General features: G+C 41.0%; 2 protein-coding genes and 2 pseudogenes across 2 annotated transcripts; 1 reads left to right on the forward strand and 3 right to left on the reverse strand.

Annotated features, from left to right (window-relative positions):
- Or1f24-ps1 (olfactory receptor family 1 subfamily F member 24, pseudogene 1) lies at window positions 25611-26753 on the reverse strand (annotated as a pseudogene).
- LOC134480653 (olfactory receptor 1361-like) lies at window positions 37852-40251 on the reverse strand (annotated as a pseudogene).
- A 906-nt stretch (window positions 40252-41157) lies between these two features.
- Or1f21b (olfactory receptor family 1 subfamily F member 21B) lies at window positions 41158-42120 on the reverse strand. Its single transcript, NM_214823.1, is given in 1 exon segment — window positions 41158-42120. A coding segment is annotated over 1 exon segment (963 nt).
- Window positions 42121-61570: 19450 nt separating this feature from the next.
- On the forward strand, window positions 61571-62512 carry Or1f45 (olfactory receptor family 1 subfamily F member 45). The gene has a single exon (NM_173333.2). The coding sequence runs from the start codon at window positions 61571-61573 to the stop codon at window positions 62510-62512; it is 942 nt and encodes a 313-aa protein (NP_775455.1).
- Window positions 62513-72089: the final 9577 nt, after the last annotated feature.

Here is a 72089-nt window from a genome sequence, read left to right on the forward strand (position 1 = left end):
ATATTCATAGGTCATTTTGTAAAATGACTTTTCAGTCAGTATTTCCTTTCTGTTCCCTAAAAATCCTTACTTTATATATTTGTGATTATACCATTGTCTACACATGACCTATCCTGATTCTATTTACTTTTTTTCAACTTCCAAAATCTCTATATGACTATTTGAAAATTTTCCCATTATTTATTGATCTGTTCATATTTGTAGAGCCCATTTAGTGAACACTTTATATCCATTGTTTACTTTCCAATTCAGAATTTCCATTTACCATTTACCTGTAATTTTTTGGCTATTTATTCCATATTTGATTTGACATTGTTTTCATATTTTTGTTTACTTCTTCAATATTGTTCGTCTTTCCATCTGCTAACATGTATACAATGGCTTCTTGGAGATATTTTTGTTAAAGATAGATTCTGCTCTTTCTTTCCTGTCCTTCTGCTATAAAGGTCATACATATATATGCATGTAAAGTCTGTTTCTTGCAACCTTTCATTTGTTGAAAACTGGATATTTTGGAAATATATCATTGCATATCAAGGTTCTGGTTCCTCCTGCTGTGTTTGTTCTTGCTTATCATTTTTTGGGTTACTTTATGCAGTCTATTTCTCTGACACTGTGAATTCTCTGAATGAGGATCCTCACATAAAAGAACTTTCAGTCACCCTGTCATCAGCCTGGCATGGCTCAAAAATTAGTAAAACTCTCTTCCACTTTGTTGAGCACAGGAGCTGATAAACTCTAGTAGTTTACACTGCAATAACTTACTATATTGATAGAAATAAAGTGCACTTAAGCATCTGATCTAGAGGAGTGGACCAGAGGTAAGAGCAGTGATTGTCTTTTCAAACGACCATGTATTTATTCCCAGTACCTACATAGTACCTGACAACCATCCGTAACACCATATCCAAGAGATCTGACATCCTCTTCTGATCTCCATGGGCAAGAGGCATGCATGTGATGCACATACATGCATGCAAGCCAAACACCCACAAAAGGGTCTGTGTTACCTCTTCTTGACCCCAAGGCCAGCAAAGCAATCCAAGGAAGATGTTTTTCTTTTTGTTTTATTGGATATTTTATATATTTCCATTTCAAATGTTATCCCCCTTTTCCCTTCTCCCACCCTTCTTTCCCCTTTCTCCCTTCTTCCATGAATATGATCCTATTTTCATCCACTTCCTCCGACCCACCGACTCCTATCTTGACACCCAGGTATTCCCCTACACTGGGGAAATGAGCCTTCCCAGGACCAGGAACTTCTCTTCCTATTTTTTTAAAAAAATTATTAGATATATTTCTTTACTTATATTTCAAACGTTATTCCCCTTCCTGGTTTCCTGTCCATAAGCCCTCATTCCCTCCCCTCATCCTCCTCCATGTAGGTATTCCTCCTATTCATCCCCCATATTCCCCTGCACTGGGGGTCCAACCTTGGCAGGACCAAGTGCTTCCCCTTCCCCTGGTGCCCCAATAAGGTTATTCTCTGCAGTTGGAGCCCTGGGTCAGTCCAAGTCACCAGTATTTTGGTGGTGGTTTAGTCCCTGGAAGCTCTGGTTGGTTGGTGTTGTTGTTTTTATGGGGTTGCAAGCCCCTTCAGCTCTTTCAATGCTTCCTCTAATTCCCCCCAAGGGGTCCTATTCTCAGTTTGGTGGTTTGCTGCTAGCATTGACCTCTGTATTGGACATGCTCTGGATGTGTCTCTCAGGAGAGATCTATATCCCATTCCTTTCAGTATGCATTTTCTAGCTTCATTAATCTTTTCTAGTTTTGGTGGAGATATATATGGGTCACATGTCTGTCAGGCTCTGAATGGCCATTCCTTGAGTCACTGCTCTAAACTTTGCTTCCACATCCCCTCCTATGGATGTTTTTTCCTCCTTTGAAGAAGGAGTTGGAGCATCTGCATTTTGGTCATCCTTCTTCTTGAGCTTCCTGTGATCTATAGATTGCATCTTGGGTAATTTGAGCTTTTTGGCTAACATCCACTTATCGATGAGTGCATACCAAGTGTGCCTTTCTGTGATTGAGTAACCTCACTCAGGATAATATTTTTTAGTTCATTCCATTTGCCTATGAATTTCATGAAGTCATTGTTTTTGATAGCTGAGTAGTACTCCATTGTGTAGATGTACCACATTTTTTGAATTCATTCTTCTGTTGAAGGGCATCTTGGTTCTTTCCAGCTTCTGGCTATTATAAATAAGGCTGCTATGAACATAGTGTAGCATGTGTCTTTGTTGTATGTTGGAACATCTTTTGGGAAAAGGCCCAAGAGAGGTATAGCTGGATCCTCAGTTAGTGTAATGTCCAATATTCTGAGGAACCTCCAGACTGATTTCCAGAGTGGTTGTACCAGTTTGCAATGCCACCAACAATGGAGGAGTGTTACTCTTTCTCCACATCCTCGCCAGCATCTGCTGTCACCTGAGTTTTTTATCTTAGCCATTCTGACTGGTGTGAGGTGGAATCTCAGGGTTGTTTTGATTTGCAATTCCCTGATTACTAAGGATGTTGAACATTTCTTTAGGTGCTTTTTGGCCATTAGATAATTCTCAGCTGTGAATTCTTTGTTTACCTCTGTACCCCATTTTAATAGGGTTATTTGGATCTCTGGAGTCTAACTTCTTGAGTTCTTTGTATATTTTGGATATTAGCCCTCTATCAGATGTAGGATTGGTAAAGATCTTTTCCCAATATGTTGGTTGCTGTTTTGTCCTAATGACAGTGTCTTTTGCCTTACAGAAGTTTTACAGTTTTATGAGCTCCTATTTGTCAATTCTTGATCTTACAGCATGAGCCATGGGTGTTTTGTTCAGGAAAAATTTCCCAGTGTCCACGTGTTCGAAATTCTTCCCCACTCTTTCTTCTATTAGTTTGAGTGTATCTGGTTTGATGTGGAGTTCCTTGATCCATTTGGACTTAAGTTTTGTACATGGTGATAAGAATGAATCAATTTGCATTTTTCTACATGCTGACCTCCAGTCTAATGAGCACCATTTGTTGAAAATGCTATCTTTGAATCATTGGGTGATTTTAGCTCCTTTGTCAAAAATCAAGTGATCATAGGTGTGTGGGTTCATTTCTGGGTCTTCAATTCTATTCCACTGGTCTATCTGCCTGTCTTTGTACCAATATCATACAGTTTTTATGACTATAGCTCGAGGTCACGGATAGTGATTTCCCCCAGAAGTTCTTTTATTGTTTAGTATAGTTTTTGCTATCCTGGGTTTTTTGTTATTCCAGATGAATTTGCAAATTGCTCTTTCTATCTTTATAAAGAATTGAGTAGGAATTTTGATAGGGATTGCATTGAAACTGTAGATTGCTCTTCGCTAAATGGCCATCTTTACTATATTAATCCTGCCAATCCGTGAGCATGGAACATCTTTCCATCTTCTGAGATCTTCCTCAATTTCTTTCTTCAGACACTTGAAGTTCTTGACATACAGATCTTTCACTTGCTTGGTTAAAGTCATACCAAGGTATTTTATATTATTTGGGACTATTGTGAAGGGTGTCATTTCCTTAATTTCTTTCTCAGCTGCCTGTTTATCCTTTGAGTAGAGGAAGGCTATTGATTTGTTTGAGTTAATTTTATACCCAGACACTTTGCTGAAGTTGTTTATCAGGTTAAGTAGTTCTCTGGTGGAACTTTTGGGGTCACTTAAGCATGCTATCGTATCACCTGCAAGTAGTGATATTTTGATTTCTTCCCTTCCCTTTGACCTCCTTTCTCTGTCTGATTGCTCTGGCTAGGACTTTGAGTACTATATTGAATAAGGAGGGAGAGAGTGGGAAACCTTGTCTAGTCCCTGATTTTAGTGGGATTGCTTCAAGTTTCTCTCCATTTAGTTTAATGTTAGCTACTGGTTTGCTGTATATTGTTTTTACTATGTTTAGATATGGGTCTTGAATTCCTCTTCTTTCCACAACTTTTATCATGAAGGGGTATTAAATTTTGTCAAATGCCTTCTCAGCATCTAATGATATGATCATGTGGTTTTCATCTTTGAGTTTGTTTATGTAGTGGATTACACTGATGGATTTTCATATATTAAACCATCCCTGCATCCCTGGGATGAAGCTTACTTGATCATGATGGATGATCCTTTTGATGTGTTCTTTGATTCAGTTTGCAAGAATTTTATTGAGTATTTTTGTGTCAATATTCATAAGGGAAATTGGTCTGAAGTTCTCTTTCTTCGTTGGGTCTTTGTGTGGTTTAGATATAAGAGTAATTGTGGCTTCACAGAAGGAATTTGGAAGTGCTCTGACCATTTCAATTTTGTGGAATAGTTTGCACAGTATTGGTATGAGGTCATCCATGACCGTCTGATAGAATTCTGCACTGAACCCATCTGGACCTGGGCTCTTTTTGGTTGGGAGACTTTTAACAACTGCTTCTATTTCTTTAGGCATTATAGGGTTGTTTAGATTGTTTATTCGTTCCTGATTTAAGTTTTGTACCTGGTATCTGTGTACAAAATTGTCCATTTCCTCCAGATTTCCAGTTTTGCTAAATATAGGATCTGATGATTTTTAAAAATTTCTTCATATTCTGTTGATATGTCTCCCTTTTCATTTCTAATTTTGTTAATTTGGATATACTCTCTGTGACCTCTGCTTAGTCTGGCTAAGGGTTTATCTATCTTGTTGATTTTCCCAAAGAACCAGCTCTTGGTTTTGTTGATTCTTTGTATAGTCCTTTTTGTTTCTACTTGGATGATGTCAGCTCTGAGTTTGATTATTTCTTGCCTTCTACTCCTCCTGGGTGTATTTGCTTCTTTTTGTTCTATAGCTTTTAGCTGTGCTGTTAAGCTGCTGACATATGCTATCTCCTGTTTCTTTTTGTAGGCACTCAGAGTTATGAGTTTTCCTTTTAGTACTGCTTTCATTGTGTCCCATAAGTTTGGGAATGTTGTATCTTCATTTTTATTAAATTCTAAGAAATCTTCAATTCTTTCTTTATTTCTTTCTTGACCAAGTTGTCATTGACTAGAGCATTGTTCAACTTCCATGTATACGTGGGCTTTCTTTCATTATTGTTGTTATTGAAGACCAGTCTTAATGCGTGGTGATCTGATAGGATGCATGTGGTTATTTCTATCTTCCTGTATCTGTTGAGGCCTGTTCTGTGACCAATTATATGGGCAATCTTGGAGAAGGTTCCATGATGTGCTGAGAAGGTATATCCCTTTGTTTTAGGATAGAATGTTCTATAAATATCTGTTAAGTCCATTTGGTTCATGACTTCTGTTAGTCTGTCTATTTCTCTGCTTAATTTCTGTTTCCATGATCTGTCTATTGATGAGAGTGGGGTGTTGAAATCCCCTACTATTATTGTGTGAGGTATAATGTGTGCTTTGAGCTTTAGTAAGGTTTCTTTTATGTATGTAGGTGCCCTTGTATTTGGAGCATAGATATTTAGGATTGAGAGTTCATCTTGGTGGATTTTTTCCTTTGATGAATACTAAGTGTCCTTACTTATCTTTTTTGATGACTTTTGGTTGAAAATCGATCGATTTTATTTGATATTAGAATGGCTACTCCAGCTTGTTTCTTCAGACCATTTGCTTGGAAAGTTGTTTTCCAGCCTTCTACTCTGAGGTAGTGTCTGTCTTTGTCTCTGAGGTGTGTTTCCTATAGGCAGCAAAATGCTGGGTACTCATTTCGTAAACAGTTTGTTAATCTGTGTCTTTTTATTGGGGAATTGAGTCCATTGATGTTGAGAGATATTAAGGAATAGTGATAGTTGCTTCCTATTATGTTCATATTTGGATGTGACATTATGTTTGTGTGCTTGTCTTCTCTTCATTTTGTTCCAAAGTGATTAGTTTCTTTTTTTTTTTTTTTGGGTGTAACTTGCCTACTTGGGCTTTACCATTTATTATCCTTTGTAAGTCTGGAGTTGGAGAAAGATATTGTGTACATTTGGTTTTGTCATGGAATTTCTTGGTTTTTCCATCTATGTTAATTGAGAGTTTTGCAGGATACAGTAACCTGGGCTGGCATTTGTGTTCTCTTAGGGTCTGTATGACATCTGTCCAGGATCTTCTGGCTTTCATAGTTTCTGGTGAGAAGTCTGGTGTAATTCTTATAGGTCTGCCTTTTTATGTTACTTGATCTTTTTCCCTTACTACTTTTAATATTCTTTCTTTGTTTTGTGCATTTGGTGTTTTGACTATTATGTGACAGGAGGAGTTTCCTTTCTGGTCCAATCTATTTGGAGTTCTGTAGGCTTCTTGTATGTTTATGGGCATCTCTTTCTTTAGGGTAGGGAAGTTTTCTTCTACAATTTTGTTGAAGATATTTTCTGGTCCTTTGAGCTGGGAGTCTTCACTCTCTTCTATACCAGTTATCCTTAGGTTTGACCCCCTCATTGTGTCCTGGATTTTCTGTATGTTTTGGGCCAGTACCTTTTTCTGTTTTACATTATCTTCATCAGTTGTGTCGATGATTTCTATGCAATCTTCGGCTCCTGAGATTCTCTCTTCTATCTCTTGTATTCTGTTGGTGATGCTTGTATCTGCGGCTCCTTGTCTCTTCCTTTGGTTTTCTATATCCAGGGTTGTTTCCCTTTGTGCTTTCTTTATTACTTCTATTTCCATTTTCAATTCCTTCACCTGTTTGATTGTGTTTTCCTGGAATTCTTTCAGTGATTTTTGTGATTCCTCTCTATAGGCTTCTACTTGTTTATTTATGTTTTCCTGCATTTCTCTAAGGGAGTTCTTTATGTCTTTCTTCAAGTCCTCCAGCATCATGATCAAATGTGATTTTAAATCTAGATCTTGCTTTTCTGGTGTGTTTGAATATTCAGTGTTTGGTTGGGTGGGAGAATTGGGCTCCGATGATGCCATGTAGTCTTGGTTTCTGTTGCTTGGGTTCCTGCGCTTGCCTCTCTCTATCAGGTTGTCTCTGGTGTTACCTTGTTCTGCTATTTCTGACAGAGGCTAGACCATCCTATAGGCCTGTGTGTCAGGAGTGCTATAGACCTGTTTTCCTGTTTTTTTTCAGCCAGTTATGGGAACAGAGTGTTCTGCTGTAGTCTTTCCTGTCTAATGGTCATCAGCTGTTCCTGTGGGCATGTGTCCTGAGTACACCAGGCAGGTCACTTAAACCAGAAAAGTTGGTCTTACCTCTGGTCTAGGGCCTGAAGTCGCTCCTCGGGGGCTGCATTTCAGCTCTCCATGAAGACAGCAACCAGAAGGGCCTGCCCCACCTTTTCTTAGGTCCCTGTGCACAGGGACCCAGATGGCACTAGGCATTTTCCTCTATAGTCAGAAATGTGGGCAGAGAGTAGTCTCCTCTGGCCTCACAGGCGTGTCTGCCCCTCTGAAAGTCTAGCTCTCCCTCTCACGGGATTTGGGTGCAGGGACCTGTTTGAGCAGATCCCTTCAGATCTCGGCAAGGTCTGGACCACAGGGGACCTGCAGCTTGAGTTCCCCTATCTTCCTATTACCAGAGGCCCTATACAATTTCCTCTTGGGCCAGGGATGTGGGCAAGGGTGGGCAGTACTGGTGGTCTCTCCTGCCCTGCAGTCTCAGGAGTGCCCACCTGTCTGGGCGATGAGCTCTCTTTCTCACGGGGTTTGGGAGCGGGGAGCTGTGGGCCGGGATCAGTGAGGTTCAGGCTCCAGCTAGAAACCAGAAGTGTCCAGTCCCAGAGGAATTTTGCCTTTGTGTGTCCTGAGTCCAACAGGCAGGTCACTTGAAGGAGAAAAGTTGGTCTTACCTCTGGTCTCAGGCCTGCAGTCACTCTTCGGGGTTCGGTTTCAGCTCTCCGTGAGGGCAGCAACCAGAAGTATATACTTTTATTTTAGGATGGAATGTTCTATAAATGTCTGTTCAATTCATTTGTTTCATAACTTCTCTTAGTTTCTCTATGTCTTTGTTTAATTTTTGTTTCCATGATCTGTCCATTGTTGAGAGTTGTGTGTTGAAAACTCCTACTATTATCGTGTGAATTGCAATGTGTGCTTTGAGCTTTAGTAAGGTTTCTTTTATGAATGTAGGTGCCCTTGCATTTGGAGCATAGATATTTAGGATTGATAGTTCATCCATTTTGATTTTTCCTTTGATGAATATGAAGTGTCCTTCCTTATGTTTTTTAATGACTTTTGGTTGAAAGTCAATTTTATTTGATATTAGAATGGCAACTCCAGCCTGTTTCTTCTGGTCATTTCCTTGGAAAATTGTTTTCCCGCCATTTATTCTGAGGTAGTGTCTGTCTTTGTGCCTGAGGTGTGTTTCCTGCATGCAGCAACATGCTGGCTCCTCTTTACGTATCCAGTCTGCTAGTCTATGTCTTTTTATTGGGTAATTGAATCCATTTTTTGTTGAGAGATATTAAGGAATAGTGATTGTCGCTTCCTGTTATTTTCACTGTTATAGGTGGAATTATGTTTGTTTGTCTCTCTGTTTTTCATTGGAAGAAAATTATATTCTTGCTTTCTGTACGGTGTAGTTTCTTTCCTTGTGTTGAAGTTTCCCATCAATTTTCCTTTGTAAGGATGGATTTGTAGAAAGATACTGTGTAAATTTGGTTTTGTCATGGAATATCTTGATTTTTCCATCTATGTTAATTAAAAGTTTTGCTGGATATAGTAACTTGGGCTGGCATTTGTGTTCTCTTTTTTTTTTCTTTTTTCTTTTTTTTTCTTTTTTTTCAGAGCTGGGGACCGAACCCAGGGCCTTGTGCTTGCTAGGCAAGTGTTCTACCACTGAGCTAAATCCCCAACCCGGCATTTGTGTTCTCTTAGGGTCTGCATGATATCTGTCCAGGATCTTCTGGCTTTCATAGTCTCTGGTGAGAAGTCTGGTGTAATTCTTATAGGTCTGCCTTTATATGTTACTGCTTTTAATATTTTTCTTTGTTTTGTGCATTCGGTGTTTTAACTATTATGTGACCAGAGGAATTTCTCTTCTGGTCCAGTCTATTTGGAGTTCTGTAGGCCTCTTGTATATTTATGGGCATCTCTTTCTTTAGGTTAGGGAAGTTTTCTTCTATAATTTTGTTGAATATATTTACTGGCCCTTTAAGTTGGGAGTCTTCACTTTCTTTTATACCTATTATCGTTAGATTTGATCTTCTTATTGTGCCCTGGATTTCCTGTATGTTTTGGGCTAGGAGCTTTTTGCATTTTACATTATGTTTACATTATTGACAGTTTTGTCAATGTTTTCTATGGAATCTTCTGCTCCTGAGATTCCCTCGCCTATCTCTTGTATTCTGTTGGTGATGCTTGTATCTACAGCTCCTTGTCTCTTCCTTTGGTTTTCTATATCCAGGGTTGTCTCCCTTTGTTCTTTCTTTATTGTTTTTATTTCCATTTTCAATTCCCGTACCTGTTTGGTTTTGTTTTCCTATAATTCTTCAGGGATTTTTGTGTTTCCTTTCTAAGGGCTTCTACTTGTTTATTTGTGTTTTCCTGCATTTGTCTAGGGGAATTCTTTATGTCTTTCTTAAAGTCCTCCATTATTACCAACCAACGTGACTTTATATCTAAATCTTGCTTTTCTGGTGTGTTTGGATATCCAGTATTTTCTTTGGTTGGAGAACTGGGCTCTGATGGTGCCAAGTAGTCTTGGTTCCTGTGCTTGCTTCTAACCATTGGGTTGTCTCTGGTGTTTGCTTGTCTTGCTGTTTCTGAGAGTGACTTGACCCTGCTGTAGCCCTCTGCATCAGCACTCCTGTAGAGTTTTCCTGTTCTCTTTCAGCCTTTCCTGAGAAAACATGCTCTGATTTCAGTTGTGTCAGCGCTCCTGGAGACTGTCTTCAAGTTCTAGGTACAGGCAGGAATCAAAGGGTCCTGCCCCTGATTGCTCATGTAGGTCCTTGCACCCTGTGGGCACAGTTGGCAGTATGCGATCCCCTCTAGGGTCTGGACTGTTGGCAGAGTGCATTCTCCCCTGACTTCTCAGGAGTAACCACACTTCTGAAGGTCCAGTTTTCTCTGAGAGACCCATGGGATTTGGGTGCAGGGAGCTGTTTCGCCAGTTCAGTTCAGTCCTGGGCATAGACCAGAACTTAGGTACCAGCGGCTGTCTGTTCCTCTATCCCTGTGTCCAAAGGCACTGTACAGTTTCCCCTTGGGCCAGGTATGTGGCCCGAGGTGTGCAGAGGTGGCAGTCTGTCCTGCATTCCTGGATGGTCCACTCTCTTCCCACTTCTCTTCCTGCTGATGCCAGAAAAAGCTATCATCTGTTACATATGCTGCTGGAGCCATGGTTCATGTTTCCCTCCACATGTACTGATTGGTTGGTGGTTTAGTCCCTGGGAGATCTGGTGGTTCTTGTTGGTTGGTATTTTTGTTCTTCCCATGTTCAAACCCCTTCAGCTCCTTCAGTCTTTTCTCTAACTCCTCCATTGGGGTCCTTGTGCTCAGTCTGATGGTAAGCTGCAAGCATCCTCATCTGTATCAGTAAGTCTCTGGCAGAGCCTCTCAGAAGACAGCTATATCAGGTTCCTGTTATTATGCACTTCTTGACATGCACAACAGTGTCTGGGTTTGGTGGCTGCATATGAGATAGATCCCCAGGTGGGGCAGTCTCTGGATGATCTTTCCTTCAGACCCTTTGTCTGCTCCACCATTTGTCTCTGTATTTTCTCATGAGTCTTTTGTTTCCCCTTTTAAGAAGGACTGAAGCATCTACATTTTGGTCTTCCTTATACTGAAACTTCATATGGTCTTTAAATTGCTACTTGAATATTCCCAGCTTTTGGGCTAAAATCCACTTATCAGTGGGTGCATATCATGTGTGTTCTTTATGACTGGGTCACCTAACTCAGAATGATATTTTCTAGTTTGATCTATGTACCTAAGAATTTCATAAAGTCATTATTTTTAATGGCTTCATTGTGTAAATGTACCACCCTTTTTGAGTCCATTCTCAGTTGAAGGACAACAGGGTTAATTCCACTTTCAAGCTATTATAAATAACGCTGCTATGAACATAGTGGAGCATGTGCCCTTGTTATATGTTGGAGCATCCTTTGGGTATATGGCCAGGAGTGGTATAGCTGGGTCCAATTTAATGAGGAACCACAAGAGTGATTTCCAGAGTGGTTGTCCCAGGTTGAAACCCCACCAGCAATGAAAGAGTGTTCTTCACATCCTTAACAGCATGTGCTGTCACCTGAGATTTAATCTTAGTCAATCTGACTAGTGTGAGGTGGAATCTCAGGGTTGTTTTGATTTGCATTTCCCTGATGACCAAGGATGTTGAAAGTTTCTTTAGATGCTTCTCAGCCATTTGATATTCCTCAGCAGGGAATTCTTTGTTATTCTCTGTACCCCATTTTTACTTTTAATATTTTTATTGAATTTTTAAATTTACATTTCTTTTTTTTTTATTAACTTGAGTATTTCTCATATACATTTCGAGTGTTATTCCCTTTCCCGGTTTCCAGGCAAACATCCCCCTAATCCCTCACCCTCCCCTTCTTTATGGGTGTTCTCCTCCCTATCCTCCCCCTATTGCCGCCCTCCCCCCAACAAACTAGTTCACTGGGGGTTCAGTCTTAGCAGGACCCAGGGCTTCCCCTTCCACTGGTGCTCTTACTAGGAAATTCATTGCTACCTATGAGGTCAGAGTCCAGGGTCAGTCCGTGTATAGTCTTTAGGTAGTGGCTTAGTCCCTGGAAGCTCTGGTTGCTTGGCATTGTTGTACATATGGGGTCTCTAGCCCCTTCAAGCTCTTCCAGTTCTTTCTCTGATTCCTTCAACGGGGGTCCTATTCTCAGTTCAGTGGTTTGCTGCTGGCATTCGCCTCTGTATTTGCTGTATTCTGGCTGTGTCTCTCAGGAGCGATCTACATCCGGATCCTGTCGGCCTGCACTTCTTTGCTTCATCCATCTTTTCTAATTGGGTGGCTGTATATGTATGGGCCACATGTGGGGCAGGCTCTGAATGGGTGTTCCTTCTGTGTCTGTTTTAATCTTTGCCTCTCTATTCCCTGCCAAGGGTATTCTTATTCCCCTTTTAAAGAAGGAGTGAAACATTCACATTTTGATCATCCGTCTTGAGTTTCATTTGTTCTAGGCATCTAGGGTAATTCAAGCATTTGGGCTAATAGCCACTTATCAATGAGTGCATACCATGTGTGTTTTTCTGTGATTGGGTTACCTCACTAAGGATGATATTTTCCAGTTCCAACCATTTGCCTACGAATTTCATAAAGTCATTCTTTTGGATAGCTGAGTAATATTCCATTGTGTAGATGTACCACATTTTCTGTATCCATTCCTCTGTTGAAGGGCATCTGGGTTCTTTCCAGCTTCTGGCTATTATAAATAAGGCTGTGATGAACATAGTGGAGCACGTGACTTTTTTATATGTTGGGGCATCTTTTGGGTATATGCCCAAGAGAGATATAGCTGGATCCTCAGGCAGTTCAATGTCCAATTTTCTGAGGAACCTCCAGACTGATTTCCAGAATGGTTGTACCAGTCTGCAATCCCACCAACAATGGAGGACTGTTCCTCTTTCTCCGCATCCTCGCCAGCATCTGCTGTCACCTGAGTTTTTGATCTTAGCCATTCTCACTGGTGTGAGGTGAAATCTCAGGGTTGTTTTGATTTGCATTTCCCTTATGACTAAAGATGTTGAACATTTCTTTAGGTGTTTCTCAGCCATTTGGCATTCCTCAGCTGTGAATTCTTTGATTAGCTCTGAACCCCAATTTTTAATAGGGTTATTTGTCTCCCTACGGTCTAACTTCTTGAGTTCTTTGTATATTTTGGAGATAAGGCCTCTATCTCTTGTAGGATTGGTAAAGATCTTTTCCCAATCTGTTGGTTGCCGTTTTGTCCTAACCACAGTGTCCTTTGCCTTACAGAAGCTATGCAGTTTTATGAGATCCCATTTGTTGATTCTTGATCTTAGAGCATAAGCCATTGGTGTTTTGTTCAGGAAATTTTTTCCAGTGCCCATGTGTTCCAGATGCTCCCCTAGTTTTTCTTCTATTAGTTTGAGTGTATCTGGTTTGATGTGGAGGTCCTTGATCCACTTGGACTTAAGCTTTGTACAGGGTGATAAGCATGGATCAATCTGCATTCTTCTACATGTTGACCTCCAGTTGAACCAGCACCATTTGCTGAAAATGCTATCTTTTTTCCATTGGATGGTTTTGGCTCCTTTGTCAAAAATCAAGTGACCATAGGTGTGTGGTTTCATTTCTCGGTCTTCAATTCTGTTCCCTTGGTCTATCTGTCTGTCTCTGTACCAATACCATGCAGTTTTTTATCACTATTGCTCTGTAATACTGCTTGACTTAATTTCTTTTCTTTTTCTTTTTCTTTTTTCAGAGCTGGGGACCGAACCCAGGGCCGTATTAATATTGTAAAAATTGCCAGCATACTGAAAACAATCTACAGATTCAATGCAATGCCCATCAAACTTCCAATTCAATTCTTCTTAGACTTACTAAGAACAATTCTCAAATTTATTTGGAATAACAAGGAACCCAGGATAGTGAAAACTATTCTCAACAACACAAGAATTTCTGGGGGATTCACTATCTCTGAACACAAAGTATACTACAGAGAAATACTGCATGGTATTGGTACAGAGTTAGGCAGATAGATCAATGGTATAGAATTGAAGACCCAAAACTGAACCCACACATCTATGGTCACTTGATCTTTGACAAAGAAGCTAAAATCATTCAGTGAGAAAAAGACAGCATTTTGAACAAATGGTGCCGGTTCAGCTGGTGGTCTGCATGTAGAAGAATGCAAATTGATCCATTATTATTTTCTTGTACAAAGCTCAAGTCCAAGAGTTTCAAGGATCTCCACATAAAATCAGATACACTGAATCTAATAAAAGAAAAATTTGGGAAGAGCTGTGTATTCTTGTGTACATGGGAAAACTTCCGGAATAGAATACGAAATGTCTTATGCTTTAAGATCAACAATCGACAAATGGGACATCATAAAATTGAAAAGCTTCTGTAAGGCAAAGGGCACTCTCAATAGAACAAAAAGGCAACCCGCATATTGGCAAAAGCTTTTTTTTTTTCTTTTATATTAACTTGAGTATTTCTTATATACATTTCGAGTGTTATTCCCTTTCCCAGTTTCCGGGCAAACATCCCCCTCCCCCCTCCCCTTCCTTATGGGTGTTCCCCTCCCAACCCTCCCCCCATTGCCACCCTCCCCCCATAGACTAGTTCACTGGGGGTTCAGTCTTAGCAGGACCCAGGGCTTCCCCTTCCACTGGTGCTCTTACTAGGATATTCATTGCTACCTATGGGGTCAGAGTCCAGGGTCAGTCCATGTATAGTCTTTAGGTAGTGGCTTAGTCCCTGGAAGCTCTGGTTGCTTGGCATTGTTGTACTTTTGGGGTCTCGAGCCCCTTCAAGCTCTTCCAGTTCTTTCTCTGATTCCTTCAACAGGGGACCTATTCTCAGTTCAGTGGTTTGCTGCTGGCATTCGCCTCTGTATTTGCTGTATTCTGGCTGTGTCTCTCAGGAGCGATCTACATCCGGCTCCTGTCTGTCTGCACTTCTTTGCTTCATCCATCTTTTCTAATTGGGTGGCTGTATATGTATGGGCCACATGTGGGGCAGGCTCTGAATGGGTGTTCCTTCAGTCTCTGTTTTAATCTTTGCCTCTCCCTTCCCTGCCAAGGGTATTCTTTTTCCTCATTTAAAGAAGGAGTGAAGCATTCACATTTTGATCATCCGTCTTGAGTTTCGTTTGTTCTAGGGATCTAGGGTAATTCAAGCATTTGGGCTAATAGCCACTTATCAATGAGTGCATACCATGTATGTCTTTCTGTGATTGGGTTAGCTCACTCAGGATGATATTTTCCAGTTCCAACCATTTGCCTACGAATTTCATAAACTCGTTGTTTTTGATAGCTGAGTAATATTCCATTGTGTAGATGTACCACATTTTCTGTATCCATTCCTCTGTTGAAGGGCATCTGGGTTCTTTCCAGCTTCTGGCTATTATAAATAAGGCTGCGATGAACATAGTGGAGCACGTGTCTCTTTTATATGTTGAGGCATCTTTTGGGTATATGCCCAAGAGAGGTATAGCTGGATCCTCAGGCAGTTCAATGTCCAATTTTCTGAGGAACCTCCAGACTGATTTCCAGAATGGTTTTACCAGTCTGCAATCCCACCAACAATGGAGGAGTGTTCCTCTTTCTCCACATCCTCGCCAGCATCTGCTGTCACCTGAGTTTTTGATCTTAGCCATTCTCACTGGTGTGAGGTGAAATCTCAGGGTTGTTTTGATTTGCATTTCCCTTATGACTAAAGATGTTGAACATTTCTTTAGGTGTTTCTCAGCCATTTGGCATTCCTCAGCTGTGAATTCTTTGATTAGCTCTGAACCCCATTTTTTAATAGGGTTATTTGTTTCCCTGCGGTCTAACTTCTTGAGTTCTTTGTATATTTTGGATATAAGGCCTCTATCTGTTGTAGGATTGGTAAAGATCTTTTCCCAATCTGTTGGTTGCCGTTTTGTCCTAACCACAGTGTCCTTTGCCTTACAGAAGCTTTGCAGTTTTATGAGATCCCATTTGTCGATTCTTGATCTTAGAGCATAAGCCATTGGTGTTTTGTTCAGGAAATTTTTTCCAGTGCCTATGTGTTCCAGATGCTTCCCTAGTTTTTCTTCTATTAGTTTGAGTGTGTCTGGTTTGATGTGGAGTTCCTTGATCCACTTGGACTTAAGCTTTGTACAGGGTGATAAGCATGGATCGATCTGCATTCTTCTACATGTTGACCTCCAGTTGAACCAGCACCATTTGCTGAAAATGCTATCTTTTTTCCATTGGATGGTTTTGGCTCCTTTGTCAAAAATCAAGTGACCATAGGTGTGTGGGTTCATTTCTGGGTCTTCAATTATATTCCATTGGTCTATCTGTCTGTCTCTGTACCAATACCATGCAGTTTTTATCACTATTGCTCTGTAATACTGCTTGAGTTCAGGGATAGTGATTCCCCCTGAAGTCCTTTTATTGTTGAGGATAGCTTTAGCTATCCTGGGTTTTTGTTATTCCAGATGAATTTGCAAATTGTTCTGTCTAACTCTTTGAAGAATTGGATTGGTATTTTGATGGGGATTGCATTGAATCTGTAGATTGCTTTTGGTAAAATGGCCATTTTTACTATATTAATCCTGCCAATCCATGAGCATGGGAGATCTTTCCATCTTCTGAGGTCTTCTTCAATTTCTTTTCTCAGTGTCTTGAAGTTCTTATTGTACAGATCTTTTACTTGCTTGGTTAAAGTCACACCGAGGTACTTTATATTATTTGGGTCTATTATGAAGGGTGTCGTTTCCCTAATTTCTTTCTCGGCTTGTTTCTCTTTTGTATAGAGGAAGGCAACTGATATATATGAGTCAATTTTATACCCAGCCACTTTGCTGAAGTTGTTTATCAGCTTTAGTAGTTCTCTGGTGGAACTTTTGGGATCACTTAAATATACTATCATGTCATCTGCAAATAGTGATATTTTGACCTCTTCTTTTCCGATCTGTATCCCTTTGATCTCCTTTTGTTGTCTGATTGCTCTGGCTAGAACTTCAAGAACTATATTGAATAAGTAGGGAGAGAGTGGGCAGCCTTGTGTAGTCCCTGATTTTAGTGGGATTGCTTCAAGTTTCTCTCCATTTAGTTTAATGTTAGCAACTGGTTTGCTGTATATGGCTTTTACTATGTTTAGGTATGGGCCTTGAATTCCTATTCTTTCCAGGACTTTTATCATGAAGGGGTGTTGAATTTTGTCAAATGCTTTCTCAGCATCTAATGAAATGATCATGTGGTTTTGTTCTTTCAGTTTGTTTATATAATGGATCACGTTGATGGTTTTCCGTATATTAAACCATCCCTGCATGCCTGGGATGAAGCCTACTTGATCATGGTGGATGATTGTTTTGATGTGCTCTTGAATTCGGTTTGCCAGAATTTTATTGAGTATTTTTGCGTCAATATTCATAAGGGAAATTGGTCTGAAGTTCTCTTTCTTTGTTGTGTCTTTGTGTGGTTTAGGTATAAGAGTAATTGTGGCTTCGTAAGAAGGAATTCGGTAGTGCTCCATCTGTTTCAATTTTGTGGAATAGTTTGGATAATATTGGTATGAGGTCTCCTATGAAGGTTTGATAGAATTCTGCACTAAACCCGTCTGGACCTGGGCTCTTTTTGGCTGGGAGACCTTTAATGACTGCTTCTATTTCCTTAGGAGTTATGGGGTTGTTTAACTGGTTTATCTGTTCCTGATTTAACTTCGATACCTGGTATCTGTCTAGGAACTTGTCCATTTCCTGAAGATTTTCAAATTTTGTTGAATATAGGTTTTTATAGTAAGATCTGATGATTTTTTGAATTTCCTCTGAATCTGTAGTTATGTCTCCCTTTTCATTTCTGATTTTGTTAATTTGGACGCACTCTCTGTGTCCTCTCATTAGTCTGGCTAAGGGTTTATCTATCTTGTTGATTTTCTCAAAGAACCAACATTTGGTTCTGTTGATTCTTTCTATGGTCTTTTTTGTTTCTACTTGGTTGATTTCAGCTCTGAGTTTGATTATTTCCTGCCTTCTACTCCTCCTGGGTGTATTTGCTTCTTTTTGTTCTAGAGCTTTTAGGTGTGCTGTCAAGCTGCTGACATATGCTCTTTCCTGTTTCTTTCTGCAGGCACTCAGCGCTGTGAGTTTTCCTCTTAGCACAGCTTTCATTGTGTCCCATAAGTTTGGGTATGTTGTATCTTCATTTTCATTAAATTCTAAAAAGTTTTTAATTTCTTTCTTTATTTCTTCCTTGACCAGGTTATCATTGAGTAGAGCATTGTTCAATTTCCACGTATATGTGGGCATTCTTCCCTTATTGTAATTGAAGACCAGTTTTAGGCCGTGGTGGTCCGATAGCACGCATGGGATTATTTCTATCTTTCTGTACCTGTTGAGGCCCGTTTTTTGACCAATTATATGGTCAATTTTGGAGAAAGTACCATGAGGAGCTGAGAAGAAGGTATATCCTTTTGCTTTAGGATAGAATTTTCTATAAATACCCGTTAAGTCCATTTGGCTCATGACTTCTCTTAGTCTGTCGACATCACTGTTTAATTTCTGTTTCCATGATCTGTCCATTGATGAGAGTGGTGTGTTGAAATCTTCCACTATTATTGTGTGAGGTGCAATGTGTGTTTTGAGCTTTAGTAAGGTTTCTTTTACGTATGTAGGTGCCCTTGTATTTGGGGCATAGATATTTAGGATTGAGAGTTCATCTTGGTGGATTTTTCCTTTGATGAATATGAAGTGTCCTTCCTTATCTTTTTTGATGACTTTTCGTTGGAAATTGATTTTATTTGATATTAGAATGGCTACTCCAGCTTGCTTCTTCTGACCATTTGCTTGGAAAGTTGTTTTCCAGCCTTTCACTCTGAGGTAGTGTCTGTCTTTGTCTCTGAGGTGTGTTTCCTGTAGGCAGCAGAATGCAGGGTCCTCGTTGCGTATCCAGTTTGTTAATCTATGTCTTTTTATTGGGGAGTTGAGGCCATTGATATTGAGAGATATTAAGGAATAGTGATTATTGCTTCCCTTTATATTCATATTTGGATGTGAGGTTATGTTTGTGTGCTTTCATTCTCTTTGTTTTGTTGCCAAGACAATTAGTTTCTTGCTTCTTCTAGGGTATAGCTTGCCTCCTTATGTTGGGCTTTACCATTTATTATCCTTTGTAGTGCTGGATTTGTAGAAAGATATTGTGTAAATTTGGTTTTGTCATGGAATATCTTGGTTTCTCCATCAATGTTAATTGAGAGTTTTGCTGGATATAGTAACCTGGGCTGGCATTTGTGTTCTCTTAGGGTCTGTATGACATCAGTCCAGGATCTTCTGGCCTTCATAGTTTCTGGCGAGAAGTCTGGTGTGATTCTGATAGGTCTCCCTTTATATGTTACTTGACCTTTTTCCCTTACTGCTTTTAATATTCTTTCTTTATTTTGTGTGTTTGGTGTTTTGACAATTATGTGACGGGAGGTGTTTCTTTTCTGGTCCAATCTATTTGGAGTTCTGTAGGCTTCTTGTATTTCTATGGGTATCTCTTTTTTTAGGTTAGGGAAGTTTTCTTCTATGATTTTGTTGAAGATATTTACTGGTCCTTTGAGCTGGGAGTCTTCACTCTCTTCTATACCTATTATCCTTAGGTTTGATCTTCTCATTGAGTCCTGGATTTCCTGTATGTTTTGGACCAGTAGCTTTTTCCGCTTTACATTATCTTTGACAGTTGAGTCAATGATTTCTATGGAATCTTCTGCTCCTGAGATTCTCTCTTCCATCTCTTGTATTCTGTTGGTGAAGCTTGTATCTACAGCTCCTTGTCTCTTCTTTTGGTTTTCTATATCCAGGGTTGTTTCCATGTGTTCTTTCTTGATTGCTTCTATTTCCATTTTTAATTCCTTCAACTGTTTGATTGTGTTTTCCTGGAATTCTTTCAGGGATTTTTGTGTCTCCTCTCTATGGGCTTCTACTTGTTTATTTATGTTTTCCTGGAATTCTTTCAGGGATTTTTGTGTCTCCTCTCTATGGGCTTCTACTTGTTTATTTATGTTTTCCTGGAATTCTTTCAGGGATTTTTGCGATTGTTTCAGGCATTTTTGCGATTCCTCTCTGTAGGCTTCTACTTGTTCTCTAAGGGAGTTCTTCATGTCTTTCTTGAAGTCCTCCAGCATCATGATCAAATATGATTTTGAAAATAGATCTTGCTTTTCTGGTGTGTTTGGATATTCCATGTTTGTTTTGATGGGAGAATTGGGCTCTGATGGTGCCAAGTAGTCTTGGTTTCTGTTGCTTGGGTTCCTGCGCTTGCCTCTCGCCATCAGATTATCTCTAGGGTTACTTTGTTCTGCTATTTCTGACAGTGGCTAGACTGTCCTATAAGCCTGTGTGTCAGGAGTGCTGTAGACCTGTTTTCCTCTCTTTCAGTCAGTTATGGGGACAGAGTGTTCTGCTTTTGGGCGTGTAGTTTTTCCTCTCTACAGGTCTTCATCTGTTCCTGTGGGCCTGTGTCTTGAGTTCACCAGGCAGCTTTCTTGCAGCAGAAAATTTGGTCTTACCTGTGGTCCTGAGGCTCAAGTTCACTCGTGGGGTGCTGCCCACGGGCTCTCTGCAGCGGCAGCAACCAGGAAGACCTGTGCCGCCCCTTCCGGGAGCTTCAGTGCACCAGGGTTCCAGATGGTCTTTGGCTTTTTCCTCTGGCGTCCGAGATGTGTGTGCAGGGAGCAGTCTCTTCTGGTTTCCCAGGCTTGTCTGCCTCTCTGAAGGTTTAGCTCACCCTCCCACGGGATTTGGGTGCAGAGAACTGTTTATTCGGTCTGTTTCCTTCAGGTTCCGGCGGTGTCTCTGGCGCAGGGATCCTGCCGCTCCTGGGCCCTCCCCCACGGGCGCCCAGAGGCCTTATACAGTTTCCTCTTGGGCCAGGGATGTGGGCAGGGGTGAGCAGAGTTGGTGGTCTCTTCCGCTCTGCAGCCTCAGGAGTGCCCACCTGACCAGGCGGTTGGGTCTCTCTCTCACCGGGTCTGGGAGCAGAGAGCTGCTGCGGGCTGGGATCCGCGGGTGTCGGCAAAAGCTTTTAAACAACCCTATATCTGATAGTCATCTGGAAACCATAATATACAAAGAATTTAAAAGTTAGACTCCAGAGAAGCAAATAACCCTATTAAAAAGTAAAGTCCAGAGTGAAACAGAATTCTCAACAGAGGAATATTGAATGGCTGAGAAGCACCTAAAAAATATTCAACATCCTTAGTCATTAGGGAAATGCAAATCAAAACAGACCTGATATTCCACCTCAACACCAGTCAGAATGGCTAAGATCAAAAAATGCAGGTGACAGCAGATGCTGGTGAGGATATGGAGAAAGAGGAACACTCCTTCATTGCTTGTGGTACTTCAAGTTGGTACAATGACTTTGGAAATCAATCTGGCTGTTTCTGAGTAATTTGAAAAAACTTCTATATGATGAACCAGCTATATCATTACTGAGCATTATCCAAAAAAATGTTCCAAAATATAACAAGGACACATGCTCCACTAGGTTCATAGCAGTCATATTTAAATATCCAGATGCTGGAAACAACCCAGATGTCACTCAACATAAGAATGGATACAGAAAATGTGGTACATTTACACAATGGAGTACTACTCAGCTATTAAAAAATAATGACTTCATGAAATTCACAGGCCAATGTTTGGACCTAGAAAATATCATTTTGAGTGACTTAAACCAGTCACAAAAGAACACACATGGGATGTACTCAGTGATAAGTGGATAGTACTCCAAAAGTTCACAGTGCCTATGATTCAGCCCATAGACCATATGGAGCTTAGGAGAAAGGAAGACCAGGATGTGGATGTTTCAATGCCATCTTTAGAGGGGAACAGTATCGTCACTGGAGGTGGAGATAGAGGGGGACCTGGGACAGAGAGAGGAGAGGGAGGAAATAAGGGGGCAGTATCAGGTACTGGAAGGGATGGAAGAGAGGTACAGAAGGTCTGGAAATCAAATACAAATATGTAGCAGGGGAAGGGATGAGGAACTGGGGATAGCCACTGGAGGGTCCCGTAAGGAAGTGAGAGGCTCCCAGAACCCAAAGGGTTGTCATTAGTCAAAATTTATTAAGTGAAGGGGGAGATAGAACCTGTAGAGACTACCTCCAGCAGATAGGCAATGTCCCGTGTGGAGCGATGAGGGCACCACCCACTTCAAAGTTTTTAATCAGAAATGTTACTGTTCAAAGGAAGAAAATTGACAAAAAATGAGCAGAGTCTGAATGAAGGGCCATCAAGGGACTGACCCACCTGGGGATCCATCCTGTCTATAGACATCAAACCTTACACTGATGGTATGATCAAGATGCACTTGCTGACAGGACCCTGGTGTGGCTGCTCTTTGGGAGGTCTGGCCAGCAACTGATCAATTCATATGTAGATGCTTGGAGCTAACCATCAGACTGAGCTGAGGGACTCTATGGCAGAGCTTCAGAATGACTAGAGGTGCAGAGGGGGTTGCAACATTGGCTGTCTGGACATCCCAGGGAATTCAGAGACTAGACAACCAACAAAGGAGTGTACAGGGAGGGATCTATGTGTTGCAGTAAAATTTTAAAAAAGGTTTCTTTTACCCCACACTAGAGCTGGCACTGTAGGGCCACATGTCATCTGTGGGATATTTTCATCTCAGTCAGCAAAGCTTCTCACCCGCTAAGCTCAATCTCATATCACACTGCCGATGACTACTCTCTAAGCCTGGCAGCAATCTCTCTACCTATCTAGTTCCCAAGGCAGGTTGCCACCATGCCAGGCATACACATCCCAATTCTGTGGTGGGCTCAGTGTGTCCTGCCACCATACACTCTCTTGAACTCAATTAAGTCACCACATGAAAGAGGAGACCACACAATAACTTCTAATCCAACTGATAAGATGTAATTGTCCATCTAAACCGCACAAAATCCTGTAAACATCCATCCCTTAAGAAAAGTCATAAAACCCTGTATCTATGGAAAGATGCATAGCGAGGATCATTCACACCTGCTTCCATGTTGATTCTCTCTACATCCATGTCTACAGATGCATATGTAGCAGAGGATGGCCTTGCCTGACAGCAATGGGAGGGGAGGCTCTTGTTCCTGTCGAGGTTTGATGCCCCAGCATAGGGGGATCCTGGAGTGCTGGGCTGGGAGAGGGTAGGTGGTTAGGGGAGCACCCTAATGGAGGCACAGGGGAGGGGGAGATGGTGGATGTGTGATCAGGGATTTGTGGAGGGTTAACCAGTGAGTGGGATATAATTTTAGATGTGTATGAATGGAATGGCTTATTTAAAAAACAAAAGAAAAGGAAAAAAGATGAGGAGAAAACATTTCATGTTTCAAATTAATTTTCTTTTGTTTTATGTTGTTTATTGAGACAGAATTTCATAATGTAGCCTATGACCCAGAATTCATAATATAATCTAGGCTGGCCACACACTTGTAATCCTCTTCTCCCAGTCCCCTGGTGCTCATCAGTGTAGGTCTGTGACTTTAGTCATTTCCTGTAAGGCTCTGGTGCCTGGGCACTCTTCACGGTGATCTCTCACCCAGCTAAGTGCCTTGGTTAGGGTGAGGTAGAGAGAGAACTCAGGCAGGGAGAGGAACTGCTTCTGCTGCTGCCTCAGCTGCTGGTCATTCTACTCTCTGCTGCTCTTGCTTCAGTTGCTCTGGCTGGACTGAGCCAGTAGGGGACTGAGTAACTGGCAAGGGGTGCCGGCAAAGTTCAGGAGAGCAGATCTCTTCCCCTCAAGCAGTGGTGTTACAGCTCTTATGACAGAAGTTTTCAGACGGTGGAATAATTCCTGCACACCTTTAACTTTGAACACGGTACTTAAATAGAGTTTTTGGATGGGACAGTGTCTGACAGCAGGTACTTCTTTTGGTTTGGCCTTAGAGCTTGGGCAGAGCTCATCTACACATTTGGTAGTGTGGTCCTGCTTCTGCATCTTCTCTGTCTTGGGCGTAAGTGACCTGTAGTCATGTACTCACCTGTGGAAGAGGGGCTTGGGGCATTGCTCTACATGAATGGTCTGTCTCAAACTTCACTGCAAGGTTTTGTGGGGGGCTGCAGTCAGTGAGGTCTTGATCTGGGAAGCTGGGAATGCACCTACCGTACCTATTAAGGTTTCCAGGGATTTGACCTATCTGGATCAGGAATCAGGGTACCTTTCGCAGCTGAACGCCACACAATTTTCAAAATAAATTTCAAAACATACTATATTTTTTCATGTTCAAAGGATAAGTAGAATTACTAAGGGTTGGACTACCTAAAATTAATAAAAATAGAAGTATGAAAACTTGCAGTATTTTAGAACCTTCTTTTGTAAAATAAATATTACAGAAAGGGATATAGAATGCATGAATGGCATGCTCTATGTTGGGATTATGGAAGACATTTCCCTTTTTATTAACCATTTTCCTGCTTTAATATTGTATGCCACACATGTTCATGAGGAGATAAACATACACTCAAATGGGTAGTAGAATAGTTTTTCTGTAGCATCAAATAAAAATTTCCCTATTTGCTGCATCAGTACTGATTATATATATTTCAAAGTCTCTATGTCTCTATTTCTCTGTCTCTGTGTCTCTGTATCTCTGACTCTGTCTCTGTCTCTGTCTCTCCTTCTCTTTCTGAAGCAGGGTCTTTACATAGTCCCACTGTCCTGGAACTCACTATGTAGACAAAGCTGGCAGACATGCTCACTGACCAGAAAACATGCACAGTAAAGAAACAAGCAAGCCAGCAAGTGTAAAATGAAACTAAACAAAAGTTTGACAAAATTGCCAGATTAAACAGAGACTTCAGGAAGAGGAATTGTGAGAAAAGCAGGGATCAGGTGGAGATTAGGGAATGAGAAGATCCTGATCAAAAGAAACAGCTCATTAGGCCCTCAGCAGACTTGTACTGGAAGAAGGAAGAGTGAGCAAAGCAGAAGACAGGGAAAGTGTTAGCACAAGCTGGAGATCAGAGAGAAAGGAAGAGACAAGGACAACAGACAAAGGGCAAAGACAGGAAGTACTGCCAGACACATGACAAGATTCTATGGGGAAAGGAAGGAAGGAGTGGGGGAATTGCTTTTAGAAATAATGTCTGAAGATGTCCCAATTTCTTTGAAAACAATAATTCATACATCTGAGAAGTCCTACCAACTTTCAACATAAAGCGTGTAAGAACTAGAGGTGGTAGATGTCTTCCAGGCCAAGGTACATACATGGGCTCACAGTGGTGTGACAACATATATGAGATGTGTGTAAGCAGAGGCTACACAGAAGTAGCAGAGGAAGTGGGAATGAAGTCTCACTGCTAGCCTCTAGCTATAGAGCTGTTGGCAAGTGTTAGCCACTAGGAAGAGTCTGTTTTCTCTAAGAACGTAGCCTCTTTAACTCAACCACAGTCCAAGGGAAGGCCACACATCAGAGTATATGAAAGCAGAAGTTAAAATGGTGTGAAAGAAAGAAAGGAGGGAAGAAAGGGAGAGGGAGGAGGGTAAGAGGGAGGGGTGGATGGAGGAAGGGTGGTTGGAAGGGAGAGTGAGAGACAGAGTGAAACAGAAAGAAACAAAAACGAAAAGATAAAAATAAAAGGAATGAATATTTTCATTACAATTGAAAAAAATCTTAGAAATAAAAATACACAAGATCAGTAAAACCAAGTTACAGGCACTAACTTTAAGTTTTACTATGAAATGGAAATTGAAAGCTAATAAACTTTTTACTAAGTGAAAGATCCAGGACAACTAGACCTGCATAGCAAGACTCTGTCTCAAACAAAACAAAACAAAACAAAACAAAACAAAACAAAACAAAACAACAGCAGGAACAACAACAGCAGGAAACAAGAACAAAAGAGTTGCTACCTGGGAACACCAGCAGACATTGACAGAGACAGGAAAAAGGGAAGAGGGACTGACAGGTCTGAAACCTAGAACTGTAGGAGGCACAGATCATTTGAATTGAATCGACCTATTTCCTGCTAAATGTTAGATGCCATAAAATGCCCAGATATCATTGTATAAGTTTACATATTCTGGGCTCTGTATTTGGGAGAGATAATTGATGCTTTTCTTAGAAAAGGTAAGTGCTAAGTTTCAGATAATTGACAAAACATGAAGAATTCTTAGACAATAGCTCCCTCTGTGATGTGCAACACTTTCAACATTACTGCTTAGATGGAAATCTCATGGCGAGCACTTTCCTTAAAGCCACTTTCATGTCCCTGTTTCTCAGGCTGTAGATGAAAGGGTTCAGCATTGGTGTCACCACTGTATACATCACTGCAGCGCCGTATCCCTCCCAGCTGAGTAAGAGGTTGAGGGGTTGAAATACACAGTGATGACGGTGCCATAGAAGAGGCAGGCCACAGCTAGGTGGGAGCCACAGGTGGAGAAGGATTTCCATCCTCCCCTGGGGGATGAGACTCTGAGGACAGCACACAGGTGATGTGGATGTAGGAGATGAGGGTGCAGACAAATGGGGTGACCATGACCACAGCTCCCTCTGTAAGAATCATCAGCTCATTGAGATGTGTGTCTGAGCAGGAGAGTTTCAGGAGGGGAGCCACATCACAGAAGAAGTGGGGGATGATATTGTCTGCACAGAAAAAGAGTTGAGCCATGAGAAGTATGTGCAACAGACAATTCATGTTGGCTACCACCCATGACCCCATAACAAGAAGGGCACAGACCTGATGGGTCATCTTTGTTGTGTAGCGTAAAGGGTGGCATATGGCCACAAATTGGTCATAGGCCATCACAGCCAGCAGGAAATTGTGCATGTCACCAAACACACAGAGAAAATACAGCTGTGTGAGACACCCAGAGAAAGAAATTTTCTGACTCCCAAGTATATGGTTGGCTAGTACATTAGGGACAGTGGTGGAGGAGAAGCAGACATCCACAAAGAACAGGTTGCTGAGGAAGAAGTACATGGGGGTGTGCAGGTGGGAGTCTGTGCTGATGGCCAGGATGATGAGCAGGTTTCCCAGGACAGTGGCTAGGTACATGATGAGGAAGAGGAGGAAGAGGAGCTGCTGCTGCTGGGGCTGCCTGGAGAGTCCTAGGAGGAGGAATTCAGTGACACTGGACTGGTTGGTGCTGCTCATGAGTCTGAGCCCAGCTACAGAACGAAGATGCAGAGGTCAGAAGGCCATCTTCAGGTTTGGATGCTACAACCAGGTTCACACTAATCCTGCATTACGGTTTCTGAATTAAGATTCACTCCTATTTTCTACACACTCCATTTACAAATCCCAGTTTAGATAGTGTTGGTTCCCCAGATTTACCCCTTTAGTTTTATTGGATATAGTACACAACCTTTCATGCATGTCACTCTTACCTGTATCTGGTAACATTTCCAATTTCCTCCCACTCCTTAGAAGCTCAAAGGAAAGGAGAAGCAGCCAGCTATTTTAGTGATCTCAAGCTCCAACTGGTGGAACTGTGACTCCTGCTGCTGTCCCCTCTGTGGGAGAGAGTGAGCAGCACTTGGTGCAGAAGAAACATCAGCATTTCTAATGCCCTGAAAACATCAGAACATGGGAGCTCTATTATTTTACCTTGGAGGTGTTGAGTAATTGTGTTCATTATTCTAAGGATCTGGAAATCAGGGGAATATGGTTAGGTTCTGAGGAGCTCAAGAGTGGATGATCACTGTCCCAGACCTCTGTGTCAGAAGGAATTCTGGGAGAATTAGATATGATGTCCCACTGGGGATAGAGTCCCTGAGTATCTCATTAAAGACCAGCAGAAAGTAGTGGTGCAAGCCTGCTCTTGGTCCCTCTTGACCAACAAGTGTGGAACATATCATGTAAGTTCACAGTCAGAACTTGGTGATGAAGCAGTCTGTGTGGAGTGAAGTCCCAGAGACAATTCCCTGAGACTGATCTGAGCCTTAGGGTTGAAGGATCTGTTCCCCTTCTACTTCCCCTCAGCACAGAACATGATGTTGTGGCACTGTCTGAGGGAAAGTTCTGTCTTCCTCACATTTGATTACTTACCACATAGGGCTTTTAGCTCATCTGCCCATAGGTAGCCCTGGGAGTAACTAGCATTTCAGGGTCTAGTTCAATTCTGTGAAATACAGAGTGTAATGTTCAGTGAGAGAAAGGTAGATTGGGGAGTGTGTAGTCCTCCATGCCTGAAGGATACCCATCTGCAGGAAACCTCCATCCTTGGGAATTGTGTCTTGCCAGCCCACAGTGATGTGTGCAGTTCTGAAAATGTATAGACCCTTGAGTGCAGCTCCAACAGCTTCCTTTGTACTCCTCATCCCTTGCCCAGAGACGATTCATGACAGGACTTCTAAACCTAGCATGGGTACATCCTCAATGTGATTATCCTGTCCATGTGCCTCCAGAAGCTTACAACCTACTTCTACTTGATTTACAGATGAATAAGCAAAATTCTGAGAGATGAGAACAAAAACTGAAAACACACAAGAGTTGTGGAAGGAAGTTGGAGAAAGTCCTACTTGCGGTTGAGTTCAAGATTTGGGGCACTTCTAATGACAAGATAGATGAGGCCTTCCTTCCCAGTCAGTGTCAAACAGTAGAAGCCAATTCTCTCTCAGTTCAGCCTGGGAAGTAGTTGATAAAAATGATAGCATGTGCTGGCTTACACCTCTCATCCAGACACACTGAAGTCCGAGGGAACTAGATTGCTGTCATGTTCCAGGCTAGCCTTATCTACCATACCAGACCCAGCCTCATAAAAACAAAATCAGCACAAAGGAAAGAGATATTAGAAGCTGGAGAGATGGTTTAGAGGACTGGTTGCTCTTGCACAGGGACCAGGGTCCATTTCCACCCACAGGACCAAAGAAATTAAAAAAAAAGGAAAATAGAGTTTAAGGGCATAGATGAAATTATACCAGGTTTTATTTAATTCTTGCATGTATGTGCTTGAATGTCTATGCTGTCTGTTCTTAACATATATTTCAAATTGTCTACAATAAAGTTCTTAGTTTAAAATCAGTACTTTTGTTGGTCATGGAGGTCCATGCTTTTATTCCCAGCACTTGGAAAACAGAAGAAAGTGGGTCCCTGTGAATTTGAAGGCAGTCTGGCAACACAATGACTCTCTCTTAAGAAAACAACGAAAAAAGTATTACTTTAGCAAACTTGGATGGTGGCTCAGTGGGTAAAGTCCATTCTTTGTAGCCTTAAAGACACAGTTTATATCCCAGAACACCCAATATACCAAACAAGTATGGCAGCCAGCCCGTAATCCAAGTGCAAGAGTCAGAGAAGATATGCTGGCTGAAAGGGGCTAGGTAAACCAGCTGAGTTAGCAAGCTTTGGGTCCAGTGATAGAGCCTGTGTCCGTAGACTGTGGAAAGAGATCAGAGGATACATGGCCCCAATCTCTGTGTTCTACATGTATGTGCACAAGCATGGACCCCACTTGTGTGCATATATAGGAGCACACAAATATAAATGCATGGACATTGCACCCACACACATGTGCTTTCACAACATAGCTATTCATTGATTAATAAAATTTAAAGAAAAGGAATATCAGATCTGAGGATGAAGCAAAAGATAGCCTCATGACCTCCTTAAGAATAAGTTTATAGGCTGAGTGACGTTGTCCAACGCCTGTTTGTGTAATTCTCATCAGGAAGACTGAGCAAGGATGATCTAGAGGCCAAAGTCAGCCTGGGTCACACACCCACACCCACATGCACGTGCACATGCGTGCAGACACATGCATAAACACACACACACACACACACACACACACACACACACACACACACACACCACTTTGGAGAATTTTCCAGAGTTAGAACAAATAGCAAGAATGATGGCAGAAACTACTTTTTGTAAAGATGCTATCAATCTTAATGGAATTTTAATTTTTTAAAAACTTTTATTTGTATAAGTGTGTAGGACGTCCTTGTGCTCACATATAAGCCTAAGCGAGCCACAAAAGTTAAACTTACAGGGTTGTCTCTTCAAAAGGAGAAACCTATAAGGTATTTTCCTTCCAGAAAGATGAGAAAGGAGGTGGCTAATAGTATTGACTCCCTGTGTGGCCAGAGTTGTCACACAGATCCTTATCTTGAACTTGTCTCAATCTATAGCACCAGCCTCTTCTTTAACCTGCTTCCTCAGTTAATCTACGGATCCCATCTTTATGGAAGATGTCACATGTACTTTCCATTCAGTCATGTCTGAGGCTTTGTTATGCACATGGCATTGAGTTAGTTACTCCCAGGAAACGTTTTCAAATTTACTTTCTGAAATATGTCTAAAATATACTCCTTGATCAAAACAATCATTCGCCATGATCAAGTAGGCTTCCTCCCAGGGACGCAGAGATGGTTCAACATGTGGAAATCCATCAACGTAATCCACTATATAAACAAACTAAAAAAAACACATACTCATCTCATTAGACCATGACAAAAATTTGACAAAATTCAACACCCATTCATGTGAAACGTCTTGGAATGATCAGGAATTCCAGGCACATACCGAAATACAGTAAAAGCAATATACATCAATCCTGTAGTCAGCATCAAACTAAATGGAGAGAAAGTCGAAGCAATCCTACTAAAATCAGGGACTAGACCAGGCTGCCTACTTTCTTCCCACCTATTCAATAAAGTACTTGAAGTCCTAGCCAGAGCAATTAGACAACTAAAAGAGGTCAAAGCAGTACAAATTAGAAAGGAATTACTGAAAAATATCACTATTTGCAGATGATATGATAGTATACTCAAGTGACCCCAAAATTTCACCAGAGACTCCTAAACCTGATAAACAATTTCAGCAAAGTGACTGGATATAAAATCAACTCAAACAACCAGTAGCCTTCCTCTACTCACAGCATAAAGAGGCTGACAATGAAACTTGGGAAATGACACCCTTCAAGATAGCCAGAAATAATATAAAATACCTTGTTTGACTCTAACCAAGCATGGGAAAGATCTATATGACAAGAAATTCAAGTGTCTGATGAAAGAAATCAAGGATGATCTCATAAAATGGAAAGATCTCCCATGCTCATGGATTGGCAGGATTAATATAGTAAAAATGGCCATCTTGCCAAAAGCAATCCACAGATTCAATGCAATTGCCATGAAAGTTCTAACTCAATTCTTCATAGAGATAGAAAGAGCAATTTGCAAATTCATTTGGAATAACAAAAAAAACCCCAGGATAGCAAAAACTATATTCAACAATAAAAGAAATTCTGGGGGAATCACTATCCCTGACCTCAAACAGTATTACAAAGCAATAGTGATAAAAACTATATGGTATTGGTACAGAGACAGGCAGTTAGATCAGATTAATGAAACAGAATTGAAGACCCAGAAATGAATTCTTAGGTACATAGATTGAAATAAAAAATATCATCCTAAGTGAGGTAACCCAGTCATAAAGAGCACACATGATATGCACTCACTGATAAATGAATATTAGCCCAAACACGTACAGTCACGTGATCTTTGACAAATGAGCTTAAAACTTTCAGTGGAAAAAAAGATAACATTTTCAACAAATGGTGCTGGTTCAACTGGAGGTCAACATGTAGAAAAATACAAATCATCCCTTTCTTATCTCCTTTTACAAAGCTCAAGTTCAAGTGGATCGAAAATCTCTACATAAAACCAGATACACTGAAACTAATAGAAGAGAAAGTTGGGAAAAGCCCCAAACACATAGGCACAGGGGAAATTTTCCTGAACAGAACACCAATGGCCTATGCTCTAAAATCAAGAATCAACCAATGGGACTTCATAAAACTGTAAACCTTTTGTAAGGCACAGGACACTGTCAATAGGACAGAACATCAACCAACAGATTGGGAAAAGATCTTTAACAATTCTATGTTCAATAGAGGGCTAATATCTAATATAGAAAGAACTCGAGAAGTTAGCCTCTGGAGAAAAAAATGATCCTAGTTAAAAATGGGGTAGAGAACTTAACAAAGAATTCTCAAATGTAGACTATTGAATGGCTGAGAAGCATCTAAAGAAATGTTCAACATCCTTAGTCATCAGGGAAATGCAAATCAAAACAACCTTGAGATTCCACCTCACACCAGTCAGAATGCTAAGATCAAGAACTCAGGTGAGAGCAGATGCTGATGAGGCTGTGAAAAACACTCCCCCATTACTGGTGGGATTGCAGGCTGGTACAAACACTCTGGAAATCATGCTGGTTGTTCCTCAGAAAATTGGACATCATACTACCTGAGGACCCAGCTACACCACTCCTGGGCATAACCCAAAGGATGCTCCAACATAAAACATGGGCATATGCTCCACTATGTTCATAGCAGCCTTACTTATAATAGCCAGAGGATGGAAAGAACCCTTATATCCTTCAACAGAGGAATGGATACAGAAAGAATGGTGCATTTACACAATGGAGGAATACTCATCTATTAAAAACAATGACTTTATGAAAATTTTAGGTACATAGATTGAAATAAAAATTATCATCCTAAGTGAGGTAATCCAGTCATAAAGAGCACACATGATATGCATTCACTGATAAGTGAGTATTAGCCCAAAAAACTGGGAATGCAATGTAAAGACCAGATGAAGCTTAAGAAGAAGGTAGACCAAAATGTAGATGCTTCAGTCCTTCTTAGATGGGGGAACAAAATACTGATGGGCAAAATAGATGCTTCTTAGATGGGAGAAATTTTGGAGCAGGGTCTGAAGATCCAGAGACTGCCCCACCTGGGGATCCATCTCCTATGCATTCACTGAACCCAGATACTGTTGTGCATGCCAAGAAGTGAATGATGACAGGAACCTGATTGATATAGCTGTCTTCTGAGATGTTCTGCCAGAGACTTACTGATACAGATATGGCTTGCAGCTAACCATCAGACTGAGCACAAGGACCCCAAAGGAGGAGTAAGAAAAAAGACTGAAGGAACTTAAAGGAGTTGCAACCCCATAGAAAGAACAACAATATCAACCAACCGGATCCCTCAGATGTTCCAGGGACTGAACCACTAACCAATTAGTACACATGGAGGGACCCACGGCTCCAGCAGCATATGGAGCAGAGGATGGCATTGAATGGCATCAATAGGAAGAGAAGCCCTTGCTCCTATAAAGTCTCATTTCCCCAATGTAGGGTACTGTTGAGGTAGGAGTGGGTGGGTTGCAGGGGGTGGATGGGAATGAGTACATCTTCATAGAAGCAGAAAGAAGTGTGGAGACCTGAAAGGGGAACGGAGAAAGAGGGATAACATTTGAAATGTAAATACATAAAGTATCCAATAATAGAAAAAGAAAAAAAAATCTTCCTTGGATTGTTGCTTTGCTGGCCTTGTGGTCATGAAGAGGTATCACAGACCCTTCTGTGAGTGTGTGTCTTACATGCATGTATGTGCATCACATGCATGTCTCTTGCCCATGGAGATCAGAAGAGGATGTCAGATCTCTTGGATATTGTTTTCCTGATGGTTGTGACTGGCAATGTAGGTACTGGGTATAAAACCAAGGTCCTTTGAAAAAGCGATCACTGCTCTTACCTCTGAGCCTTCATTCTAGATCAGATGCTTAAGTGCACTTTATTTCTATCAACATAGTAAGTCATTGTGGTGTAACATACTAGAGTTTATCAGCTCCTGTGGTCAACAAAGTGGAAGAGAGTTTTACTAACTTTTGGGCCATGCCAGGCTGATGACAGGGTGACTGAAACTTGTTTTACGTGAGGATCCTCATCCGAGGATTCACAGTGTCAGGGAAATAGACTGCATAAAATAACCCAGCCAATGATAAACAAGAGCAAACACAGCAAGGGGAACCAGAACCTCGATATGCAATGATATATTCCAAAAATATCCAGTTTTTGACAACAAAATGAAAGATTGCAAAGAAACAGGCAATTATGCACAAATATGTATGACCTTACAGCAGAAAAACTAGCAAGAGATATGCCTTGTGGCAAGAGCAGAAGGCCATCTTTAGCAAGGATATTCCCAAGAAGCCACTGTTTAAATGTTGGCAGATGGAAAGACAAACAATATCGAAGAGGTAAAAAAAATATGAAAACAATGTCAAATCAAATAGGGAATAAGGAGCCAAAAATTATGGAAAAAAGTCAAGTGGAAATTCTTTTTTTTTCTTTTTCTTTTTTTTTGGACCTGGGGACCGAACCCAGGGCCTTGTGCTTGCTAGGCAAGCGCTCTACCACTGAGCTAAATCCCCAACCCCTCAAGTGAAAATTCTGAATTGGAAAGTAAACAATGGATATAAGCTGTTTACTAAATGCACTCTACAAATTTGAATAGATCAATAAATAATGGGAAAAATTTCAAATAGTCATATAGACATTTTGGAAGTTGAAGAAAAGGAAATAGAAGCAGGAAAAAATGAATACAGGGTCATGCATAGACAACGCCGCAAATACATACATTAAGGATTCTTAGGCGAGAGAAAGGAAAGATGATGTATGAAAAAATACTGACTGTAAACTCATTTAAAAATGATCTATGAATATAGGAGGCTCAGTTAATATAATTAGATTTTCATTTCCATGGCAAACACAGTCAGGAGTCATATTTAATCTGCTGAAAATAAAAGATGAGGAGGTACAACAGAGCAATGGATACAGAAAATGTGGTACATTTGCACAAGGGAGTACTACTCAGCCATTAAAAATAATGACTTCGTGAAATTCATAGGCAGATGGGTGGAAGTAGAAAATATCATTCTGACTGAGGTAACCTAATCACAAAAACATACATGGGATGTCCTCACTGATAGGTGGATATTAGCCTAAAAGCTCAGCCTACCCAAGATACAATCCACAGACCACATGAAGCTCAAAAATGAGGGCAACAAAGTGCATATGCTTAGGTCCTTCTTAAAAGGAGGAATAGAAATATTCATTGGAGGAGATATAGAGACAAAGTTTGGAGCAGAGACCAAAGGCAAGGCTATTCAGAGACTGCCCCACCTGGGGATCCAGCCCATATACATATAGCCACCAAACCAAGACAATATTGCTGATGCCAAAAAGTGCATGCTGACCAGAGCCTGATATAGTTGTCTCCTGAGAGTTTCTGCCAGAGCCTGACAAATGAGAAATACAGAGGTGAATACTTGCAGCCAACCACTGAAATGAGAACAGGGTCCCAATTGGGGAGTTACAGAAAGGATTTAAAGAGCTGAAGGGACTTGCAGCCCCATAAGAAAAACTATACCAACCAATCAGAGCTCCCTGGGACTAACCCACCATCCAAAGAGTACACATGGACAGACCCATGGGTCTATCTGTATATGTAGCAGAGGATGGCCTTGTTGGGTACCAATGGAAGGGGAATCCCTTGGTCCTGTCAAGGTCCTCCCACCCCCCACCAAGTGTAGGGGAATTTCAGGGCAGGGATGCCAGAAATTTTGTCTGGTTCAGTGGTTGAACACACTCATAGCAGAAGGGGGAGTAGGGATGGGGATAATATTTGAAATGTAAATTAAAAACTCCAATAAAAATTAATAAAAAACAAACAACTAAACAAACGATGGGGAGAAAATATTTTGTGTTTTCAATTTATTTCCTTTGGTTTTCTTTTTGCTGTTGTTGATAAAGACAGAATTTCACAGTGTAATATATGACCTGGAACTCATAAGATAACCTAGTCTGGTCACAAACTTCTGATTCTCCTCCCTCAGCCCGCTGGTGCTGGTACTGTAGGCCTGTGCTACTATGTCAGCTTTATTAGGCATTTTCAAAATAACTTTCAAAATACGTGGTGTATTTACATGTTTTAAAAGAGAAATAGATTTACTAGGGGGTGGACATATATATAAATCAATAAAAATGAGAGTAAAAAGACTTGCAGTAATTTTGAAAGTGTGTTTTATACAGTAACTGTTGGAGACTTAAATGTAGACTCCTATTTGAGTAAAATTATCTGAGCTCATTTTCATAGGTATAACAGAAAGGGATAAAGAGTGCAAGTGACTGATATGCTGGATACTGGGATTGTAGAAGCACCCCACCCCCCATTTTCCTCACACATGTTCATGAGAAGATAAGTCATCAGCTCAAATGAGTAGTAGCATTTTTTTGTAGCTTCAAAGAGTTTTTCCCTATCTGCACTATCAATATTGTGACATTGATATTTATTGATATAAAGCTCACTCTGTGTGTGTGTGTGTGTGTGTGTGTGTGTGTGTGTCTGCCTTTCTATCTCTCCCTCTTCCTTCCCCCTCTCTCTCCACAGAAAGAGTCTCCACATAATCATAATCCCACTGTCTGGAACTTAGTATGTAGATGATCCTGGCAGACATGTTCCCTGCACAGAAAACATGCACAGTAAACAATCAACAAGAAAGCAAATCTAAAACAGAACTAACGGAAAGTTTGACCAAAATGCCACCTCAAACAGATACTCAGGAAAGAGGAAATGAGAGAAAAACAGGGATCAGGTGGAGGTTAGGGAATCAGGGAAAATCCTGATAAAGTATACAGCTCGTCACCGGCCCTCAGCAGACTTGCACTGGAAGAACAAAGATTGAGCAAACCAGAAGACAGAGGGAGGGACAGTGCAAGCTGAGGCTCACAAAGGAAGGAAGAGCCAAGGACAATGGACAGAGGCTGAAGGCAGGCAGTGCTGCCAGATACGTACAGAACCGGACTCTACAGGGAAGAGACAGTAAGGAGTTGGGGAACTGATTTTAGAAATAATGTCTGAAGTTCTCTCAAATTTCTTTGAGAAAAATAATCTAGACATCTCAGAAGTCTTACCAACTTTAACCATAAAGAGTGTTAGAACTAGAGTTGGTAGATGTCTTACAGGTCAAGCTGCACACATAGGCTCACAGTGGACTGACAACATATATGAGACATATAAACAGAAGTTAGACACAAGCAGTAGAGGAAGTGCGTATGAAGTTTCACCACTTGCTTCTAGAAGTAGAGCTCTTGATAAATGTTATCCAATAGGAAAGGAAGAGACAGTTTTCATGAAGACTGTAGTCTCTTAAATACAACCACAGTCCAGTGGAGGGAAACACATCGAAGTATATGGCAGCAGAAGTTAAACTGGATGGGTGTGAAAGAAAGCAAGAACAAAATGAAGAAAGAAAGCAAGGAATGGAGGGAGGAAAGGAGATAAGGTGAGGGACAGTGACACAAGCAGTCAGAGTGAAACAGAAAGAAACAAAGGAAAATGAAAAGATAAAAAAGGAATGAATATTTACATTATAATTGAAAAAGAAAAATCTTACAAATAAAATACACAAGATCAGCACAACCAAGTTACAGTCACCAACTTTAAAAATTATGCTATGAAATGAACATTGAAAACTCATAAATTGTTTTTGCTAATTGAAATTTCAAGGACAGTCAGGCCAGTACAGTGAGACTCTGTCTCAAAGCAAACAACAAAGCAGTTGCTACATGAGAACAGTAGAAAACACTGACACAGGCAGGCAAAGAGGGCAGAGGGGCTGTCCTGTCTGCACACTAGAACTGTAGAAGGCACAGATCAGTTTTATTAACTGACATACGTGCTGCTGAATGTTAGATGCTGTATAATGCCCAGATATCAAGAATAACATCATAAGTCCAAGTGAGATGCAGAAGTAGGGTTTCCTGGAGCTCCAAACCCTCCCTTCTCAACCTACCAAGTCTGATCTTCCTATGAGATAGGCTCAGGCTGAGGTCTGTGTGGTGAGAAAGAACAAACATCTGTGGTTTACCAGAGGTGGCCCGGATAATCCCAGTTGGGTGCTGGCTCTGTGCCCAGGGTCACAGATCATTGCAAAGAATGTCAGAAGCCGATAGGTGTCTTGTAAGCACAACTGAACACAAGAGCAGAGGATCTGTCGATGCTAACAAAATAGCAGCAGGCCCATTGCCCTGAAAATGGCAGAGGTCTGTGGATGCTGCTGCTGCTTGGCCATTCAGAGCACAATCTTATAGTGAACTTCATGAAGAGAGCCATTCAGAATTATCCCAACTCAGAAACCACATCCCATCTGGAGCAGGAGTCAATTCCTCATTCCAACACCTGACCCAGTTTTGAGCTTATCATTACTCGCTTTCCAGTGTTGTCCCATTGAGACTCCTCACTCATGAAAAAATTGTGCAGGGGTTCTCATGGTACATTCTGCCAAGGCCTTGACATGATAATGCAAATAACATTTGTTAAACACTTTTCATTCTTTTACATAGAGGGTTTGTACTCTGGGCTCTGTATCTGGTCGAGATAATTAACTTTTTTTTTTTTACAAAAGCTAATAGCTAAGTTTCATGTAATTGACAAAACATGAAACATTCTTACACAATATTTCTCTCTGTGATGTTCAACACTTTCAACATTACTGCTTGGATGGAAATCTCAGGATAAGCACTTTCCTTAGAACTCCTTTCATGTTCCTGTTTCTCAGGCTGTAGATGAAAGGGTTCAGCATTGGGGTCACCACTGTGTACATTATGGCACCTACTACGTCCCTCCCAGCTGAGTGAGAGGATGAAGAGGAGAAATACTCAGCGATGACGGTGCCATAGAAGAGGCAGGCCACAGCCAGGTGGGAGCCACAGGTGGAGAAGGCTTACCATCCTCCCCTGGGGGTTGAGACGCTCAGGACTGCACAGGTGATGTGCATGTAGGAGATCAGGATGCAGACAAATCGGGTGACCATGATCAAAGCTCCCTCTGTATGAATCACCAGTTCATTAAGATGTGTGTCTGAGCAGGAGAATTTCAGGTGAGGAGTTGCATCACAGAAGAAGTGGGGAATGATATTGTCTGCACAGAACGAGAGGGGAGCCATGAGCAGTATGTGCAACAGACAATTCAGGTTGGCTACCACCCCTGACCCTATAACAGGAAGGGCCCAGAGCTGATGGGTCATCTTTATTGTGAAGTGTAAATGGTGGCATATGGCCACAATTTGGTCATAGACCATCACAGATAGAAGGAAATTGTCCATATCAGCAAATACACAGAAGAAATTCAACTGTGTGAGATACCCAGAGAAGGAAATGGCCTGACTCCCTAGTAAGTGGTTGGCCAGTACTCAACTGTGTGTTTCCTGTGCTACTAAGTACCAGAACACCTTTTCATCTGAGCAGAAAGACCAACAAGTGAATCTATACAGGGAGAAAACATTCCAGTTCTCAGAGTGGGAAAAATCTTCCTTAGATTTTTCATCAGAGTAACCATGAAGGAATCCATGTAAGGGTAAAAGTATGTGTCTATAATGTGAAAAAACCTTCCCCCCAAATGAAGAAATTGTGCTTCATCTGCAGAGTCCATGAGGCTGAGGGGCCATTTAGTTGTAGGAGGATATAAAACTATGAACAAACAAACATCGGAGAAGATTTGATCACATGAGAGAATTCACTCAGTTAATAAGATCCAGGAGTAGAAATGGGACAAGGAAATGTCCTATTTCTACCTGAAAAGTTTCATAAAGAAACTCAAATGTTTTGGGATTAAAGAACACTTTGAAATAAACAGGTCAAAGTAAAAAAGTTTGCTGACATATGTTAGATATTGAAAAACATGCAAGTAAAATTTAGCTTACTAAAAATTTCCAGATAAACCAAGAGAAGTGAGCAGGTACTCAGTGTCTTCTAGCGCGTGTATGAGCAAAGAGATCTGTAAGTAAGGGATTTATCTATCCATTTCTGCAGCAAAGTGCCTGAGAATATTCAGAGACTCTGTGTCTGACACCTCAGTCCACATTTGCTTGGCCTTGTTGCTTTGGATTTATGCAGCTCCGAATTTCAAGATGGACTTGTGTGTTGGAGAGGTCTGTTTACCTCATGGCATCCTGAGAGCAAAGAAGAGCACACACAGGAGAGGGTTTGGGAGTCCAAAATCTCCTTCAGGATCTGCTTATGACCTGACATCTTTGCAGTCAGTCTTACCCCGAGATGTCCCACTTCCCAAGAGCAACCAGATTTGTAACACATGAACCTGAGACCAGGTATCAGAAACCCCCGAGTACACATTACTACTAATCCCCTTGACATTAAAGAATGATAACAAGAGCTGGAGAGATGGCTCAGTGGTTAAGAGGCTGGCTGTCATTCCAGAGGAACTGGTTTGGTTCCCAGCATTCATGTAGCAGCCAATGTCTGTAACTCCAGTGCCGGAAGATGCAATGTTGATCTCTGGTCTTCTCAGGGACTGCACATATACAGTACACAGTCAAACATCAGGCAAAGCATCCATACACATAAATAAGGATCTCAAAAAAAAATCAAAGAATGATAAAGGAATACTATGAAGAAATATTCTCACAAATTTAAAAACTTAGGTGAAACAGAATAGTTATTTTAAAAAATTATTTATTTTCATTTAATGTGTACTGGAGTTTGTCCTGCATGAATGTTTGTGTGATGGAATAGGATCCACAAGACTTGTGGTACTGACACTTACAAGCTGCCATGTTGCTGCTGGAAATTAAACCTGTGTACTTTGGGAGAACAGCCAATGCTCTTAAACACTGAGCCATCTCTCCAGCCCCTAGAGCAGTTCTTTTAAAGACACAATCTATGTTGAGCCTTACCGAGGAAGGAATGGTCTGAACTGATGTACTCACCTTGCCAGCTTGGGGCTTCTTTTCAGATGGGCTCATTTCAAGGACTGTGTTGTAAGAAGGGAAGCTTGGCACAGGCATGCAGGAGCTGGCTGGGCACATGTTGAAAGTTTTTGTGATGAACACGGAGAGTTTCATAGAACAGCCATAGCAAGAAAAGTCTCTAGAATTGTGACATCACAGACACAAAAGGCTATTATGGAATGACCTCAGATTACATAAACAAAAGTATTGTCCTAACCACAAAATGACCGACATTGCATGATGATACAAATGACCAGTCAGAGCTCAAGTTTATCTGTTCCTTTCTTCCAGCTGGATACATTAAAAGAGCCAATCACCAGCATCCTGATAGCAGCATTCCATCGGAAGCAGCAGTCAAACCCCAATTGCTTTTTAACATCACCCCCAAACCCTCAGAGCTTATCATAATGTCCTTTAGCAGCTTCCAAGTGAAACACCCCACTGGTCCCCAAACATGCCTAGTCCTCCTTTTTGCAATCAGAAATAAGAGTAGCTGTGTTTGTGGTGTCTTCTGTTGGGATGGCATTCACGATTGAAATAAAGCGATTCGTTTGAAACATTTTCTGAGCAGGAGAGAGAGCTCAGCAGTCACTTGCTGTTCTGCCAGAGGAACCAGATTTGGTTTCCAGGACCCACATTGTGTGACTGAGAAAGATCTGTAACTCAACTCTAGACAGTCCTCTTCCATTCTTCTTGAACACCTATATACAGGTGGAACACACACAGACACACACACACACACAAATACACACACACACACATTTTATACACACATGTGGTACACACAGATGTGGTACACATACAAATTCTTAATCTTTCAAAGAGAGTTAATTTTTATATTTATTTTGGCATGACTAGGGATTAAATCTGAACTTTGTATGGACTCAGGAAGTGCTCTACAACTGAGCTGTATACCGAATGTCTAATCACCTCTCACCTCCTGTCTACAACATGGATTTTATTCTCCCAAGAGATATCGCAGACGCTTTCCTAACAAAAAGATTCTAAGTTTCACACAGTAGATTACTAAACTGGTTTTCTGGAAATTAATTATGTATGTGATTTTCTAAGCCTTATTGGTAGATGTAGATTCAAGGTAAATACTTTCCTTAAAGCCCCTTTCATGTCCCTGTTCGTCAGGCTGTAGATGAAAGGATTCAGCATGGGGGTCACCACTGTGTACATCATGGCACCTGCCATATCCTTCCCAGCAAAGTGGGAGGATGAGGGGTTGAAATACAGGGATATGATGGTGCCGTAGAAGAGGCAGACCACAGCCAGGTGTGAGACACAGGTGGAGAAGGCTTTCCATCCTCCTCTAGGGGATGAGACTCTCAGGACAGCACAGGTGATGTGGATGTAGGAGATCAAAATGCAGAAAAATGGGGTGACTACTATCATAGTTCCCTCTGTAAGAATCATCAGGTCATTGAGATGTGTGTCCGAGCAGGAGAGTTTCAGGAGGGGAGTTGCATCACAGAAGAAGTGAGGGATGATGTTGTCCCCACAAAAGGAGAGTTGAGTCATCAGCAGTGTGTGCAACAGAGCATTCAGGTTTGTTAACACCCAGGACCCCACAATAAGAAGGACACAGAGCTTATTGGTCATCTTTGTTGTATAGTGTAAAGGGTGGCATATGGCCACAAATCGGTCATAGGCCATCACAGCCAGCAGGAAATTGTCCATATCAGCAAACACACAGAGAAAGTACAAATGCGTGAGACACCCAGAGAAGGAAATAGTTTGACTCCTGAGCATGTAATTGGCCAATACTTTGGGGACAGTGGTGGAGGAGAAGCAGACATCCGTAAAGGACAGGATCATGATGAAGAAGTACATGGGGGTGTGCAGGCGGGCGTCTGTGCTGATGGCCAGGATGATGAGCAGGTTTCCCAGGACAGTGGCCAGGTACATAGTGAGGAAAAGCAGGAAGAGGAGCTGCTGCTGCTGGGGCTGCCTGGAGAGTCCCAGGAGGAGGAACTCGGTGACACTGGACTGGTTGGTGCTGCTCATGAGTCTGAGTCCAGCTACATAAAGGAGAAGCAGAGGTCAGAAGCCATCTTCAGGTTTGGATGCTACAACCAGGTTCACATTAATCCTGCATAAGAGTTTCTAAATTAAGATCCATTCCTATTTTCTACACAATCAATTTACAAATCCCAGTTTTAGGTCATGTTGGTTCCCCAGAGTGAACCATTTAGTCTTATTGGAAATAACATATAAACATTCATGCACATACACCACTCTTACCAGTATCTGGTAACATTTTGTGTCTTCCTCCCACTCCTTAGAAGCTCAAACGAAAAGAGAAGCATCCAGTTAATGTATTGATCTCAAGTTCCTACTGGTGGAAAAGAGTGAACAGAACTTGTTGCAGAAGGAACATTGGCTTCTCTACTACAATGAAAATACTTGGATGGACAAGTTCTATTTTTTTCCTTAGAGTTTCTGGGCAGTAGTGTTCTTTATTCTAAATATTTGAAAGTCTTGGAAATACAGAAAGTTTTTGAGAAGGTGACGAGTGGATGATCACCTTCCCACTCCTGTGTCAGAAGGAGGTCTGGGAGAATTAGACAGGTATTTACTACAGCATGAAGTCCCACTGGGGATAAAGTCCCTGAATATCTTATTAAAGACCAGCACAAAGTAGTTGTGTAAGCCTGCTCTTGGTCCCTCTTGACCAACAAGTGTGGAACATACCTAAGCTCACAGTCAGAACTAGGGGATGAAGCAATCTGCATGGAGACAAATCCCAGGAGAATTCCTGGAGCACTCTCTAAGCCTGTAGGGTTGAAGAATCTGTCCCCATTCTTCTTCCTCTCAATACAGAAAATGAAGTTATGGCATTATCCGAGGGAACATCCTTTCTTCTTCATACTTGGTCACTTACCACATAAGGAGTATGCAACATTTGCTTATAGGCAGCCCTGGGAGTAACTGGCATCACAGGGTTTGGTTCAATCTTGTAAAACACCCAGTGTTAAGTTCAATGAAAGAAAATGTAGATGAGAGTGTATAGTTCTTCATGGCTAAAGGCAATCAATGCTCAGAGAACCTACATCCTTGGGGATGGTGACTTCTGAGCCCACAGTAATGGAACCAAAATCCACAGCATCTTGAGTGCAGATTCAACAGTTTCCTTTATACTGTCCATCACTTCCCTAGATGATTCATGACAGGACTTCAAAATCTAGCATTGGGACATCCTCAGTGTTACTTGTCTTGTCCATGTATATTCAGAAGCTTACCACCTTTTTCCATTTGCAGATGAACAAGCAAAATTCTCAGAAATGACAACAAAAACTGCAAACACACAAGAGTAATGGAAGGAAGTTGGGGAAAGTCCTACTTGCTGTTGAGTTCAAGATTTGGGGCACTTCTAATGACAATGTTGATAAGGTTTTCATTCCCAGTCAGTGTCAAACAGTAAAAGCCAATTCTCTCTCAGCCAAGCCAGGGAAGTAGTTGATAAAAGTGATAGCCTGGGCTGGCTTATACCTCTCATCCAGACACACTGAAGTCTGAGGGAACAAGGTTGCTGTCATGTTCCAGGCTAGCCTTATCTACATATCAGACCCAGTCTCATAAAAATAAAAACAGCACATAGGAAAAGACATTAGAAAATTGAGAGATGGCTCAGTGGTTTTGTGTACTTGTTGTTCCTGGAGAGTGACCAGGTTCCACTCCCAGCACCCATAGTGTTTCTCTTCCATCCATAACACCAGTTTCAGGTAATCTGAGATCTAACAGCATCTAATAATCCCCTTGGACATGTACATGCTATACATGCGTATATATGCAGGCAAATCACATGCACATATGTCTTTTTTTTTTAAAAAAGAAAAAATTATAATGGCTATGCAGTCTGGACTACATAGGCTTGTCTCACTATCAAAAAACAAAACAAACAAGAAGAAACAGTAATAAAAAAGAAAACCTAGTTGGACGGTGGTGGCGCATGTCTTTGATTCCAGATTAGGGAGACAGAGAAAGGTGATCTATATGAATTCCATGCCAGCTTGGCCTACAGAGTAAATATCAGAAAATCCATGGCTGTTAGAGTGAAAGTCTCTCAAATACCACCTGTAGAAACAAACAAATAAACAAATAAATAAAATAGGAAAATGAAATTTAATGGTATAAATGAAATGCTATTAGCTGTTAGTTAATTCTTGCATCCACATGTTTAAACATATGTGCTGTCTGCTGTTAATCTATGTTTGAAATTATCTACAAAAACTTTAGATTAAAATTAGAACTTTTTTTCATCTTTATTAACTTGAGTATTTCTTATTTACATTTCAATTGTTATTCCCCTTCCCAGTTTCCGGGCCAACATCCCCCTAACCTCTCCCCCTCCCCTTCTCTGTGGGTGTTCCCCTAACCCATCTTCCCCCCATTACCACCCGCCCCCCAAGAATCACGTTCGCTGGGGGTTCAATCTTGGGAGGACCAAGGGCTTACCCTTCCACTGGTGCTCTTACTAGGCTATTCATTGCTACCTATGCAGTTGGAGTCCAGGGTCAGTCCATGTACAGTCTTTGGGTAGTGGCTTAGTCCCTGGAAACTCTGGTTGGTTGGCATTGTTGTTCATATGGAGTCTCGAGCCCCTACAAGCTCTTTCAGTCCCTTCTATGATTCCTTCAATGGTGGTCCCGTTCTCAGTTCAGTGGTTTGCTGCTGGCATTCGCCTATGTATTTGCTGTATTCTGGCTGTGTCTCTTAGGAGAGATCTACATCCGGTTCCTGTCGGCCTGCACTTCTTTGCTTCATCCACCTTATCTAGTTTGGTGGCTGTATAAGTATGGGCCACATGTGGGGCAGGCTCTGAATGGGTGTTCCTTCTGCCTCTGTTCTACACTTTGCCTCCCTATTCCCTCCCAAGGGTATTCTTGTTCCCCTTTTAAAGAAGGAGTGAAGCATTCACATTTTGGTCATCCTTCTTGAGTTTCATGTGTTCTGTGCATCTAGGGTAATTCGAGCATTTGAGCTAATATCCACTTATCAACGAGTGCATACCATACTGTGATTGGGTAGTGAGTTACCTCACTCAGTATGATATTTTTCAGTTCCACACATTTGCCTACGAATTTCATAAAGTCATTGTTTTTGATAGCTGAGTAATATTCCATTGTGTAGATGTACCACATTTTCTGTATCCATTCCTCTGTTGAAGGGCATCTGGGTTCTTTCCAGTTTCTGGCTATTATAAAGAAGGCTGCTATGAACATAGTGGAGCATGTGTCTTTGTTATATGTTGGGAAATCTTTTGGGTATATGCCCAAGAGAGGTATAGCTGGGTCCTCAGGTAGTTCAATGTCCAATTTTCTGAGGAACCTCCAGACTGATTTCCAGAATGGTTGTACCACTCTGAAATCCCACCAACAGTGGAGGAGTGTTCCTCTTTCTCCACATCCTCACCAGCATTTGCTGTCACCTGAGATTTTGATCTTATCCATTCTCACTGGTGTGAGGTGAAATCTCAGGGTTGTTTTGATTTGCATTTCCCTTATGACTAAAGATGTTGAACATTTCTTTAGGTGTTTCTCAGCCATTCGGCATTCCTCAGCTGTGAATTCTTTGTTTAGCTTAAAATAAAAAACTTTTCTGGCTGTGGTGGTGCATCCCTTTAATCCCAGCACTTGGAAAATGGAAGCAAGTAGGTCCCTGTAAACTTAAATGCTGTCTGGGCTACACAGAGAAACTTGTCTTAAGGAAGGAAAGAAGGAAGGAAGGAAGGAAGAAAGAAAAAAGAAAGAAAGAAGCAAGCAAGCAAGCAAGCAAAGAAACAATCATTACTTTAGCAAACATGGAAGGTGGCTGAGCAGGTAAAGTGCTTGCTGTATAGGCTTAAAGACCACAATTCAGATCCCAGCACCCACATATATACCAAAGAAGTTCAGCAGCCAGCCTGTAATGTAAGTGCAAGAGTCAGAGAAGAGAACCTGGAGGAAATTTGTTAGGTAAACTAGCTGAGTTAGCAAGCTTTGGGTTCACTGAGAAGGTCTGCCTCCACATACAATGTAAAAAGAGATCAAAGAATCCCATGGGAGAGAGAGCTGAACACCCAGAAGTGCAGACAATCCTGAGACCGCAGGACAGATTGCCACTTCTGCCCACCTTTGCCCACATTCATGGCCCAAGAGGAAACTGCACAGTGCCTCTGGACACAGGAATATAGCAACAGTCAGCAGCAGGAAACTGCAGTCCAGGTCTGCGCACAGAACTGAACTGAACTGGTCAAACAGCTTCCTGCACTCAAATCCCGTTGCGGGTGCGGGTGGAGAGTTGGACACTCAGAAGTGTGGACGCTCCTGAGAAACCAGAGGAGACTATTCTTTGCTCACATTCCTGAGCAACAAAGAAAATGCCTAGTATCACCGGTGTCCCCTGTGCACAGGGACCTGAAAGCCAGCCTCAAGGAGCACCTACATGCCCGAGAGCAGAACACTCTGTTCCCAGAACCAGCTGAAAGAAAATAGGAAAAAAGGGTTACAGGAGTGCTGACACACAGTCCTCCAGGAGGGCCAAGATACCTTCAGAATCAGCAAAACAAGCTAACACCAGAAACAACCTAATGGTGAGAGGCAAGCACAGGAACCAAGCAACAGAAACGAAGACCACTTGGTATCATCAGAGACCAGTTCTCCCACCAAAGCAAATTCTGGATGTCCAAACACACCAGAAAAGTAAGATTTAGATTTAAAATCACATTTTATCATGATGGAGGACTTTAACAAGGTCATAAATAACTCCCTTAAGGAAATACAGGACAACACAAGTAAACAAGTAGAAGCCCTTACAGAGGAAACACAAAAATCCCTTAAAGAATTACAGGAAAACACAACCAAACAGGAGAAGGAACTGAACAAAACCATCCAGAAGTTAAAAATGGAAATAGAAACAATAAAGAAAGCACAAAGGTAGATAACGCTGGAAATAGAAAACCTAGGGTAGAGATATCAGGAATCATAGATGCAAGCCTCACCAACAGAATGTAAGAGATAGAAGAGAGAGTCTCAAGAGCAGAAGACACCGTAGAAAATATTAACACAACTGTCAAAGATAATGTTACATGGACATAGCTCCTAGCCCAAAACATAGAGGAAATCCAGGACACAGTGAGAAGATCAAACCTAAGGATAATACATACAGAAGAGAGTGAAGACTCCCAACTTAAAGGACCAGTAAATATCTTCAACAAAATTATAGAAGAAAACTTCCCTAACCTAAAGAAGGAGATGCCCATAAACATACAAGAAACCTACAGAACTCCAAATAGATTGGACCAGAAAAGGAATTCCTCCTGTCACATAAAAGTCAAAACAATGAATGCACAAAACAAAGAAAGGATATTAAAAGCAGTAAGGGAAAAAGGTCAAGTAACATATAAAGCCAGACCTCTCAGAATTACACCAGACTTCTCACCAGAGACTATAAAAGCCTGATGATGCTGGACAGATGTCATACAGACCGTAAGAGAACGCAAATGCCAGCCCAGGCTACTATATCCAGCAAAACTGTATTAATTAGCTGAATTAATTTTCAATTAACATAGAGGGAGAAACCAAGATATTTCATGACAAAACTAAATTTACACAGTATCTTTCTACAAATCCAACCCTACAAAGGATAATAGATGGAAAAGCCCAATACAAGGAGGGAAACTACACCCTAGAAAAAGCAAGAAAGTATCTCTTTGCAGCAAAACTAAAAGAAGAGAGACATGCAAACGTAATCCCACCTGTAAATATGAAAAAACTAGGAAGCAACAATCAGTATTCCTTAATATCTCTCAACATCAATGGACTCAATTTCCCAATAAAAAGACATAGACTAACAGACTGCATTCATAAAGAGGACCCAGCATTTTGCTGCTTACAGGAAACATACCTCAGAGACAAAGACAGACACTACCTCAGAGTAAAAGGCTGGAAAACAACTTTCCAAGCAAATGGTCCAAAGAAGCAAGCTGGTGTAGCCATTCTAATATCAAATAAAATCGACCTTCAACCTAAAGTCATCAAAAAAGATAAGGAAGGACATTTCATATTCATCAAAGGTAAAATCCACCAAGATGCACTCTCAATCCTAAATATCTGTGCTCCAAATAAAAGGCACCTACATTCCTAAAAGAAACCTTACTTGTAGGGAGCGGCGCGGTAAAACAAAGATGGCGCTGGCATCCAGCCCTGTCTGAATGTAGACAACTTACCGTGCATGCGCAGGCTTGTCCCCTTGCTAGGGAGGCCGTATGATAATGAGGTGATCCGGCGCCCTCCTGTGGTGAACAATAGTGCTGTGCATGCGCGGGTTTTGCACCTGGTGTCAGCCTGGCTGGGGAGGTACTATGCAAATGGGGTGGTTCATGCCTCACCAATCTCTGGAGGACAAGTGGGGTGATAGTGGGGTGACTCGTGCCCCGCCAATCCCTGGAAGATTATTAGCATACTGTTGTGTATATAAGGCGAGCAACTTTGCTGCTCATCGTCCCTGTGTTAACAATGAAGTGGTCCTGCAGTAAAGGCTGTTGAGAAGAATCCGACCGTGTTGTGTCTTCCTTGCTGGCCGAGGTGGGCGCGACACTTACTAAAGCTAAAACCACACATTGCACCTCACACAATAGTAGGAGATTTCAACACCTAGTCTCATCAATGGACAGATCATGGAAACAGAATTCAAACAGAAACCTAGAGAAACTAACAGAAGTTATGAACCAAATGGGCTTAACAGATATGTATAGAACATTCTATCCTAAAATAAAAGGATATAACTTCTCAGCACCTCATGTTACCTTCTCCAAAATTGACCACATAATTGGTCACAAAAAAACCTCAACAGATACAGGAAGATAGAAGTAGTCCCATGCATCGTATCAGCTCACTACGGACTAAGACTGGTCTTCAATAACCAAAATAGTGAAAGAATGCCCACATAAACATGAAAGTTGAACAATGCTCTACTCAATGATAACTTGGTCAAGAAAGAAATAGAGAGCAAAATGAATAACTTCTTAGAATTTAATGAAAATGAAGGTACAACATTCCCAAACTTATGGGACACAATGAAAGCTGTGCTAAGAGGAAAACGCATAGTTCTGAATGCCTGCAAAAAGAAACAGGAGAGAGCATACATCAGCAACAGGACAGCACACCTAAAAGCACCAGAACGAAAAGAAACAAAGAGGAGTAGAAGGCAGGAAATATCAAACTCAGGGCTGAAATCAACCAAGTAGAAACAAAAAGGACTATATATAGAATCAACAAAACCAAGAGCTGGTTCTTTGAGAAAATCAACAAGATAGATTAAACCCTTAGCCAGACTAAGCAGAGGGCACAGAGAGTGTGTTCAAATTAACAAAATCAGAAATGAAAAGGGAGACATGACAACAGAATCTCAGGAAATTCACAAAAATCATCAGATCCTACTACAAAAGCTTATATTTAACAAAACTGGAAAATCTGGAGGAGATGGACAATTTTCTAGACAAATATCAGGTACTAAAGCTAAATCTGGAACAGGTAAACCATCTAAACAACTCCATAACTCCTAAAGAAAGAAGCAGTTATTAAAAATCTCTCAACCCCAAAGAGCCCAGGACCAGATGGGTTTAGGGCAGAATTCTATCAGACTTTCACAGAAGACCTCATACCAATAGTGTCCAAAGTATTCCACAAAATTGAAATAGACAGAGCACTACCAAATTCCTTCTATGAAGCCACAATTACTCTTATACCTAACGTACAAAAAGAGTGAACAAGGTAGAGAACTTCAGACCAATTTCCCTTATGAATATCAATGCAAAAATACTCAATAAAATTCTCACAAATAGAGCATGTGCCTTGTTGTATGTTGGAGCATCTTTTGGGTAAAGGCCCAAGAGAGGTATAGCTGGGTCCTCAGGTAGTACAATGTCCAATTTTCTGAGGAACCTCCAGACTGATTTCCAGAGTGGTTGTACCAGTTTGCAATCCCACCAAGAATGGAGGTGTATTCCTCTTTCTCCACATCCATGCCAGCATCTGTTGTCACCTGAGCTTTTGTTTTTTTGACCCAATTGATAAGATATAATTGCCCACTTAAACATACAAACCCGGTACCATCCATCCCTTGAGAACATTAATAACAACCTGCAAATACAGAGCGGAATCTTTATGTCAGCCTCCATTGTCCTGCCACGGCTTCTTCTTCTCACCCTCCTTTTCTCCCATTCCAGTCTCCTCCTCTTCCTTCAAACTTCTCTCCTGCCCATCTTTCCTTCTCCTCCAATGACAGGCCTCCTTCTATCCTGTACCTGCCCCTCACCTGTATTTTAAAAATTCAATGGGGAGAAGTTTCTGGTGAAGACACTTGATTCCTGAGTACTTGACTAGGCAGCTGTCCTTGGGGCAGTGGAATTAGCATCAAAATACAGATAACTCCACGGCAAACCACAACATTTCCCCCTTTCTGTCCAGTTAAAAAGCCTTTTCACTTATATATAAATTGAGTACAATTATTACCACTCTACACTTTGTAAAGCATATGATCTACTCAACACCCAGTCCATCACTATATCAGTGAAACAGAACATTTAGTTATCCATTACAACTTAAGAAAGGCTAAAATGTATATTATATCTCGGCTAGCTAGTATACTATCTGATAACTATCCAATAAAATATGTATATTCAGAGTGACCTGAGTTCTTTATCTTAGCCTTTCTGATTGGTGTGAGGTGGAATCTCAGGGTTGCTTTGATTTGCATTTCGTGATGACTAAGGATGTTGAACATTTCTTTAGGTGCTTCTCAGCCATTCGATATTCTTCAGTTGTGAATTCTTTGTTTAGCTCTGTACCCCATTTTTAAATAGGGTGATTTGGCTCTCTGGATTCTAACTTCTTGAGTTCTTTGTATATTTTGGATATTAGTCCTCTATCAGATATAGGATTGGTAAAGATTTTGGTTGGCAATCTGTTGGTTGCCATTTTGTCCTAATGGCAGTGACCTTTGCCTTACAGTAGCTGTGCAGTTTTATTGGGTTCCAATTGTCCATTCTGGATCTCAGAGCATAAGCTATTGCTGTTCTCTTCAGGAAATTTTCCCCAGTGACCATGTGATTGAGGCTCTTCCCCATTTTTTCTTCTATTAGTTTGAGTGTATCTGGTTTGATGTGGAGGTCCTTGATCCACTTGGACTTAAGCTTTGTACAGGGTGATAAGAATGGATCAATTTGCATTCTTCTACATGCTGACCTCCAGTTGAACCAGCACCATTTGTTGAAAATGCTATCTTTCTTCCATTGGATGGTTTTAGATCCTTTGTCAAAGATTAAGTGGCTATAGGTGTGTGGGCTCATTTCTGGGTCTTTGATTCTGTTTCACTGATCTACCTGCCTGTCTCTGTACCAATACCATGCAGATTTATCACTACTGCTCTGAAGTTAGGGATGGTGATTCCCCCAGAAGTTCTTTTATTGTTGAGTATAGTTCCGGCTGTCCTGGGTTTTTTGTTATTCCAAATGAATTTGCAAATTGCTATTTCTATCTCTATAAAGAATTGAGTAGGAATTTTGATGGGGATTGCATTGAATCTGTAGATTGCTTTTGGCAAAATGGCCACCTTTACTATATTAATGCTGCCAATCCATGAACATGGAAGATCTTTCCATCTTCTGAGGTATTCCTCAATTTCTTTCATCAGAGATTTGAAATTCTTGTTCACTATGTTCATAGCAGCCTTATTTATAATAGCCAGAAGCTGGAAAGAACCCAGATGCCCTTCAACAGAGGAACGAATTAAAAAAATGTGGTACATCTACACAATGGAGTACTACTCAGCTATCAAAAAAATGACTTCATGAAATTCATAAGCGAATGGAATGAACTAGAAAATATCATCCTGAGTGAGGTTACCCAATCATAGAAAAACACACTTGGTATGTACTCACTGATAAGTGGATATTAGCCAAAAAGCTCAAATTACCCAAGATGCAACCTATAGACCACAGGAAGCTCGAACCCCCAGTGAACTAGACTGTTGGGGGGAGGGGGACAATGGGGGAGGGTGGGGAGGGGAACACCGATAAGAAAGGGGAGGGGGGAGGGGGATGTTTGCCCGGAAACTGGGAAAGGGAATAACACTCAAAATGTATATAAGAAATACTCAAGTTAATAATAAAAAAAAATTATTTACAAAAAAAAAAAAAAAGAAGAAGAAGGATGACCAAAATGCAGATGCTCCCACTCCTTGTTAGAAGGGGGAAATATTCATCGGAGGGGATATGGAAGCAATGTTTAGAGCAGTGACTCCAGGAATGGCCATTCAGAGCCTGACACACATGTTGCCCATATATATACAGCCACCAAAACTAGATAAGATTGATGAAGCTAAAAAATGCATGCAGGAAGGGACTGGATATAGTTCTCTCCTGAGAGACACATCCAGAGCATGTCCAACATAGAGATTAATGCTAGCAGCAAACCACCGAACTAAGAATAGTTTGGGGGAATTAGAGGAAGTATTGAAAGAGCTGAAGGAGCTTGCAACTCCATAAACACAACAATGCTAACCAACCAGAGCTTCCAGGGGCTAAACCACTACTGAAAGACTATGCATGGACTGACCCAGGGCTTCAACTGCACACGTTGCAGGGAATAGCCTTGTTGGGGCACCAGTGGAAGTGAAAGCCCTTAATCTTATTAAGATTGGAGCCCCAGTGCAGGAGAATATGGAGGAAGGCAATAAGGGGGATGTATAAGGGGAATACCCATGTGAGGGAGGGAGGGAAGGGAATGGGAACTTATGGACAGGAAACCGGGAAGGGGAATAACCTTTGAAATGTAAGTAAAGACATATATAATAAAAATTTAAAAAATTTTCACAAATGGAATCCATGAACACATTAAGATGATCATCCATCATGATCAAGTAAACTTTTTCTCAGGGATGCAGGGATGGTTCAATATATTGAAATCCATCAACATAATCCACTATATAAACAAACTCAAAGAAAAAAAACACATGATCATTTCATTACATGCTGAGAAAGCATTTGGCAAAATTCAACACCCCATCATGATAAAAGGGCTGGAAGGGACAGAAATTCAAGGCCCATACCTAAACATAGTAAAAGCCACATACAACAAACCAGTAGCTAACATTAAACTAAATGGAGAGAAACTTGAAGCAATCCCACTAAAATCAGGGACTAGACAAGGCTTCCCACTCTCTCCCTACTTATTCAATATAGTTCTTGAAGTCCTAGTCAGAGCAATCTGAGAACAAAAGGAGGTCACACAGGGATACAGTTTGGAAAGGAAGAAGTCAAAATATCACTATTTGCAGATGATATGATAGTATACTTAAATGACCCCAAAAGTTCCACCAGAGAACTACTAAATCTGATAAACACCTTCAGCAAAGTGGCTTGGTATAAAGTTTACTCAAATACATCAGTAGCCTTCCTCTACACAAAAGATACACAGGCTGAGAAAAAATTAGGGAAATGACAGCCTTCATAATAGTCCCAAATAATATGTGTGACTTTAACCAAGCAAGTGAAAGATCTGTATGATTAGAACTTCAAGTCTCTGAAGAAAGAAACTGAGAAGATCCCAGAAGATGGACAGACCTCCCATGCTCATGGATTGGCAGGATTAATATAGTAAAAATGGCCATTTTACCAAAAGTGATCTACAGATTCAATGCAATCCCCATCAAAATTACAACTTAGTTCTTCATGGAGGTAGAAAGAGCAATTTGCAAATTCATTTGGAATAACAAAAAACCCAGGACAGCCGGAACTATACTCAACAATAAAGGAACTTCTGGGGGAATCACCATCCCTAACTTCAGAGCAGTAGTGATAAATCTGCATGGTATTGGTACAGAGACAGGCAGGTAGATCAGTGAAACAGAATCAAAGACCCAGAAATGAGCCCACACACCTATAGCCACTTAATCTTTGACAAAGGATCTAAAACCATCCAATGGAAGAAAGATAGCATTTTCAACAAATGGTGCTGGTTCAACTGGAGGTCAGCATGTAGAAGAATGCAAATTGATCCATTCTTATCACCCTGTACAAAGCTTAAGTCCAAGTGGATCAAGGACCTCCACATCAAACCAGATACACTCAAACTAATAGAAGAAAAAAATGGGGAAGAGCCTCAATCACATGGTCACTGGGGACAATTTCCTGAAGAGAACAGCAATAGCTTATGCTCTGAGATCCAGAATGGACAATTGGAACCTCATAAAACTGCACAGCTACTGTAAGGCAGAGGTCACTGCCATTAGGACAAAATGGCAACCAACAGATTGCCAACCAAATGCCAACCAAAGATCTTTACCAATCCTATATCTGATAGAGGACTAATATCAGAAATATACAAAAAACTCAAGAAGTTAGAATTCAGAGAGCAAAATCACCCTATTTTAAATGGGGTACAGAGCTAAACAAAGAATTCACAACTGAAGAATATGGAATGGCTGAGAAGCACCTAAAGAAATGGTCAACATTCTTAGTCATCAGGGAAATGCAAATCAAAACAACTCTGAGATACCCCCTCTCCCCAGTCAGAATGGCTGAGATCAAAAACTCAGGTGACAACAGATGCTGGCAAGGATGTGGAGAAAGAGGAACACTCTTCCATTGTTGGTGGGATTACAGACTGGTACAACCACTCTTGAAATCAGTCTGGAGGTTCCTAAGAAATTTGGACATTGCACTTCCTCAGGACCCAGCTATACCTCTCCTGGGCATATACCCAAAAGATGCTTCAACATCCGACAAAGACACATGCTCTACTATGTTCATAGCAGCCTTATTAACAATAGCTAGAAGCTGGAAAGAACCCAGATGGCCATCAACCGAGGAACAGATGCAGAAAATGTGGTACATCTATACAATGAAGTACTACTCAGCTATCAAAAACAATGACTTCATGAAATTCATAGGCAAATGGAACGAACTACAAAATGGCATCCCGAGTGAGTTACCCAATCACAGAAAAACACACACGATATGCATTCACTGATATGTGGATATTAGTCCAAAAGCTTGAATTACTCAAGATACAATCCACAGACCACATGAAACTCAAGAAGAAGGATGACCAAAATGTGAATGCTTCACTTCTTCTTATAAAGTGGAATAAAAATATCCATAGGAGGGGATAGAGAGGCCAAGTTTAGAGCAGATACTGAAGGAATGGCCATTCAGAGCCTGCCCCACATGTGGCCTAGATATATACATCCACCAAAACTAGATAAGATGGATGAATCTAATAAGTGTATGCTGACAGGAACCAGATATGGATCTCTCCTGAGGGACACAGCCAGAACATGTCAAATACAGAGGCGAATGCCAACAGCAAACCACTGAAGTGAGAACGGGACCCCCATTGGAGGAATTGGAGAAGGGATTGAAAGATCTGAAGGGGCTTGCAACCCCATAAGAACAACAATGCCAACTAACCAGAGCTTCCAGGGACTAAACCACTCCTCAAAGACTATACATGGACTGACCCATGGCTCCAACTGCATATGTAACAGAGGATGGCCTTGTTGGGTAAATGGAAGAAGAAACCCTTGGTTCTGCCAAGTTTGCACCCCTAGTGTAGGGGAATGTTGGGGGGAGGTGGTAAGGTGAGTGGATGAGGACTGGAACACCCTTATAGAAGGGGAGGTGGAAGGGTTAGGGGCCTTATGGACAGGGAACTGGGAAAGGGAATAACATTTGAAATGTAAGTAAGACATACCCAATTAAACAACAACAACAACAAAAACAACAACACAACAACAACAACAAAAGAAATGGAAAAAATTCAGGCTAAGAAAAGTTCAGAGAGAATGAAATGAAAAACAAATGTTGGCCAAGTGATACAAACTTATACAAGATGTAAACATATTGTATAACATGATGTCCATAGCTAATAATAACATACTGAATGCTTGAATGTTGTTGGGAGAGTATACTTTATGTATAATTTTCACAGAAAGATAAACTGTGCAGAAATGTATATCTTATTGATCGTGATTGTGGTAACTTATTATACATTCTAAAGCATCTCCTCTTACAAGGGGGATGTAAACAAATTTTGTCAGTTATACCCCAACAAAGCAAACCAGAACTGAGATAATGAAAATCTGAAGAAGTATGAAGTTGCTACCTGAGAACAGAGGACAGTCAGAACTTCTAAGGAAGGAAGCACAAGTATGTGAAAAAGAGCAATGTAGTTTGAGGGTGAAGGCATTGGCAGAAAGCAATATTTCCTTACTGTAAAAAGTTCTGAATGTCCTGAGACGGTATATTTGAAGAGATATCAGTTAAAAAATAGAATTGAGAGATGTTGAAAGATTTTAAATACAGACAAAATGAAAACTTCCAAAGCCAGAGAAAAGAAAAATATTACCATGAGCTTTGGCACCCATTCTCCACGTAGGGGACACTGTGTGTTTGCCCTTTGGTTCCTCTGAATGACTGAAGCAGCATCTACATAGTTTTTTAAAAAAATTAATTTGTGTGGTGGGAAAAATTATACTCAATTGTAGCATATTTCCTTTGTTAACATGAAGATGCCTTTACACGAAGATGCTTGAATTTCTCTGCCAGTTTTATCTGAAGATATTCTCTAAGTGATTAAAAATTGTATGAAATCTTGGAAAAAAAGAGATCAAAGAAAATACCTGGCACAAATTTTTGACTTCAACGTGTGTGTGTGTGTGTGTGTGTGTGTGTGTGTGTGTCTGTGTACACATGAACCGTACCTGTGTATACACACACAGGAGGACACATACATAAATGCATGGACATTGCACATACACACACACAGATGCATGTTCACTCACATATCTATACAGTTTTATTCATTGAATACTAAAATTTAAAGAACAGGGAAAAGATAGTCTCATGACCTGCTTCAGAATAATTTTAAGTGGCTGAGTGAAGAGGTCAAATGCATGTCTGTACTTGTGTAAGTCTCATCAGGGAGACTGAGGAAGGATGATATAGAGGCCAAGGTTAGCCTGGACTACACACGTGTGTGCGCACACACGCACACATGTGCACGCGCGCGCGCGCGCGCACACACACACACACACACACACACACACACACACACTACTTGGGAGAGGTTTCCTCAGGGTCAGAACACATACCAACAGTGACCTCAGAAACTATTCTTTGTAAAAATGCTATACAATCTTGTTGGATTTTTAATTTTTAAAAAACTTTTACCTGTAGGAGTGTGTAGGAGGTGCTTGTGCTCACACATAAGCCTCAGGGAGCCATAAAAGCTAAACATAAAGTGTTGTCTCTTCAAAAGGAGAGAACCATTAGCTCCAGGAATCTTCTTTTCAAATTTCCTTTCTGAAATATGCAGAAAATAACCTTTTTGATATCAGACTCTCAGAGGTTGCATCAACATTGACTACTGAGTTGCACTGAACCCAATTTAACTGCCTTTTTGAAATCCTCGTTGGATTGTTGTTTTTCTGGCCTTGGGCTCATGAACAGGTCACAGAGACCCCTTTGTGAGTGCTTGACTTGCATATATACATTACACATATGCATACATAGACATATATGTCACATGCATGTCCGGTGCCCATGGAGACCAGAGGAGGATGTCACATCCTCTGAAAATGGTGTTACTGATGCTTGTGAGTTGCAATGTAAGTGATGGGAACCAAACCCTGGTCCTTTGAAAAAGCAGTCACCACTCTTACCTCTTAGCCATCCCTCTAGATCAGATGCTTTAGTGGACTTTATTTCTAATGACAGAGTGAGTCAGTCTGGTGTAAACTAGTAGAGTTTATCAGAGCACATGGTTAACAAAGTAGAAGAGAGTTTTACTAACTTCAGAGCCATGCGAGGCTGACTGAAAGCTGTTTTTCATGAGGTACCTTATCAGAGGATTCAGAGTGTTAGGGGAAATAGACCACATAAAATAACCCAACCAACAATGAGCAAACAAGCAATAGCAAGAACAAACATAACAGGGGGAACCAGAACCTCTACATGCAGTGATATATTTATAAAATAACCAGTTTTTGAGAAGAAATTGAAAGATTGCAAAGAAACAGGGAAGTAGGACCTTACAGCAGAATAACAAGCAACAGATATGGCCTCTGGAAAGAGCAGAAGCCATCTTTACAAAAAATATCTTCAAGTAGCCATCATAAAAAATTTGGCAAATGGAGAAGAGTGCATGATTGAAGAAGTAAACAAAAGTATAAAGACAATGTCAAACGAAATAGGGAATGAATAGACAAAAATTATGGGGGTTAATGTATATTCTGAGTTGGAAAGTAAACAATGGATATAAACTGTTCACTAAATGAACTCTACAAATTTGAAACAGATAAATACATAATTGCCCAATTTGTAAATAGTCATAAACAGATTGTGGACATTGAAGAAAAGGAAAAAGAATGAGGAAAAAAATGAGTGCAGGGTCAAGTGTAGACAATGTTAGTACAGCAAATGCATACTGTAAGGACTCTTAGAGGAGAGAAATGAAAATGAAAACTAGGAAAAAATAATTGCTGAAAACTCATTTTAAGAAGTGACTTATGAATATCGGAAGCTCAATTGATTACAACTAGAGTTATAACTACAGAGTAAGGAGTCATAATAATGTGCTGGAAATAAAAGATGAAGAGAGAGAGAGACCCGAGTGCCATCTGGTTTGCACCAGTGCCAGGAGCAGAGCCTCTGCGCTGGATCCAAACCCATACAGCCCACACTCCAGTGGCAGCTTGACTTCCCAGGACTTCTGACATATCCAAGGCCACAGGACCACAGGACCACAAGAAGGACAGGATCTGGTCTGACACAGTGAGGCCACCCAATACCAGAGATAACCAGATGGCAAGACTCAAGAGCAAGAACAAAAGCCACAGAAACCAATGTGACTTGACAACATCAGAACACAGTTCTCCCACAACAGCAAGCTCTGGATACCCCAACGCACCTATAAGGCAAGATTTAGATTTAAATTCTCATTTGATGAAGGTGATAGAGGACTTTAAGGTGGACATAAATAACTTTTAAAGAAATACTGGAGAACACAAGTAAACAAATAGAAGCTCTTAAAAAGGAAATACATAAATCCCTTAAAGAAGTGTAGGAGAACACAATCAAACAGGTGAAGGAATTGAACAAATCCATCTAGGGCCGAAAAATGGAAATAGAAACATTAAAGAAAACACTAAGCGAAACCGCTAAGGTTTCCCTTGAGATGGAAACCTAGGAAAGAGAGCAGGAGTCACAGATGCAAGCGTCACCAAGGAACTACAAGAGATAGAAGAGAATCTCGGATGCAGAAGATACTGTAGAAGACATCAACACAACAGTCACATAAACACAAAAGCTAAAAGGTCCTAACTCAAAACATTCAAGAAATCCAAGACATGATGATAAGACCAAACCTAAGAATAATTGGTCTAGAAAAGAGTAAAGAATGCTTTTTTTTATTTTTAATCTTGTAATGCTTTTTTCTTTGTTTCTTAAGACAGGGTCATTGTGTTGCCCAGACTGCCTTCAAATTCACAGGGACCCACTTTCTTCTGTTTTCCAAGTCTTGGGAATATAGGCATGGAGCTCTGTGGCTAGCCCAAGTACTGATTTTAAACTAAGAACTTTATTGTAGATAATTTCAAACATATGTTAAGAGCAGACAACGCAGACATTCAAGCACACACATGCAAGAATTAAATAAAGCCTCATTTAATTTTATCTATGCCCTTAAACTTTGTTTCCCTATTTTTTTTATTTCTTTGTTCCTGTGGGTGGAAGTGGAACCTGGTCCCTGTGCAAGAGCAGCCAGTCCTCTAAACCATTAAGCCATCTCTCCAGGTTCTAATATCTCTTTCCTTTGTGCTGTTTTTGCTTTTATGAGACTGGGTCTGGTATGGTAGGTAAGGCTAGTCTGGAACATGACAGCAATCTCATTCCCCCGGACTTCAGTGTGTCTGGATGAGAGGTGTAAGCCAGCACATGCTACCACTCTTATCACCTACTTCCCAGGCTGAGCTGAGAGAGAATTGGCTTCTACAGTTTGACACTGACTGGGAAGGAAGGCCTCATCTATCTTGTCATTAGAAGTGCCCCAAATCTTGAACTCAACCTCAAGTAGGACTTTCACCAACTTCCTTCCACTACTCTTGTGTGTCTGCAGTTTTTGTTGTCATCTCCCAGAATTTTGCTTATTCATCTGTAAATCAAGTGGAAGCAGTTTGTAAGTTTCTGGAGGCACAAGGACAGGACAATCACATTGAGGATGTACCCATGCCAGGTTTAGAAGTCCTGTCATGAATTGTATCTTGGAAAGGGATGAGGAGTACAAAGGAAGCTGTTGGAGCTGCACCCAAGGGTCTATACAGTTTGAGAAGCGCAGACATCACTATGGGCTGGCAAGAAATAGTTTTCAAGGATGTGGGTTGTCTGAGGTCTGGTATCTTTCAGGCATGGAGGACTATACACTCCCCAATCTAACTTTTTCTTTCACTGAACTTTTCACTGAACTTTACACTGTATATTTCATAGGATTGAACCAGACCTTGTAATGCCAATTACTCCTAGGGCTGCCTATAGGCAGATGAGCCATAAGACCTATGTGGTAAGTAATCAAATATGAGGAAGAGAGAACTTTCCCTCAGACAGTGCCATGACCTCATTTTCTGTGGTGAGGGGATGAAGAATGGGAACCGATTCTTTAATACTAAAGGCTCAGATCAGTCTCAGGGAATTCTCTCTGGGACTTCACTCTACACAGATTGCTTCACTCACAAGTTCTGACTGTGAGCTTAGATGTTGCGCCCTTGTTGGTCAAGAGGGAGCAAGAGCAGGCTTACGCAACTACTTTCTGCTGGTCTTTAATGAGATACTCAGGGACTCTATCTCTAGTGGGACTTCATGCTGCAGAAAATATCTTCTTCTCACAGACCTCGGTCTGAGACTGTGATCATCCACTCTTCATCTTCTGAGAACCTAACCGTATTTCCAAGATTTTCCAAGCCTTAGAATAATGAACACTATTACCCAACACCTCCAAGGTAAAAGTAATAGAACTGGCATGTTCAAGGTATTAGAAATGCCAATGTTTCTTCTGCACCAAGTGCTGCTCACTCTCTCTCAGAGAGAGGGAGTCATGGGTTCCACCAGTTGGAGCTTGAGATCACTAAAATAGCTGGCTGCTTCTCCTTTCCTTTGAGCTTCTAAGGAGTGGAAAAAATACAGAAAATGTTATCAGATACAGGTAAGATCGATGTGCTTGAAAGCTTGTATGTTATATCCAATAAAACTAAAGGGGTCAATCTGGGGAAGAAACTAAAACTGGGATTTGTAAGTTGAGTGTGTGGAGCAAAGGAGTGGATACAGAAACCCTAATGCAGGATTAGTGTGAACCTGGTTGTAGCATCCAAACCTGAAGATGGCCTTCCGACTTCTTCTTTTTCTGTAGCTGGGCTCAGACTCATGAGCAGCACCAACCAGTCCAGTGTCACCGAGTTCCTCCTCCTGGGACTCTCCAGGCAGCCCCAGCAGCAGCAGCTCCTCTTCCTGCTCTTCCTCATCATGTACCTGGCCACTGTCCTGGGAAACCTGCTCATCATCCTGGCTATTGGCACAGACTCCCGCCTGCACACCCCCATGTACTTCTTCCTCAGTAACCTGTCCTTTGTGGATGTCTGCTTCTCCTCCACCACTGTCCCTAAAGTTCTGGCCAACCATATACTTGGGAGTCAGGCCATTTCCTTCTCTGGGTGTCTCACCCAGCTGTATTTTCTCGCTGTGTTTGGTAACATGGACAATTTCCTGCTGGCTGTGATGTCCTATGACCGATTTGTGGCCATATGCCACCCTTTACACTACACAACAAAGATGACCCGTCAGCTCTGTGTCCTGCTTGTTGTGGGGTCATGGGTTGTAGCCAACATGAATTGTCTGTTGCACATACTGCTCATGGCTCGACTCTCCTTCTGTGCAGACAACATGATCCCCCACTTCTTCTGTGATGGAACTCCCCTCCTGAAACTCTCCTGCTCAGACACACATCTCAATGAGCTGATGATTCTTACAGAGGGAGCTGTGGTCATGGTCACCCCATTTGTCTGCATCCTCATCTCCTACATCCACATCACCTGTGCTGTCCTCAGAGTCTCATCCCCCAGGGGAGGATGGAAATCCTTCTCCACCTGTGGCTCCCACCTGGCTGTGGTCTGCCTCTTCTATGGCACCGTCATCGCTGTGTATTTCAACCCATCATCCTCTCACTTAGCTGGGAGGGACATGGCAGCTGCAGTGATGTATGCAGTGGTGACCCCAATGCTGAACCCTTTCATCTATAGCCTGAGGAACAGCGACATGAAAGCAGCTTTAAGGAAAGTGCTCGCCATGAGATTTCCATCTAAGCAGTAATGTTAAAAGTGTTGCACATCACAGAGGGAGCTATTGTCTAAGAATTCTTCATGTTTTGTCAATTATCTGAAACTTCTCACTTACGTTTTGTAAGAAAAGCATCAATTATCTCTCTCAAATACAGAGCCTAGAATATGTACTGTTACATGATGACATCTGGGCATTACATAGCATCTACCATTTAGCAGGAAATAGGTTGATTCAATAAAATGAGCTGTGCTTTCTATAGTTCTAGGTTGACCTTTCAGTCCCTCTGCCCTCTTTACCTGTCTCTGTCAATGTCTGCTGGTGTTTCCAGGTAGCAACTCTTTTGTTCTTGTTTGCTGCTGTTGTTGTTGCTGCTGTTGTTTTGTTTTGTTTTCTTTTGTATGAGACAGAGTCTTGCTATGCAGGTCTAGTTGTCCTGGATGTTTCACTTAGCAAAAAGTTTATTAGCTTCCAATTTTCATTTCGTAATAAAACTTTTAAAGTTAGTGCCTGTAACTTGGTTTTACTGATCTTGTTTATTTTTATTTCTAAGATTTTTCTTTTTCAATTGTGATGAAAATATTCATTCCTTTTATTTTTATCTTTTCTTTTCATTTTTGTTTCTTTCTGTTTCACTTTGTCTCTCACTCTCCCTTCCAACCACCCTTCCTCCATCCACCCCTCCCTCTTACCCTCCTTCCTCTCTCTTTCTTTCCTCCTTTCTTTCTTTCACACCATTTTAACTTCTGCTTTCATATACTCTGATGTGTGGCCTTCCACTGGACTGTGGTTGAGTTAAAGTTGCTACATTCTTAATGAAAACAATATGTTCTTCCCTAGTGGCTAAGACTTGCCAACAGCTCTACAGCTAAGGCCTACCAGTGGGACTTCATTCCAACTTCCTCTGCTACTTCCGTGTAACTTATGGTTACACATGTCTCGTATGTGTTGTCACACCACTGTGAGCCCATGTGTGCAGCTTGGCCTGGGAGACATCTACCACCTCTAGATCTTACACTTTTCATGTTGAAACTTGGTAGGACTTCTGAGTTGTATTGATTATTGTTTTCAAATAAATTGCAGACATTATTTCTAAAAGCAATTCCCCCACTCCTTCATTCCTTTCCCTGTAGAATCTTGTCATGTGTCTGGCAGTATTTCCTGTCTTTGCCCTTTGCCTGTTGTCCTTGTCTCTTGCTTTCTCTCTGATCTCCAGATTGTGCTAACATTTTCCCTGTCCTCTGCTTTGCTCACTCTTCCTTCTTCCAGTACAAGTCTGCTGAGGGCCTCTAATGAGCTGTTTCTTTTGATCAGGATCTTCTGATTCCCGAATCTCCACCTGATCCCTGCTTTTCTCACAATTCCTCTTCCTGAAGTCTCTGTTTAATCTGGCAATTTTATTAAGCTTTTGTTTAGTTCAATTTTATACTTGTTAGTTTGTTTTTTGTTTACTGTGCATGTTTTCTGGTCAGTGAGTACGTCTGCCAGCTTTGTTTACATAGTGAGTTCCAGGACAGTGGGACTATGTGGAGACCCTGTTTCAAAAAGAGAGAGAGCAAGAGAAAGAGACAGAGACAGATTCAGAGAGACAGACACACAGACATAGAGACAGAGACAGAGAAACAGAGACATGAGACCTTGATATCAATATCTATCAATCCACAGTAATGATGGTGCAAATAGGGAAATTTTTATTTGATGGTACAGAAAAACAATTCTAGTACTCATTTGAGTGGATGTTTATTTTCTCATGAACATGTGTGGCATGCAATATTAAATCAGGAAATGGTTAATAAAAAGGAAAATGTCTTCCATAATCCCAGTATAGAGCATGCCATTCATGCACTCTATATCCCTTTCTGTCATATCTATTTTATAAAAGAAGGTTCTAGATTACTGAAAGTTTTTATACTTCTATTTTTATTAAATTTATGTAGTCCACCCCTTAGTAATTTCTGTTTATCTTTTGAAACATGAAAATGTACAGTATGTTTTGAAATTTATTTTGAAAATTGTGGGGCTGAGAAAGGTACCCTGATTCTTGGTCAGGACAGGTTGAATCCCAGGAAACCCTAATAGGTATGACAGGTGCATTCCCAGCTTCCCAGATCAAGGCCTCACTAGCTGCAGCCCCCCATAAACGCGTGTTGTGAGGTTTGACACAGACCAATCACAGAGCAGCTCCCCTCCCAACATATCTAGGCCGGCCAAGACAATGGGAAAACACACCTGAAACCCAAAAGTTTTCAGGTTTTGCTTAAATGCTTGTTCTCCCTAACAGGAACACCTAAGACAGTGTTCACGCTTCTCAACCTAAAATTTCCATGTCTCTTTATTTAAATGTTCATTTTCTCCCTAGCATTCATGATTTATGTCCAAAAATTTTCGAATTTTCCTATAAGGTTTAAAAGTCATCTAACCTACCCCCGCAGGTCAAACCAACTATACTGATAACCATTATTTAATCCTTAATTCACCACCAGTTTTTTTCACAAACTATTACTCTTTATCTAAGATACATAATTAACACAATATTTTAATTCAAGAAGGATAACTCAAGAAGGATGACCAAAATGCAGATGCTTCACTCCTTCTTTAAAAACGGAACAAAAATATCCATAGGAGGTAATAGGGAGGCAAAGTTTAGAACAGAGACTGAAGGAAAGCTCATTCAGAGCCTGCCCCCATGTGGACCTGATATATACAGCCACCAAACTAGATAAGAGAGATGAAGCTAAGAAGTGCATGCTGACAGGAACTGGATATAGCTCTCTCCTGAGAGACACAGCTAGAACATTTTAAATACAGAGGTGAATGTTAGTAGCAAACCACTGAACTGAGAACAGACTCCTGTTGGAGGAATTAAAGAAAGGATTGAAGGAGCTGAAGGGATTTGCAACCCCATAAGAACAACAATACCAATCAACCAGAGCTTCCAGGGACTAAACCACTGCCCAAAGACTGTACATGGATTGACCCTGGGCTCCAACTGCATATGTAGCAATGAATAGACTTGTTGGGACACCAGTGGAATGGAAAGTCCTTGGTCCTGCCAATGTTGGACCCCTGGACTGTTGGGTGGGGTGGTAATTGGTGTTGGATGGGGAGGGAAACACCCATATAGAAGGGTTAGGGGGCTGATGGACAGCAAACAAGGTAAGGGAATAACATTTGAAATGTAAATAAGAAAAACCTAATTTAATAAAAATGGAAAAAGTAACTAAGGCTGTTATGAACATGAAAAAAGGTCTTCTACTTATTTACCTGGGTTGTCCTGTATTTCTTTAAGGGAGTTATTTATGTCCTTCTTAAAGTCTTCTATCATCATCATGAGATGTGACTTTAAATCAAAAATCTTGCTTTTCTTGTGTGTTTAGAAATCCAGTATTTGCTTTGGTGGGAAAACTGGACTCTGATGATGCCAAGTAATCTTGGTTTCTGTTGCTTATGCTCCTGAGCTTGTCTCTCACCATCAGGTTGTCTCTGGTGTTAGCTTTTCTTGCTGTCTCTGAGAGTGGCTTGACCCTCCTGTAAGCCTGTGTGTCTGCATTCCTGTAGACCTATTTTCTTTCAGCCAGATCTGGGAACAGAGAGCTGCTCCTGGGTTTGTGTGTCCTGAAACATCCAGGCACGTCACTTGTAGCAGACAATTTGGTCATACCTCTACTCTCAAGTTCCTGGAGACTGGTTTTCAGCTCTGGGCTTAGGCAGACACCGGAAGTGTTCTGTCCCTGACTGTTCCTAGGTTCCTGTATCAAGAGGGCACTAGGCAGGTTCCTCTTAGGCCAGGAATGTGAGCAGAAGTGGTGGTTTCCCCTGAGCTCTCAGGAATTGTCCTCATTTCTGAGAGCCCAGCTCTCTCTCCCATGGGATTTGGATACAGAGAGCTGTGGGACCAGTTCAGGTGTGGGTGTAGGCAAAATTCAGAAGTGTAGTGTCCCAGACTGCTCCTCCCTTTGTGTGTCCTGAGGCCACCAGGAGGGTAGCTCAAAGCACAAGAGTTAGTCTTACCTCTGCTCTAAGGTGTGTTGCCATTCTGTGAGGGTGCTTTGCATCCCCAACCCCAACCCCTTCCCGCCTCTCTGCCCTTACATTCCCCTTCACTGTGGTGTCCAGCCTTGGCAGGACCAAGACCTTCTTTTCCCATTGGTGCCCAACAAGGCCATCCTCTACTACATATGCAGATGGGGCCATGGATCTGTCCATGTGTACTCCTTGGATGGTGGTTTAATCCCTGAGAGCTCTAGTTGGTTGGTGTTGTTTTTCTTATGGTGTGCAAGCCCCTTCAGCTCCTTCAACCTTTTCTCTATCTCCTCCAATGGGGACACTATTCTCAGTTCAATTGTTGGCAGCAAGCATTCACCTCTGCATTTGTCATTTGTCATGCTTTGGTAGAGCCTTTCAAGAGACAGGTATATCAGGCTCCAGTCAGCATGCAAGTCTGAGTTTTGGGGCTGTGTATATATGGGCTGGATCCACAAGTGGGCAGACTTTGAATGGCCATTCATTCAGTCTCTGTTCCAAACTTCATGTCCATATATCCTCCTGTGAATGTTTTTGTTCCCCCTTTTAAGAAGGACTGAAGCATCTGCACTTTGGTCATCCTTCTTCTTCAGCTTCATGTGGTCCCTGCATTGTATCTTAGGTAATCCCAGCTTTTTGGCTAATATCCACTTATCAGTGAGTGCATAGTAAGTGTGATTTTTTTATGAGACTGGATTACCTCACTCCGGATGATATTTTCTAGTCCTATCCATTTACCTATGAATCATGAAAACATTGTTTTTAGCAGCTGAGTAGTACTCCATTGTGTAAATGCACCACCCTTTCTGTATCTATTCCTCTGCTGTATCTCATAATTTTTTACTATCAGCAGATTTAATATTACTCTTGACTGTATTTGTGATGGAAATATAAATCTAATTATAATCAATCGAGCTTCCTATATTCATTGGTCATTTTGTAAAATGACTTTTCAGTCAGTACTTCCTTTTTGTCCCATAAGAATCCTTACTTTATATATTTGTGATACCATTGTCTACACATGAACTATCCTGATTCTATTTACTTTCCTTCAACTTCCAAAATCTTTATATGACTATTTGAAAAATTTCCCATTACTTATTGATCTGTTCATATTTGTAGAGCCCATTTAGTGAACAGTTTATATCCATTGTTTACTTTCCAATTCAGAATTTCCATTTAACATTTACCTGGAATTTTTTGGCTATTTATTCCCTATTTGATTTAACATTGTTTTCATATTTTTGTTTACTTCTTTGATATTGTTCACCTTTCCATCTGCCAACATGTATGCAATGGCTCCTTGGAGATATTTTTTGTAAGGATAGCTTCTGATCTTTCCTGCTTGTTCTTCTGCTGTAAAGGTCATACATATATATGCATGTAAAGGCTGTTTCTTGCAATCTTTCATTTGTTGTCAAAAACCGGATATTTTGGGAATATATCACTGCATATCGAGGTTCTGGTTCCCCTGGCTGTGTTTGTTCTTGTTTATCGTTGGCTGGGTTATTTTATGCAGTCTATCCCTCTGACACTGTGAATACTCTGATGAGGATCCTCACATAAAATAACTTTCAGTCACCCTGTCATCAGCCTGGCATGGCTCACAAGTTAGTAAGACTCTCTTCCACTTTGTTGGCCACAGGAGCTGATAAACTCTAGTAGTTTACACTGCAATAACTTACTATATTGATAGAAATAAAGTGCACTTAAGCATCTGATCTAGAGGAGTGGACCAGAGGTAAGAGCAGTGATTGTCTTTTTAAACGACCATGTATTTATTCCCAGTACCTACATAGTAACTGACAACCATCAGTAACACCATATCCAAGAGATCTGACATCCTCTTCTGATCTCCATGGGCAAGAGGTATGCATGTGATGCACATACATGCATGCAAGCCAAACACTCACAAAAGGGTCTGTGTTACCTCTTCTTGACCCCAAGGCCAGCAAAGCAACAATTCAAGGAAGATGATTTTCTTTTTCTTTTATTGGATATTTTATATATTTCCATTTCAAATGTTATCCCCCTTTTCCCTTCTCCCATCCTTCTTTCCCCTTCCTCCCTTCTTCCATGAAGATGTTCCCATTTTCATCTACCCCCTGTGACCCACCCACTCCTACCTCAACACCCAAGTATTCCCCTACACTGGGGAAATGAGCCTTCCCAGGACCAGGAGCTTCTCTTCCTATTTTTTTAAAACAATTTATTAGATATATTTCTTTACTTACATTTCAAACTTTATTCTCCTTCCTGGTTTCCTGTCCATAAGCCCTCATTCCCTCCCCTCACCCTCATCCATGCAGTTATTCCTCCTATACATCCCCCATATTCCCCTGCACTGGGGGTCCAACCTTGGCAGGACCAAGTGCTTCCCCTTCCCCTGGTGCCCCAACAAGGCTATTCTCTGCTACATATGCAGTTGGAGCCCTGGGCCACTCCATGTATAGCCTTTAGGTGGTGGTTTAGTCCCTGGGAGCTCTGGTTGGTTGGCATTGTTGTATTTATGGGGTTGCAAGTTCCTTCAACTCTTTCAATACTCCTCTAATTCCCCCAAGGGGTCCTATTCTCAATTCGGTGGTTTGCTGCTAGCATTGACCTCTGTATTGGACATGCTCTGGATGTGTCTCTCAGCAGAAATCTATACCACATTCCTTTCAGCATGAATTTTCTAGCTTCATCAATCTTATCTAGTTTTGGTGGAGATATATATATATATATATATGGGTCACGTGTGTGTCAGGCTGTGAACGGCCATTCCTTGAGTCACTGCTCTAAACTTTGGTTCCATATCCCCTCCTATGGATATTTTTTCCTCCTTTTAAGAAGGAGTTGGAGCATCTGCATTTTGGTCATCCTTCTTGAGCTTCCTGTGGTCTGTGGATTGCATCTTGGGAGTAATTTGAGCTTTTTGGATAATATCCAAAAATTTTCAAAGAGTGCATACCAAGTGATTGAGTAGTCTCACTCAGGGTAATATTTTCTAGTTCATTCCATTTGCCTTTGAATTTCATGAAGTCATTGTTTTTGATAGCTGAGTAATATTCCATTGTGTAGATGTACCACATTTTTTGAATCCATCCTTCTGTTGAAGGGCATTTGGGTTCTTTCCAACTTCTGGCTATTATAAATAACACTGCTATGAATATAGTGGAGCATATGTCTTTGTTGTATGTTGGAGCATCTTTTCAGAAAAGGCCCAAGAGAGGTATAGCTGGGTCCTCAGTTAGTGTAATGTCCGATTTTCTGAAGAACCTCTAGACTGATTTCCAGAGTGGTTGTACCAGTTTGCAATTCCACCAACAATGGAGGAGTGTTCCTCTTTCTCCACATCCTCTCCAGCATCTGCTGTCACCTGAGTTTTTTATCTTAGCCATTCTGACTGGTGTGAGGTGGAATCTCAGGGTTGTTTTGATTTGCATTTCCCTGATGACTAAGGATGTTGAACATTTCTTTAGGTGCTTTTTGACCATTCGATAATCCTCAGCTGTGAATTCTTTGTTTACCTCTGTACCTCATTTTAATAGGGTTATTTGGCTCTCTGGAGTCTAACTTCTTGAGTTCTTTGTATATATTGGATATTAGCCCTCTATCAGATGTAGGATTGGTAAAGATACTTTCCCAATCTGTTGGTTGCTGTTTTGTCCTAATGACAGTGTCTTTTGCCTTACAGAAGTTTTGCAGTTTTATGAGGTCCTATTTGTCAATTCTTGATCTTATAGCATGAGCCATGGGTGTTTTGTTCAGGAAAAATTTCCCAGTGCCCCTGTGTTAGAGATTCTTCCCCACTTTTTCTTCTATTAGTTTGAGAGTATCTGCTTTGATGTGGAGGTCCTTGATCCACTTGGACTTAAGTTTTGTACATAAGAATGAATCAATTTGCATTTTTCTACATGCTGACCTCCAGTCTAATGAGCACCATTTGTTGAAAATGCTATCTTTGTTTCATTAGGTGGTTTTAGCTCCTTTGTCAAAGATCAAGTGATCATAGGTGTGTGGGTTCATTTTTGGGTCTTCAATTCTGTTTCACTGATCTATCTGCCTGTCTTTGTACCAATACCATACAGTTTTTATGACTATAGCTCTGTAATACTGCTTGAGGTCAGGGATAGTGATTTCCCCCAGAAGTTCTTTTATTGTTGAGGATAGTTTTTGCTATCCTGGGTTTTTTGTTATTCCAAATGAATTTGCAAATTTCTCTTTCTATCTTTATAAAGAATTGAGTAGGAATTTTGATGGGGATTGCATTGAATCTGTAGATTGCTTTTGGCTAAATGCCCATCTTTACTATATTAATCCTGCCAATCTATGAGCCTGGAACATCTTTACATCTTCTGAGATCTTCTTCAATTTCTTTCTTCAGAGACTTGAAGTTCTTGTCATACAGATCTTTCACTTGCTTGGTTAAAGTCATACCAAGATATTTTATATTATTTGGGACTATTGTGAAGGGTGTCATTTCTTTAATTTCTTTCTCAGCCTGTTTATCCTTTGAGTAGAGGAAGGCTATTGATTTGTTTGAGTTAATTTTATACCCAGACACTTTGCTGAAGTTGTTTATCAGCTTTAGTAGTTCTCTGGTGTAATTTTTGGGGTCACTTAAGCACACTATCGTATCATCTGCAAATAGTGATATTTTGATTTCTTCCCTTCCAATTTGTATCCCTTTGACCTTCTTTCTCTGTCTGATTGCTCTGGCTAGGACTTTGAGTACTATATTGAATAAGAAGGGAGAGAGTGGGCAGCCTTGTCTAGTCCCTGATTTTAGTGGGATTGCTTCAAGTTTCTCTCCGTTTAGTTTAATGTTAGCTACTGGTTTGCTGTCTATTGCTTTTACTATGTTTAGATATGGGCCTTGAATTTCTGTTCTTTCCACAAATTTATCATGAAGGGGTATTGAATTTTGTCAAATGCTTTCTCAGCATCTAATGATATGATCATGTGGTTTTCATCTTTGAGTTTGTTTATGTAGTGGATTACACTGATGGATTTTCATATATTAAACCATCCCTGCATCCCTGGGATGAAGCCTACTTGATCATGATGGATGATCCTTTTGATGTATTCTTTGATTCAGTTTGCAAGAATTTTATTGAGTATTTTTGTGTCAATATTCATAAGGGAAATTGGTCTGAAGCTCTCTTTCTTCATTGGGTCTTTGTGTGTTTTAGGTATCAGAGTAATTGTGGCTTCATAGAAGGAATTTGGAAGTACTCTGTCCATTTCAATTTTGTGGAATAATTTGCACAGTATTGGTGTGAGGTCATCTATGAAGGTCTGATAGAATTCTGCACTGAATCCATCTGGACCTGGGCTCTTTTTGGTTGGGAGACTTGTAACAACTGCTTCTATTTCTTTAGGCATTTTAGGGTTGTTTAGATGGTTTATTCATTCCTGATTTAAGTTTTGTACCTGGTATCTGTGTAGAAAATTGTCCATTTCCTCCAGATTTTCCAGTTTTGTTGAATATAGGCTTTTGTAGTTGGATCTGATAATGTTTTTTAATTTGTTCATATTCTCTTGTTATGTCTCCCTTTTCATTTCTGATTTTGTTAATTTGGATATACTCTCTGTGACCTCTGCT

This window comes from Rattus norvegicus, chromosome 10 (assembly GCF_036323735.1).
Source record: "Rattus norvegicus strain BN/NHsdMcwi chromosome 10, GRCr8, whole genome shotgun sequence".
Taxonomy (NCBI): domain Eukaryota; kingdom Metazoa; phylum Chordata; class Mammalia; order Rodentia; family Muridae; genus Rattus; species Rattus norvegicus.

Coding starts and splice junctions, on each gene's coding strand:
- Or1f45 (NM_173333.2), top strand. CDS start 61,571: ATGAGCAGCACCAACCAGTCCAGTGTCACCGAGTTCCTCCTCCTGGGA.